Genomic DNA, 72,089 nt, shown 5'->3' on the forward strand with positions numbered 1-72,089 from the left:
AACAGCACTAAAGCTCATATACACAACGAAAGGGAAAACCATGGTGACAAAACTGATCATTATAAAGTCATTACTATAAAAAAATTAAAAATAAAAACAAACAAACAAAAATGCCTGGCTTATTACATCTCAGACTGAAAATGAGCTATGGCCCTATCACTCTTTTAGCATTGGGGAATCTGTCTGAATTTATTTTTGCTTTGGTAATTGTAAGCAATACAAGTGTTTATCTAATTGGCTAACTGCAGGTTCAGTGAGCCTTGCTTCCTCCAAAATGGTGGGCAGGGGCTAATTGTTTATGAAATTATTCTCATACAATAAAATGTATGTGTTTAAAATTAAGGTTAAAATGAATAAATGACTAAATAAATAAATAAAATTTAAGGTTCTTAAAGAAAAAAGTCATTCGTGTTAAATTGTGTCTTCCCACTTAGATTGACAAAGCTATATAAACAGTATCATAACCAATAAATACTGTAAAATTTTCTTTTTTGCAAGAGAATTCTCACAAAGTATTTTCACAAAAGTTTAGGGGAAAAAGAAGCAGGGGGAAATATTTTTATTAGATACAGAAGTATATCTAATATATTAACAAGTGCCTCATACAGATTTCCTATATGAGGCAATTATTAATCAATTTGTTATTTCAGACAAACGACTAAATAATCAGTAACTACAAATATGACTTATATTTGAAAAAAATGACTTGAAAAAAGAGAGAGGTAGGAGCACTTGAGATGCTTTATGACAAGAGATTGGCAGTTATAGCAAGATGTACCAGAGAGATAAAACAAAGAATGCCGGAGATTATAGAAGGTATAGCAATATGCCAAGCAGCCTACATTCTGAGCAAAGAAAATGAGATATATGCCTATTTAACAACAGCCCATTTTGAAAAGGGAACTAAGATTTATACTTCCTTGAGAGTATTTTACAAAACACCAGCGAAGCCATTAATGACCTGTGTCATTCTACTAAATAAAAGCTTTCAGAAGTCTAGTAAAGTATCATTTTAAAAAATATTGACATTACCTAAAGCATAATGCAATAGAATGTAGACAACCTTCATATTTTATCAATTGATTTATATTTAAAAATTAAGAATACAGCATTGCAATTAGTTGAAATCTTATTGATGACAACATATTTGAGTTTATGACATTTTTACAAACAAAACTTCAATTTCTCTTTCACATTCAAGAATAATGGGGAATATCAAATCATTATGTTGTGCACATGAAACTAATATTGTTAGATATATAAATATAGATATAAGAATAAAGACTAAAGCATATTATGAAAAAATCCCCAATCTAGATTTTTAATAGATTTTTATCACCATAGTAATTCATCTCATTAATATATATTAATCATTATTTTAAAGTATCTACTTCTCATTGTCAAAATTTTAAGGGAATTGTTTTGTTTTGTTTTTAAGATTTTATTTATTTATTTGACAGAGATCACAAGTAGGCAGAGAAGCAGGCAGAGCGAAAGGAGGAAGCAGGGTCCCCGCTGAGCAGAGAACCCCATGCGAGGCTTGACCCAGAACTCTGGGATCATGACCTGAGCCAAAGGCAGAGGCTTTAGCCCACTGAGCCACCCAGGCGCTGCAAAATTTTAAAGGAATTGTATCAAGGAAGAAAAATGTTTGGGAAAGTCACTTGGACATCTTATTTGACTTCTGATTTAAAGTCAGTTTAAAAAAATCAATAAATCAAGTCAGTTTTTAGCTTTGCAATATTAAATATTTTATTAACCAAATAAAGATCCCTTTGAAATGATCTCAAAACTATACAATTCAAAATGATTATATGAATTAAGATCCTAAAGTATTATTTCTTTTTTTTTAAAAGATTTTATCTGACAGATAGAGATCACAAGTAGGCAGAGAGGCAGGCAGAGGGAGAGGGGGAAGCAGGCTCCCCACAGAGCAGAGAGCCCAATGTGGGGCTTGATCTCAAGACTTTTGAGATTATGATCTGAGCCAAAGGCAGAGGCTTAACCCACTAAGCCACCCAGGTGCCCCCATATGCTAGAGTATTCTTATGTCACATTGTCAAATGTACTTCTAAAGTAAACTGAAATCTTTGTCAAGAATAATCTGCAAATATGAACATACACACACTGTCAGAAAACAATGCTATAATATAAAGGCTTAATGTTGGGAAGCCTGTGTGGCTCAGTGGGTTGGGCTGCTGCCTTTGGCTCAGGTCATGATCCTAGGGTCCTGGGATTGAGTTCCACATTGGACTCCTTGCTCAGCAGGGACCCTGCTTCTCTCTTTGCCTCTGCCTGCCACTCTGCCTGCTTGTGTGTGTGCTCTCTCTCTGTCTTCTGGCAAATAAATAAATAAAATCTTAAAAATAAAATAAAATAAAGGTTTAACATTTATGAAAACAGAGTAAACATAGTGGTGGTATCATTCAAATATAGTTTGGCATCAAATTGTTAAGCCTGTTACTCTTCTTTTCATAGTAAGAATATACTTTCTACTGATTAGGTAAATTCAGCCATGGAGTAAAGCACTAACTTTAATGTGAGTTCCATTTTTGTATTTAATACAAAAAGCCATGACAAAAACCATTTTTCTTCTTACATGGATGACAATGTATCTCCTTAAAATAAGTATATTGTAAATAATATTATCCAACATATATTAATATTTTATCATTTAACTCTTTCATTTAACATCTTACCTAAACTTCAGTTAATAACAATAAGAACCAAGGAGCTTCTTTAAAACAGAAGAAAAGAATACCAGGAGCTTAACACTTTCTTTAATACACTTATATAACTTCCTAAATTCTTCTATAACATCATATATATACATATATATACCTATATATATGTGTGTGTGTGTAGCCAAATGACATAGATATATATATAGCCATAGGAGATGGGATAAAGAACCAAAGAAAATAGATAGATACTTTTCCTAATGACAAAAAGTTACCTTTGCATTAATTGGAAAACAAATTATGTAAATTTTTAAAAGTAGATGGTGCACTTTTTATACTCTTTCCCTTTTTCCCTAATGCATGAAAGAATTTAAGATACAGTCTGGTCAGGTAGGCTGGTTTCTAAAGCAAAGATTCAGAGGTGAAGCCTGAGTAAGAAATAAGATTCTTGAGTCTCAGGTTAGAACATAACCTAACTGATTATTTCTAGGCGTCGTCAAGATGGTGGAGAAGTAGCAGCTGAGACGACATCATGTAGCAGCAGGAGATCAGCTAGATAGCTTATCTAACCATTGCGAACACCTGCAAATCAAGCAGGAGAATGAAGAGAAGAAGAGCAACAATTCTAGAAACAGAAAATCGACCACTTTCTGAAAGGTAGGACCAGCAGAGAAGTGAATTCAAAGCCACAGGAAGATAGACCCCAGGGTGAGGGGCCAGCTCCCGGGAAGCGGCGGAGCAACAGAGCACTAAAACAGGACTTTTAAAAGTCTACACCACTGAGGGACGTCACTCCAGAGGCTAAACCGGGGTGAAGCCCATGCCGGGTCAGCGTGACCCCAGCTCCCGCAGGATTAAAGAAGTATCAGGGGTGTCTTGAGTGTCACAGAGCTCACAGGTATTAGAGCGGGGAAGCTGGCTACAGAGACAGAGCCGAGGAGTGAACTCTCACCTCGGGGTTACCTTGAACCAGTCGCAGGCTGGATGAGCTCGGAGAGCAGCCAGAGGCCAGAGAGGCAGAAGTGATTGAGCACTTTTCTCTGATGGCTCACTGAGGAGTGGGGTCCCGAACTATCGGCTCCTCCGGGCCGGAGATTGGGAGGCCGCCATTTTCATTCCCATCCTCCAGAACTCTACAGAAAGTGCTCAGGGAACAAAAGCTCCTGAAAGCGAACCGGATTACTGAGCCCGGCCCCTGGTAAGGTCAGTGCAATTCCACCTGAGGCAAAGACACTTGAGAATCACTGCAACAGGCCCCTCCCCCAGAAGATCAACAAGAAATCCAGCCAAGACCAAGTTCACTTACCAAGGACAACAGCGGAATTCCAGAGGAGGAGAAAGCAAAGCAAGGAATTCATGGCTTTCTCCCCATGATTATTTAGTCTTGCAGTTAAGTTCATTTTTTTTTTATTTTTTTTCTTCTTCTAATTTTTTTTAACTTTTACCCTTTCCTCTTTTAACATTTTTTAAGTAGTTTGTCTTAACTACTTTCATTAAGTAGTTTGTCTTTTTTTTAAAGTAGTTTGTCTTAACTACCTTTCATTAAAAAATAATAATAATAATCTTTTTTGAACCCTCATTATTATAGTCATATTTTATCCTTCATTGTATCTAACTTATTTTTTGTATACACATAGGCTTTTTTCTTCTAAAAAATTTGGGGTACAACTTCTTCTAATAGATCAAAATATACCCTAAATCTAGCTCCAGGCTTGTTCTAGTCTCCAGCCCAAGAAAAATCTCTCCACGTTTTTTTTCTTTATTCTCCCAACCAACTTACTTTATCAACTACTTTTTTAGAAATTAAAAAAAAAATGTTTTTCCTCTTTATAGACATATTCCATCCCTTCATTGTGTTTACCCTTATATATGTTTTTCATTCTTTAAAATTTGGGGAGGTAGTTTCTTCTAAGAGACCAAAATACTCCCAAAATTAAGTGGGTGACCCTGTTCTAGTCACCAGTCTAATATATATATATATATATATTTATATTTTTATTATTATATATAATTATATATTTATATATAATTTATATTTATTTTAATTTATATATAATTAATTATATATAATTAATTTAATTTATATATAATTTACATATATAATTATATATCTTATATATATTATATAATATATATATTTCTTTTTTATATTTTTTCTTTATTTGTTTTTTTTTTATTTATGTTTTTTTCTGAACTTCTTTATATCTCTTTTCTCCCCCCCACCATGATTTGGGGTCTCTTATGATTTGGTTAAAGTACATTTTCCTGGGGTCTTTGCCACCCTTTTAGTATTTTATTTGCTCCTTCATATATTCTTATCTGGACAAAATGACAAGGTGGAAAAACTCACCACAAAAAAATAAAAAGAACAAGAGGCAATACCAAAGGCTAGGGACCTAATCAATACAGACATTGGTAATATGTCAGATCTAGAGTTCAGAATGATGATTCTCAAGGTTCTAACCGGGCTCGAAAAAGGCATGGAAGATATTAGAGAAACTCTCTCGGGAGATATAAAAGCCCTTTCTGGAGAAATAAAAGAACTAAAATCTAACCAAATTGAAATAAAAAAGCTATTAATGAGGCGCAATAAAAAATGGAGGCTCTCACTGCTAGGATAAATGAGGCAGAAGAAAGAGATAGTGATATAGAAGACCAAATGACAGAGAATAAAGAAACTGAGCAAAAGAGAGACAAACAAATACTGGACCATGAGGGGAGAATTTGAAAGATAAGTGACACCATAAGACAAAACAATATTAGAATAATTGGGATTCCAGAAGAAGAAAGAGAGAGGGGAGGGGAAGGTATATTGGAAAGAGTTATTGTAGAGAATTTCCCTAATATGACAAAGGCAACAAGCATCAAAATCCCGGAGGTGCAGAGAACCCTCCTCAAAATCAACAAGAATAGGTCCCTGTCACCTAATAGTAAAATTTACAAGTCTTAGTGACAAAGAGAAAATCCTGACAGCAGCCCAGGAATGAAGTCTGTAGCATACAATGGTAAAAATATTAGATTGGCAGCAGACTTATCCACAGAGACCTGTCAGGCCAGAAAGAGCTGACATGATATATTCAGAGCACTAAATGAGAAAAACATGCAGCCAAGAATACTATATCCAGCTAGGCTATCACTGAAAATAGAAGGAGAGATAAAAAGCTTCCAGGACAAACAAAAACTGAAAGAATTTGCAAACACCAAAACAGCTCTATAGGAAATATTGAAAGGGGTCCTCTAAGCAAAAAGAGAGCCTAAGAGAAGTAGATCAGAAAGGAACAGAGACAATATATAGTAACAGTCACCTTACAGGCAATACAATGACACGAAACTCATATCTCTCAATAGTTGCCCTGAATGTTAATGGGTTAAAAGCCCCAATCAAAAGACACAGGGTATCATATTGGATAAAAAACAAAACCCATCAATAAGCTGCCTACAAGAAACTCATTTTAGACCTGAAGACACCTCCAGATTTAAAGTGGGGGGGTGGAAAAAAATTTACCATGGTAATGGACATCAGAAAAAGGCTGGGGTGGCAATCCTTATATTAGATCAATTAGACTTTAAGTCAAAGACTATAACAAGAGATGAGGAAAGACACTATATCATACTGAAAGGGTCTGTACAACAAGAAGATCTAACAATTTTAAATATCTATGCCCCTAACATGGGAACAGCCAACTATATAAACCAATTAATAACAAAATCAAAGAAACACATAAACAATAATACAATAATATTAGGGGACTTTAACACTCTCCTCACTGAAATTGACAGATCATCCAAGCAAAAGATCAACAAAGAAATAAAGGCCTTAAATGACACACTGGACCAGATGGACATCACAGATATATTCAGAACATTTCATCCCAAAGCAACAGAATACACATACTTCTCTAGTGCACATGGAACATTCTCAGGAATAGATCACATCCTGGGTCATAAATCAGGTCTCAACCAGTATCAAAAGGTTGGGATCATTCCCTGCACATTTTCAGACCACAATGCTCTGAAGCTAGAACTCAATCACAAGAGGAAATTTGGAAATAATCCAAATACATGGAGACTAAACAGCATCCTTCTCAAGAATGAATGGTTCAACCAGGAAATTAAAGAAGAACTGAAAAAATTCATGGAAACAAATGATAAGGAAAACACAACAGTTCAAAATCACACAGCAAAGGCAGTCCTGAGAGGAAAATATATAGCGGTAGAAGCCTTTCTCAAGAAACAAGAAAGGTCTCAAACACACAACCTAACCTACACCTAAAGGAGCTAGATAAGGAACAACAAAGAAAGCCTAAACCCAGCAGGAGAAGAGAAATATTAAAGATCAGAGCAGAAACCAATGAAATAGAAAAAAAAAAAAAAACCCAATAGAACAAATCAACAAAACTAGGAGCTGTTTCTTTGAAATGATTAATAAGATTGATAAACCCCTGGCCAGCCTTATCAAAAAGAAAAGAGAAAGAACCCAAATAAATAAAATCATGAATGAAAGAGGAGAGATCACAACTGACACCAAAGAAATACAAACAATTATAAGAACATATTATGAACAACTTTATGCCAACAAATTTGACAATCTGGAAGAAATGGATGCATTCCTAGAGACACATAAACTACCACAATTGAACCAGGAAGAAATAGAAAACCTGAACAGACCTATAACCAGTAAGGAGATTGAAACAGTCATTAAAAATCTCCAAACAAACAAAAGTGCAGGGCCAGACGGCTTCCCAGGGGAATTCTACCAAACATTTAAAGAAGAATTAATACCTATTCTGAAACTGTTCCAAAAAATAGAAATGGAAGGAAAACTTCCAAACTCATTTTATGAGGCCAGAATCACCTTGATCCCAAAACCAGACATGGATCCCATCAAAAAAGAGAATTAAAGACCAATATCCTTGATGAACGCAGATGTGAAAATTCTCACCAGAATACTAGCCAATAGGATTGAACAATACATTAAAAGGATTATTCGCCACGACCAATTGGGATTTATTCCAGAGCTGGAAGGCTGGTTCAACATCTGCAAATCAATCAATGTGATACAATACATTAATAAAAGAAAGAGCAAGAACCATATGATACTCTCAATAGATGCTGAAAAAGCATTTGAAAAAGTACAGCATCCCTTCCTGATAAAAACTCTTTAAAGTGTAGGGATAGAGGGCACATACCTCAATATTATCAAAGCCATCTATGAAAAAACACCACAAATATCATTCTCAATAGAGAAAAACTGAAAGCTTTTCCGCTAAGGTCAGGAACACGGCAGGGATGTTCATTATCACCAGTGCTATTCAACATAGTATAAGAAGTCCTAGCCTCACCAATCAGACAACAAAAAGAAACCAGAGGCATCCAAATCGGCAAAGAAGAAGTCAAATTATCACTCTTCGCAGATGATATGATACTATATGTGGAAAACCCAAAAGGCTCCACTCCAAAACTGCTAGAACTTGTACAGGAATTCAGTAAAGTGTCAGGATATAAAATCAATGCACAGAAATCAATTGCATTTCTCTACACCAACAAGAAGAGAGAAGAAAGAGAAATTAAGGAGTCAATCCCATTTACAGTTGAACCCCAAACCATAAGATACCTAGGAATAAACCTAACCTAAGTATCTATACTCAGAACACCTAAGTTTCTATACTCAGAAAACTATCAAGTACTCATGAAAAAAATTGAGGAAGACACAAAGAAATGGAAAAACATTCCATGCTCCTGGATTGGAAGAACAAATTTTGTGAAAATGTCTATGCTACCTAAAGCAATCTACACATTTAATGCAATCCCAATCAAAATAGGATTTGATTTTTTTTTCAAATAAATGGAACAAATAATCCTAAAATTTGTATGGAACCAGAAAAGACTTCGAATAGCCAAAGGAATATTGAAAAAGAGAGTCAAAGTTGGAGGCATCACAATTCCAGACTTCAAGCTCTATTACAAAGCTGTCATCATCAAGACAGTATGGTACTGGCACAGAAATAGACATAGATCAATGGAACAGGATAGAAAGCCCAGAAATAGACCCTCAACTCTATGGTCAACTAATCTTTGACAAAGCAGAAAAGAATGTCCAATTGAAAAAAGACAGCCTTTTCAAAAAATTGTGTTGGGAAAATTGAACAGCCACATGCAGAAAAATGAAATTGGACCATTTCCTTACACCACATATGAAAATAGACTCAATGTGAGAAAGGAATCCATCAAAATCCTTGAGGAGAACACAGGCAGCAACTTCTTCGATCTCAGCCGCAGCAACCCGTTCCTGGGAACATCACCGAAGGCAAGGGAAGCAAGGGCAAAAATGAACTATAGGGATTTCATCAAGATCAAAAGCTTTTGCACAGCAAAGGAAACAGTTAACAAAACCAAAAGACAACTGACAGAATGGGAGAAGATATTTGCAAATGACATATCAGATAAGGGGCTAGTGTCCAAAATCTATAAACTCAACACCCAAAGAACAAATAATCCAATCAAGAAATGGGCAGAAGACATGAACAGACATTTCTGCAAAGAAGATATCCAGATGGCCAACAGACACATGAAAAAGTGCTCCACATCACTCGGCATCAGGGAAATAGAAATCAAAACCTCAATGAGATACCACCTCACGCCAGTCAGAATGGCTAATATTAACAAGTCAGGCTATGACAGATGTTGTTGAGGATGCAGAGAAAGGGGAACCCTCCTACACTGTTGGTGGGAATGCAAGCTGGTGCAACCACTCCCAAAAACAGCATGGAGGTTCCTCAAGAAGTTGAAAATAGAGCTACTCTACGACCCAGCAATGGCACTACTGGGCATCTACCCTAAAGATACAAACATACTGACCCGAAGGGGCATGTGCACCTGAATGTTTATAGCAGCAATGTCCACAATAGCCAAACTATGGAAAGAACCTAGATGTCCATCAACAGATGAATGGATAAAGAAGATGTGATATATATATACAATGGAATACTATGCAGCCATCAAAAGAAATGAAATCTTGCCATTTGCAATGACATGGATGGAATTAGAGGGTATTACGCTTAACGAAATAAGTCAATCAGAGAAAGACAACTATCATATGATCTCCCTGATATGAGGAAGTGGAGATGCAACATGGAGGATTAAGGGGGTAGGAAAAGAATAAATGAAACAACATGGGATTGGGAGGGAGACAAACCATAAGTGACTCTTAATCTCACAAAACAAACTGAGGGTTGCTGGGGGGAGGGGGGTTGGGAGAAGGAGTGTGGGGTTATGGACATCGGGGAGGGTATGTGATATGGTGAGTGCTGTGAAGTGTGTAAACCTGGCGATTCACAGACCTGTACCCCTGGGGATAAAAATACATTATATGTTTATAAAAATATTAAAAAAATAATAAAAAAGAACATAACCTAACGTAACTTAAATGATCCTGAAATTAGTATCTTGAAATAGAGTATATATGATGTGTGTGTATATACACACATATATGTATACATATACAGGATGTGTGCCTGTGTATACACACACACATACACACACACACACAATACACAGGCCTGAACATAAGGATCATCAAATGTTAATGGCTATTTCCAGATGGTAGAGATTTTTTAAACATTTCATCTTTTGAGCTTTAGTTGTTGCCTGTTTTTTTTTTTAATAAAAATGGTTTATTTACTTTTCCTTAAAAAAAGAAAGAATGTCATTATTTTTCAAAATTAAAAGAAATAATATATAACCCATGGCATGCCTGGTAGAAAGAGGCAGCAGTGCAGCACACATCACAACCTAGGGATGCGGAAGGAATGGAAAGAGACGGCAGGGAACTGAGAAGCCTAGAGGGACCCTGTTTCTCTGCAGCGAAGCTTACTCCTAGGGCCAGCGTACCCCATGGTTCTGTACTGCTCACCATTCTCCTCCAGAGCATCTTGAGAAATCCGAGTCCTCTCAAAACAGGACTCGCTACTAGCCAGTCTGCTTTCTTTGCCTTGGCCTTTAACTACCTCTCATTGCCTGCCATGCCGTAACTGCCCTCATGAACCGAGCCATGCAAAAGGGAGCATCTACAATGATGGAAGTGTGTGGGTGATGCAAGGTAACTCAGTAGCTCAATAGATACACACCAAACTGGGCAGGGAACTGAAATGGAAGAAAAATGTTTAGATGAAAGATAATTATAATTACTGAATCTAAAAGAGATAAAAGTTAGAAATGTAAAGTATAATTTCCATGATTTAAAATTCAACAGGAAACTGAATGAAGGGCGCTCCTCAGTATTAAAAACTACATTCATTAGTTGAAATATTTAATGGGAAAAATATGACAATAAAGAATAAAAACATAAAAATTACTTATAAAAAGAATGCCTGTTGGAGAGAAGAGCAAAGGACATCGTACAAAAATAATAGAAGACACCAAGAAAAGAATGCACAGATCGTAAAAATATTTAACCATATAAATGACAGAAGTAATAACCTTATCTAAAAAGTAAAATGTCTTTTTTTTTTTTCTGTGAAGCCAGCTAAATAATATCCCAATTTGAACTGTGGTTTTTCATGAAAGACATTATCTCACCACTCATCCCAAGCTCCTGCAGGATTAATTAACTGAAAAGGGAGAAAGAGCTACTGCTAGAACTAGAGAGAGAAAGGAAGAAAGAAGAAGATTTCTTCTTTCTTATAGTCAAAAAAGACTATGAATATTTAGTAAGAAGATGTTAAAGTTATAGATAAAAGAAAAATGTCCTTGCATTCCAACTGGAAAGACAGTTGCTTAAAAAAGGAATGAGAACCAGAGTGACATCATATTTCTTATTTGTAAAATCATTATTTCTTACATAGTGTAAAACAGAACACCAGAAAGCAATGAAAACACCTCAAAGTGCTCTGGAATAAGAAGCCAAAAATCAGGAATTCTATTTTTGTCAAGACATCACTTCAGATAAAGGCAAATAAAAGTTGTTGGGTTTTTTTTTTTTCATGCAAAATCTCAAAAATTACGTACAGCTTATGAGAAGACACCTGAAGGAAGTACATCAATCTAACAAAAATTAAATCAAAGCAATGACCTGCAGAGAGTAGAGGAAGAAATGTATGAGAAAGGTTTTTCTAATAATTTATACTTCAAACAGAATCGAGATTTGCTGTTTTAAAGAAGCAAAAATTAAATTAGCATAAAACAGGTTAAACTGTTTATCAGACAGAATACCGAAGTTGAGAAAACCTCATCAATATCAAAACTTATTTTGAGAATCAGACTGATGATGCCTTTATAAATTGTTCCAATATTCAGTTTATAAAACAAACAACTGAAGTCATACACCATTGATAGGAGTGTTAGGCTCTGTTCAAATTAGCATTTAGTATTTCAAATCTTGGACTAAGATATAAATTGGTATATTTAGTCACTCTGTTTTCCACGGAATTTTAGCTGAAACTTATTTGGTACCACAAGCACACCCTTGTTGTTTATGGCCAGCAACTTCACTGACTGGTTGATGCACATGTTGTAAAATTCTCTAATTACTAATATTTTTTCAAAAGATTGATTTATTTGAGGGGTGATGGGCAGAGAGAGAGGGAGAGAAGCAGACTCCCCACGGAGGGCGGAGTCAGGGGCGGGGCTTGTCTCAAGACCCTGAGACCACAACCCATCTCTCCCCTGCCCCCCCCCCCCTTTCAACAGTCGCTCTTCATCCGGGAAATTCATCAAGGGAAATTGAGAGCTTTCATACTTGATTTCTAGGATAGAGGCTGTTTTTTGTGTCTTTGTTTAGTTTCAGTTGGTTGACTCACTTGTTGACGTTCAGCCATGATGTTATTCTAACATATTTTCTTTTATAAACGGATCCTAAAAAGGTACATTTTTATTGGATCAATATTCCTAAGGCAATTTTGTGACTATGAGCTGAGGAAAATACGAAAGGTAGATTTCAGAATTCACTTGCAATTTAGCGGTACTAAGTACTTTTCAAAATTACAGGCTAACAAAATAAATCCTAAATAGGAACTGTGGTTTTACTATAGGAGATAACATCCCAACACTAATTTAAGCTTGATTTTAAAAAGCAGGGAATTTTCATAGAATAAATCAACATGATATGGGGGGGGGGGTAAAAAAAATGTAACTACAACAACAGTTCTACAGTTTCTCTTTAACATTTAAATAATCACTATTATCTGACTACCTTCAGCATCTTGTTATTTTAAAAACAATTAAATTTCATAATTTAAACCACATATCTTACCAAAAAAATCACTAATAGATTAATAAGGACACTTCTCCAAGCATTTTATTTACTTTCAAATACTATATTTCCTTAGATTATTATCAATCAGTACAGAAATCTTTTGTTCTATTCTGCAGATAGCACCAGGCTACACAAATTTGTGTGCATTACTATTTTTTAGCACTGACGTTACTAACCTGTCTCAACTGTTTGCCAATTTTCTATTTATAAATTTGGCTTCTTTTACTCTTAGCATGTTGAGACAGTGTAAGCAAAATTACTTTGCAACACCTGGCTTAGAATATTTAGCTCATGAGAAATTCAGTCCCCAAATTATAATAATTTAGAGTTTTTATCATTGCCATTGTGTAAAAACAAAGCCACCTGAGAGTGTTTTCATGACCGTAGGTTTACTAAGAAAAGTTTATTGATTACATAAATATATGTAATTCTCCAGTGAATGGTGCCATTTCTGTTTGCAAGTCCAAGTTGGCAAAAGATTATTTGAAAAGTAAATCGTTGTCGAGAGCCCTTGAGCTCCAGATCTGCTTTATACACACTGGTTTTTAAAATAATAGCTAAAATAGCATCATCACTCTATAGAAATCAGCTGGCTTAATTATCTACTAAAGGTTGAGAAATTAATCTGTTTAATGTTGGTGTTAGTTTCTACTTTCAAATATAAAGGTAGTTTCTCAGAAATCAGGTCACAAGTTGTTTTTAATTCCACTGTTTCCCTAATAGTGGTGCATATAATTGTTTGTCAAAAGAGAAAATATTTTGAAGTTTTGCACCAGATTTTTAACAACCCTGAAACTCATTCTAATATTTTGTACGAGAATCTGAAATGTACTAATTATAGCACAAGCTAAATAAAGAAGTGTGTTAATTAACAAAGATGAATGTGTAGACCTCTCAAAAGGAGGGAAGGAGAAAAAAATCTGCCATAGCAGCCAAGAAGTTCATGGGTCTTCTTATTCTCCAGCAAAATATTAATAAATCCTGGTCCCACACAGTTTCTAGAATTTAGCTTAAATTTTCATGTGAAACTATCTCATCTGTTCAATCCAAAATATGGATTGGTTCCTCTAAGATTAAGCATGTAATTGGCCCAGTTGGTTATGCCAAGGAGACAAGACACCATGGCTAAAGCAATTTCTCTAAGAACAATGAGGATGACCAGCAAACAGTAGGTATTTTAACCTTCCAGCATACATGTTTTCCCTTCTCAGATACATTTCTAAAAATTTGTTCACATAACATGTTTCAAATATCACAAGTACAAATAATAAACATACACTCTCTTCCCATCAAGAGACAAAAAGCCTCTCCACTCTATTAAAACAGGAGGGGATGGACAAAAGACACAAGTTCTCTTCAGTTGGAGGGCTTAATTACTAATATTTATATTCACTGGTTGGATTTTATCATTTTATCATTTTTTTCATTTTGTTTCTGTTTCTTTTAATTGTGTTCTTCAGTTCCTTCTTTCTTCTTTTGAAGTAATCAAACATTTTTATATGATTTTAATTTATTTTTATCTTTGGCATTATTTTATTTTATTTTTATTTCTTAGTAGTTACTGTAGAGAAAGGTTTCTCAACCCTGGCATTAGTGACATTTGGGCCATTGTGGGGTTTGTCTTGAGCATTGTAGGAAAATAAACAACATCCCTAGCCTCTATCCATTTTGATGTTAGTAACACACCCTCCTACAATTGGGACAGTAAAAAGGTCTCCAGGCCTTCCCAAATGTCCTGTTATTAAGACCACTACTCGAGAAAGTACAAAATATGCCTTTAACTATTCACAGACTACTTAGAGTTAAGAGAAAACACCACCATTTTCTTTTTTGTTAGAGTTGTCAAATACAACAATACCATGTTGTGATCCTGCAATAAGTTATAATTTTGCTTATATTCCACAGTAAAATTTTGTATCTTTTGGTTACATTCCATAATAAATTTTAAGTTTTGCTTTGGACAATTACCTATTTTTATAAAAGAATAAAAGGATTTAAAAACTAATTATAAGCCAAATATTTTCAATTTCTGATGTACTTTCTTTCTCTCCAACCTGAGTTTCTATGTGGTTTTATATTCTTTCAGCTTGAAGAACTTCTGTTAACATTTCTGGTAATGCAGAATGGCTGGAGATAAATTTTCTTAGATTTTATTGTTGGAAAATACCCTTATTTGATGGTATTCCTGAGGAATATTTTTTCCTGAATATAAATACTGGTGTGAGAGTTATTTTTATTTTCTTTCAATGTTTTCAATGTTTTTCATTGTTTTCTTTCAGTCATTGTTTCTGATGAGTATTCAGCAATCAATTCAATCCTTTTGTGAGATAACATCCTTTATCTTTTCCTGTTTTAAACGTTTTCTATTTATATTCGCATTTCAACCAAATGTGTTTAGATGTCATTGTCTATGTATTTGGTGTTTGCTAAATAAACACCTCAAATACCAATGGAGTTGTTTTTCTCTTAGCCACTTGAAGTCTATCCCATACAGGCCCCAGATGCATGATTTAGGGTTAGTGTGACCCACATGCATGGTTGAAGGGTTAGTTTATACACAGGACTGGGGCCTGCCTTACTTGGATCTCTCATTTCATAGATACTGTCCCTCATTTTCTATCATTTGTGATTGACCTAAGCCATGTCCTATAGCTCTTCAAAACACCAGGATTATAAGTTTCCTATCAGAGATTTAACTGCTCAGCTTGGGCAAACTAGGGTTTGTAAGGCTAGACACAAATCCCCCAGGAACTGCTCTTCTATATGCTACTCCCAATTCAGTTTCTCACTTTATTCACTCTACATTGCCGTCAAGTAGTCCCCTGCATCCTCCGGATTTTGTAGTTATTTTCTCTGGGAGGTTTGGTAAGACCAAAGTGGGGCTAATGTTGTTGTAGGATTTCTCAGCCTTTAGTGTCCGCTGTTCTCAGTCACGACACTTTGAAGAATGAAGAGGTAAACCAGATGAAAAGTGGTGGGCAGCAAAACAAATTTTACTGAACAATAGTATAACGCTCTGGGAGAGGGAGGGGGCCCAAAAGGGGTTTTATGAGCTCTTTTGCGGAACTATCTTAAGCTATCAAGGTATGCTGAGTCCTGCCAATCAGGGTTTTGGTCATGTCTGTCCATTAGGTTAATGTCCTCATGGTCATTTTTGCTGACATCTGAGGGCTCATGTCTTAACTGCCCATGCCCATGATAGGGAAAAATACTTTGTGGTTAATTGTCTTATTTTAGGATGTTTCGCAGAAGTCATTTCAGCAAAGGCTGTAAAGCAAAATGCTAGTGTGGTCCCGTCTAAGTTGCAAAGCAGGATATTAGAGCGGTTTTATCTTGGCTGTCCTGATTCCATATTTTTTTGTTGGGAACCCTGGCCCTGACTACCTAACTGTCCAAATAACTCCTAACAATGGTGACCCCTATTTAAATAGAAAAAATAAGTGTTTGCTAAGATATTTATTCATGCTTATTATGGTAGAATAGCAAACATTAAAAGATTTTCACTCCTTTTATTAATATTCAGGGAGTTTGTCTTGTTAATATGTATATGTTGGAAGGATTTGAGGAGAGAAAGAAAAAGAGAAGTGGGGAGTGGTACTGAAGTGGGAAACAAGGACAGAAGGAAATGTAGATACAATGATCCATCCTTATAACCTGCACCCTAGTGACACACTTGAGACAGGCAGAGAAGTGTTCCTTCAGGAACCTCCCCACTGTCTTGATGTTAATGCTTTGCTATAGGGAAAAAAACAGCCTTAGCTTGACAATAGCAAGGCCTCCAAGGATCCTGGGAGTCTTCTTCAGCATATGAAAATCCTTTTGGAACCTCCTTTTATCTTTACTTACCCCAACCCCAAAGGATATAATCAGTTGCTCCTCACAATTCAAGGCGGCAGCAGTTCTTTCTGCCCACAGGTTCTGCTCTCATGCTTTAATAAAATCACCTTTTTGCATCAAAGAAAGGCCATTCAAGAATTCTTTCTTAACCATTGGCTCTGGACCCCAACAACATTACAAAAAACACATCAATAGGAGAGTTGAAGGAAAAAAAAGTATTATAGCATTAAGATATGTGTATGTGTTAGATATTATAAATATGCGTATATAATACATAGAAATAGACATAAAATGTTACATCACTAAGAAAATCTAAGGTATCTAACTCTAAATAAAACAAATGAGAAAAATGATTTGGTTGAATAAAGGTATAAATATTACAGTTGTTCATATGACTTACTCATCATTTACGCACTGTTTCCAAGTAGCACTATCAAGATTACACATAAAATATTTCAGCATAATTTCTAGTAAACCTTTGTTTAAAACCACTAAGCCATACAGAATATATAACATATTAGAGTTATTCATACAAATGCTGACAACTCAGAATGTAAAAAAAGAAGAAAAAAAAAACTGAAGAATTTAATACTCTCTAACAGAAAAATATACTCTATCCAAAATCTAAATAGCCCATTAGAACAGACAAGTACTCAGACCTTAGTCTTGGGCAGCAAGTTATAATTTAGTTTATGGCTGACTTTCTTGTCTCACCATTTCTGTTCAGGGCACTTCTGATTCAGTGACACAAGTTACAAGCCAAAAAGCCAATACACCTATTCTGCTCTATCACCAGTCCATAAGGGGTAGGAGCAAGGCTTCTGATTACACAGATTCCAGAAAAAATATCAATGCAAGGGAAAACTTAGATGTAAACATGTTTAATAGAATTATACTGGCATCTGCTATAAACCAAATTTGCCCACCATTATATATATTAATCTCACATCTAGAGCAAGACTCCTTGCATGTTTAGATGACAGAAAAGTAAAACAAATTAAATTGTAATAGACAGAATTGTTAAGTTTAAGAATCACACTTAAAATACAAGTGTTTTTAGAAAATAGGCTTAACTTTTACATTGTTTTCCAGAAAGATTCCTTCATAAACTCATTTATTTGAGTTTAAACACCATAAATCTTACGTTATGATCCCAGGGCCCTGGGATGGAGCCCTACATCGGGCTCCCTGCTCAGCAGGAAGCTTGTTTCTCCCTCTCTCACTCTCCCTGCTTGGGTTCCCTCTCTCAGTGTCTCTCTCTCTGTCATATAAATAAATAAAATCTTTTAAAAAATAAAAATAAAATGCGCAGTAATTAAAGAAAGTTTTTACTTGCTGTGTATTTAGAAGACTTTGGGAAGTGCTCCTTTATTAAAGTTGAAATAAGAAGCCATGCTGCAACTGCTTAATTGTCTTTTTGACACTAGCTGTGGTGTTTCCTAATGGTTGTATGTGCCCCACTGTGTTTGTGTGCACTTGTATATCTGTGTCAGAGCAAGCAAAAGAACCAGAGCAAGAAAGTGAGTGAGAGGATGTATTTCTGTGCAAAGGATAGCTAGGAGTGTTTCTCACCCTTCTATGAACTGCGAACCTCTGCCAGTATCTGTATAAATTAGTTTTTTCAGTATTTAACCATACCCTTATATACAAAGGTTTCATGGCCCTGAGTTCCTGCAAGAGTTCAAATGCTGATTTTTGAGTGAAGGCTAAAGTAAAACAATGAAGATATTACTGCCAAAGTTGCCGATACTGCCAAAACTTTTATTTCTAGGAATTCAGTTCTTACACTAAATATTCAGATAATTAGATGGAATTTTTATGATAATCTACCTAGAATAAAAGACAGTATCAAGAAAGGAAGCAAGAGTAGGTCTTGTGAATGGAGATGAAACCCTTGATAAGAAAGTTGCCTAGTGATAGTTTTTCTAACTCCTAACCAGCATATTTATTTATTTATTTATTTTACTTAGAATTTGCAAGATGGCTGAAAATGTTAAGATGTACATAGCTACATACTAGTAAAATTACATTGGCAAATGGTATAGCACTGCAATAATATTTGTTTGACAAATATTGGACATTGTATTTTAACACAACTTGACTGTATGTGGGATATTTACATTTAAGATCACTTTAGCGCTTTCTGCATCTTTTAAATGATGTGTAATCAAGACAAGAAAAAAAATTAGTAAGACCACATTGTCTCATAAGAGTTCAATACTACATTGAAATATAATGTTTCATTTTGCTTCGAGTGCTTAGCCACAAAATTCGAACTTGACAGAATATAAATGAGGTGATGTTTTATGCTGATCAAACTGACTATTCCAAACCTACCTTGTGTAATTTAAACCTCATGGATGATAAGTCTGCAGCATTAGAGCATTTTAGTACTGATCAATTACATCCAAATTTATAATTCTAGCACTTTGGTCCCTCTCAAATCTAATTGTTTAGTCAACAGAGCTAACTGTATTTTAAGAACAATCCAGATGTAATGTGTCCAAAATCAAATTCTTACATCACCTACAAAACATCCTCCTGCCTCAGTCATCCCTATTTCTTTAAATATTATTAAATTTCATTAAATAGCACCATAATACCTTTACAGATCATTCAGGCTCTTCCGCTAAAATACATTTAATGAACGGTTTGTCACCATCTTCATTGCTACTATCCTGACCCAGACAAATACCCTATTTTCTGGATTCTTCTGTTCTGACTGATCTCCATACTTCCTAGCCTCTTCTCAACACAGGAGCCAGAATGATCCCCTCCAATGTAGACTGGCTAGATCCTGTCACCCCTCTCCTCAATACACAAAGAGGCCTTTCATTTCATTGGTTTACCTTCAAGCTGCTAACCACGTGCTGTAGGACTTCTGTGATCTTTGCCCTGTAACTTCCATGACCTCAGTTCCCAAGCACTCTCCCTCCTTGTTTTCATCTTGAGCCACTGATCTACCTCTTCGCTGTTCCTTGAATTCACCGGTGGTTCTTCCTCCGTCCTCAGCTCGGTGCAGCCGCCGTTTTCTCTGAGAAGGAAGTAGTTTGCCGTCGTTGGTCCTCATATATCATTTGTCTTTATGTCTCCTACCATTCCCTAGATTTCTAACCTTCCTTTATCTTAGTGTATAGCACTCACCGTCACCTGAAAAATCATATATCTGCACATATTGTATGCCTCTTCCCACTAGAAAATAAGGTCTCAGAGAGAAGAGACCTTTTTTTTCAGTGTTTTATTCTAAGTGCATGAAGAAGCGGGAGGCACTCCATACTATATGCTCAAAAAATGTTTGCCTAAAAACTAATCTTTTTTTTATCAGCATAAAAACATGTCATGTATTTCCCAAGTTAAATTAACCTTCTAGGTCTTCTAATTACTGCCTCATTCATTTTCTTCAGTTGGAAATAAAATTTCTAAAATATTGGTTACTATCTCTATTTCCTTATATTTTATACTCCTCTCAACCAGGTTTTGAGCATGGATTACCATATGATCAAATAAAATAACCAATCATCAAATTTCATCATACTGAGCCTATAAGCATTGTTTGATAATGTTGATTACATGTTCTTTCTCACTTTGTCTCTAGGACCACACTATTTCTTAATTTGCTGCCGATATACTGGCCAGTTCTCAATGTCTTTTACTGGTTGTTTGTTCTCTGTCTGATGTGTAGGTACTGAAGTAAACTAGTGCTTCATTTTCATTCATCTCCCTCTCTCTTTCTCTCTAAATATACACACACAGTTCTCTCTCTTTCTCTCTTCTTTCTTTACTTTAAAAGATTGTATTTATTTATTTGACAGAGAGAGAGAGAGAAAGAGTGCACAAGCAGGAAGCAATAGGCTGGGGGAGAAACAGGTTCCTTACTGAGCAGGGAGCCTGATGTGGGACTCCATCACAAGACCCTGGGATCATGACCTGAGCCAAAGGCAGAGGCTTAACTGACTGAGCCACCCAGGTGCCCTCTCTCTCTTTTCTTAAGTAATATCTTATGTCTTTAGAAATTACCTTACAAAGATTCCAAGATTTAAATCCTTAATTTCTCTTTTGAACTCCAGATTTGTATACCTGTCTATACCTTATCTCCACTCACATGCCTAAAGATTAAAATGCTATCACATTTAAAGTTTAGTTCTTTTTCCCCCAATCATGATATGCCACAAGTAATCCCATTCTCAATACAGAGTATCAATGTCCTCCTAGCTATCCAGGCTGTAACTTTAGGCTTATCTTTAACATCTTAGATACTTCCCTAGCCTAACACTTCTCACCTCCATCTATAACACCACCTTAGCCAAGACACCAACATATCTAATCTGCCCTAGGTTTTTTGTTTTGTTTTGTTGTTTTGTTGTTGTTGTTTTTTAAGATTTTATTTATTTGACAGATGGAGATCACAAGTAGGCAGAGAGGCAGGCAGAGAGAGTGAGGAGGAAGCAGGCTCCCCGCTGAGCAGAGAGCCCAATGTGGGGCTCGATCCCAGGACCCTGAGATCATGCCTTAGCCGAAGGCAGAGGTTTTAACCCGCTGAGCTACTCAGGCGCCCCTGCCCTAGGTTATTAACATGCTACCTGACCTTTCTTTTCTTCTCTTGCTCTCTCCTAGATAAATCTCCACATAGAAGAATTCTTTTAAAACAGAAATAAGATCATGTGACATTCAGACTCTCCAGCATTTCAGTGATTCTGGCTAACGTACAATCACAAGCCACACACACAGTGTGTTTTGCCCCACTGGCCTTCCTGCCTGCCTTGAGTGGAAAGCATGTGCTCTCATCAGTGCACGAGTCTTGATCCTCCTGCTCACGTATTCTTTGCTAACTGATCTTCCTCTAGACTTCAAGCGGCATGCTCCCTCGCTGCCTTCATGCACTGCCTATATCCTAAAGAAGTCCACCTTTAACGCAGTATGTAATAGGTGTTTCTTCCCTTCTCTGCCCGTACTCTTGCTGCACAGATAATTACATATCTAGTAATTTATTTTCCATTTCTGTAACTAGAATACCAGTGAAAGGACCACATAGGTCTGCATAGCACATAGTGAAACCTCAATAAATATTGTTTAAATGAGGAAAAGAATGAAAGGATGGATGACTCAAAAGATACACCTTAGACAAAAACGAAGAGCAAATGGTTAAATTACTTTCAAAATATCATGTATCTCCCAGAAAACAGCACATCTACTTTCAGTATGATGCATGTGTTGCTTCACAATAGTATGTGCTTCTCATGTCTGTGTATATAGATATATACACTCTCTCTCTCTCTCTCTGTGTATATAGATATAAAATCTCCTCATGACTTCCAGTGATAGAGGGAGGTGAGAGAAAGAAAGGAAGAAATTAAATATGTTTTACACTTATTCTAACAAGAACATTTAATTTTAATTTTTTATTTTTTAGATTTTATTTTAAGATTTTATTTATTTAAGATTTTAAGATTTTATTTATTTATTTGACAGATAGAGATCATAGAGAAGCAGGCAGAGAGAGAGAGGAAGGGAAGCAGGCTCCCTGCTGAACAGAGGGCCTAATGCGGGGCTTGATCCCAGGACCCTGAGACCATGACCTGAGCCAAAGGCAGAGGCTTAACCCACTGAGCCACCCAGGCACCCCAGAACATTTAATTTTTAGATTTTAGTCTCAAATTTCTAAGTAAAGATTATTTTTCTTACAGATCACTTCTGTTCTTATTTAAATATAAATTATACCAGCAAAATGAATAGGGCATATTTTAATCAAGAGGATGTGACATAGAGTAGTAGAGTAAAATACAGTAACCCAGAAAAAAATTAATCTGTTTATTAGAAAATTTCTTTTCTATACATTATGTAAGGGGAGTGTTTGAAAGATGACGCACTTCATTGCCGTTCATTGAGTACTTTGCAGAAAATGTAAGAAGCAAAGTAGAACATTAGGTTGTAAGTCAGAAAATAGTGACTAGCTCAAACTGAGTCACTAATTACTTTTGTGACCTATGGCGAGCCACTTAACCTCCTGGATCTCCGTTTTCTTATCTATAATATGAAAGTGTTGGATTCAATTATCTCTAAAATTCATTCCATGTCTGAGATTCTCTAATAATTTGAAAAAAAAAGTCTCTGGGGATTCAAAGTGATAAATGCTATCACTATCTATTAAAAAGAAAAATATGAATTTATCAAATTGGTTGAGTTAACTTTAGACCTTAGTGAAGCTAAAAGTCTGAATAAATTGAATAGATACCTTGACTAAGACCCAATTTAGTTAGATAAGCATCAGTCCAATTTTAAATTATATGATGCCGTGATAAATAATAATAATAATAATAATAAAAGAATATAAGACTTGATCCTCACTAAATGATTTCATTATGAAATGATTAAGAAATCATCTTCTGGGCTAAACTGGCCTTGAATGTAAAATTTATAGATGATATTCCTATAATATTCTTTCCTTCATCTTGTATTAATAATCTTGAAAATATAAATTGAGAATTGCTTTTCTGTAATGTCCTCCAGTTCTAGCATCAACCCCTTCTCTTTCAGAATCTCCAGGTTTTTCTCACCATATCACTACCTTAACAGAATAAACATCCTATTCATTTTACTTTTAATGTCATTTGATATTATACTTTTATAATATTTTATATTTTATTATACTTTTATAATATTTTATTTTAATGACATTACTTTTAATGTCAATTGATATTATACTTTTGTTACATCAAGCTACTAAAGTGAAATGTAATGATAAAGGAAAATAAATAATAAAGCCAAATTTTCAGAAAGAAAGAATACTAGTGTCAATAATATTATTACTCGAAAGACAAGTAAATTAGGGTTTTTGGTTTCGCATCCTATTTTCTAAAACTATGTTGTCTTTTATGGTAGCCACTAGCCGTATACTACTACTGTGCTCTTGAAATGTGGTTATTCTGAACTGACGTGTTATAAGCATAAAACATTCATTGGAATTCAAGACATGGTACTCCTTCAAATATGAACATCTCATTATTATTTTATATTGAATAAATATGAAATATTATTTGTGGATAACTGGGTAAAAATAAAATAACATTATTTCACTTACTTTTCGAATAGAGTTAGTAGAAATATATAAAGAACTTCTACAACACAACATCAAAAAAAAAAATACAATTAAAAGATGGGGAGAGGACCTAAATAAACATTTTTCCAAAGAATACACAGAGATGTGCAACAGACACAGGAAAAGATACTCAATATCAGTAATCATCAGGGAAAATTAAAATCAAACCATAATGAGATATTGCCTCACACGTGTTAGAATACTAAACTCAAGAAGACAAGGAAAAACAAATGCTGGCGAGGATGTAGAGAAAAAGGAACTATTGTGCACTGTTGGTGGGAATGTAAATTCATATAGCCACTATGGAAAACACTATGGAGGCTCCTCAAAGAGTTAAAAATAGAAATACCATATGACCTAATAATTCCACTATTCGGTATTTACATAGAGAAAATAATAACACTAACTCAAAAGGATATATTTACCCCTTATGCTTATCACAGCATTATTTACCATAGTTAAGACATGGAAGACACCAAGTGTTCATTAATAAATATGCAATGGAATATTGGACAATCATTAAAAGGAATAAGATCATGACATTTGAGACAATATGGATGGACCTAGAGGGTATAATGCTAAAGTGAAGTAAGTCAGACTGAGAAAGACAAATATTGTATGATTCCACTCAAAAAGGGAATCTAAAAATAATGAATCAACAAACAAAAGCAGAATCAGAACTATAAATACAAAGAATAAGCTGATGGTTGCCCTAAGGGAGGGATAGAAGGTATTGGGCAGTGAAATAAGTCAAGCAGAGAGAGTCAATTATCATATGGTTTCGCTTATTTGTGGAGCATAAGGAATAATGAGGAGGACATGGGGAGACGGAGAGGAGAAGGGAGTTGAGGGAAATTGGAAGGGGAGGTGAACCATGAGAGACTGTAGCCTCTGAGGAACTAACTGAGGGTTTTGGAGGGGAAGGGAGTAGGAGGTTGGGTGAGCCTGGTGGTGGGTATTAAGGAGGGCACATATTGCATGGAGCACTGGGTGTGGTGCATAAACAATGAATTCTGGAACACTGAAAATAAATTTAAAAAATAAAATTTTTTTTTTAAAAGAGTGGTACTGGGCAAAATGGATGAAGGGGAGAGGGGGATACAGGCCTCCATTTATGGAATGAGTAAGTCATGAGAATAAAAAGCAGAGCATAAGGAATACAGTCAATGATATTATAATAGTCGTACAATGGGACAGATGGTTGCTACACTGTGGTGAACATAGCATAATGTATAAACTTGTCAAATCACCTGTCATAGCATAATGTATAAACTTGCCAAAAACTAATGAAGCATTGTGTTTAACTATACTCAAATTAAAAAGTTAAAATAATATAAATAAATAGGTGATTCACATTACATTTCTAATGGAATATACTAATGTAGAATGTTAAATAGTATGTTCTTATTACAATCATTTCAATAATTAGAGATAGCATTAAATGTCATAGAAACACTGATTTTTGTTTCTAACTGAAGTATTAATAACCTCTTATGGTACTAAATGCATAGGTTGACTTACAAAGTTTTAAAAGAATACACTGTTCTGTGTCTTGCTATACCTGTATCCCAAGTCTGTTATTTTCACTATACAAAGGGATTAAGTCAACTAAGAATGATTTCCTATAAAATATTCCTATATATTGATTTTTTAAAATTTTCTTAATTTTCAGAGAATGCTTGTAATGCATTCTTCCATATAAGATTTTGACAATTAGAATTTTAATAAGTTATGGTGCTCTAAAATAGGATATTGTAATATTTAGGGAAAGTGAAAAACATGCATGAATTAACACAAAATTAAAAAAGAGGTAATCTCTAATAAAAAGAATATATATCCTATTTTATATAAACTATTCCAAATTATGAGCATTGAGGACATATAAAATGTTTAATTTTATAATTCCATTTAGTACTTTTTATTATTCTTGGGCTTAGTAGATAAGCTTTAGTAGTTTAAAATCATCATAAGTTATGAATTTTTACCAGTAAATTTTATACTTCATTATTTTATGAACAAACCCTTCATTATACATAGGTGCATATATGTATATATAATGTAATGTATACACATATATATCCATTTTATTTATTTGTGAAACCTAATAAGACGCTTGAAAAATAAATCTTCAAATATCCAAAGATGAAGAGCAACACTCATCCGAATGTTTTTGAAGAGACATGTAACAATAAAAGTGACTTTTGCTAACAATGAGTAGACACCAAATTTTTCTCTGAAGAAAACAGACATTGGATCACAATCAAATGCATACTTTAAAAGCTGAGCAGTTTGGGTATCAGATATTAATACAGATTATTTTCTACTTGACATGCATGATGACTGGTCAGGTTTACTTCAAGGAAGACATAGTTTGCAGAGCTGTACTAAGAAAAAGCACTGTTGAAAAAAAACTAGAATGAAAGCATTGGAAATCCCCTTAGTTTTGCTTTATAACTAATCAAATTCCTGACTGCTATCTTCTACCTATGAATTCATAAAAGTTACTCTGGAGTTTAATGCTTTTCTCCACTATACGAATGGTTCTGCCATCTATAAATTAGTATTAATAACCTTACCTAGTGTTTCACAGATCTGCTGTGCAAGTTAAATGAGATAATGCATGTAAAGTACTTAGCATAATCTCCAGCACATAAAAAGCACCTAATAAATGTTAGCTTTCACATACCCAGTTTGTAACCTATTCTCGTAATCATGGTACAAAATACAAGGTAGTATCTTTCATCTTATGAAGGCATTAGTAGGCTAATTTTATTTTTAGGAAACATCTCATATCTACTTTTATGCATGTTTGTTTCACTGGAATATCTATGGAGAAACCATTTTAAAAACATTTATATATTCATGATGTGAATGTTAGGGTAAAGCACATGAAAAAGCTGGGTTAATTTAGCATCTCATTCCAATATATCTATTGAAAAGAAACAATCTTTAGAGTATAAAATAGAGGCGTATGGATAGGTGAATAAATCTAGTATTTGACGAGGAGAATAAATTTGAATCACTTTCCTTGACATACTACTGTCTGCCCCTCCTTACTGAATGGAAGATAGGTTTCTCATTTATTGGGAATTCTAATTTAAAAATTTTCAGAGTTTCTGTATGTTCCTGGAGAAACTAACTCCTGAGCACCATAATGAGGAAGATAATCTCACTCCTCAGAACACTCCAGCCCTGGCTTTTTTCATTTCAAGCTGCTTACAGGTACAACAGAGTTTAAAAGCTGTTGACTCACATAAAACACTTCATCTTACCCTACTAATTATTTATTACCCACTGTGGGTTGTGCTGTTTACACTGGAATATATATTTTGGCTGCTTAGACGTATTTTTCTTTGTTATAATTTTATCTGTATTCTAGAAGGCTCAGCTTTCAAATAAGTAATGACCTGTTACTTCTTTGTGTGCAGTTGTTTTTATTGTGATTTTGTTGTTTTGTTTTTGGTTTTTTTGTTTCTGATTTTTTTTTTTGCTTTTATCTGTTTATTTTTTCATGCCCCGCCCCCCCGCCTTTAATAGACAGGGATAGTATTTGTCACTTTGAGTCTCCAGAGATTTTTTTTTTGTATGTATAGTATTTCATACATGGAATGGACTTTCTTATCTTTACAGAAGTAAGTGAATTGCCACAAATCACAAAGTAATTAGTGACTCATTTCGAACTAGTCACTGTTTTCTAACTTGTGTGACAAGCACACCGTTCTACTACTTTTGCTTAAATGTATTTTTCAAACTGCTCTCCCCTTCATCACCAACCCGACTGTCATGTATCAGACTCTAATCTTCTCCTGTGAAGTCTCAATCAGTTTCATCTCAAGAGGTCTTCCCTGCTCCATTTGTGCTATTTTATAGCTATTAAATATATTGATATATAATCCCTTTTCCTCTTTCTTATTCCCCAAATTATAATCTTAGATTAGTCAAAAGCTTTTATTAAATGAGACCAAAACCAGAAACAATATATGAAAGTTGAAATGCCTAGATACATTTTTTAAAACCCTCTAAACCTCTATCATAATAAAAGCAAAAGATGAATGACATAAGGGAAAAGAACTAGACTCAGTGCTTGCAGTATGTGGCTGATATTTTTAATTAACAATGAATTCAACAAAAGAAAGAAAGACGAGGTGGTAAGGAAACATGAGAAAGATCTGCCAACTAGATTGAAAAGTGGTAGGGATGTGAGTAACAATCCCTCTACTCTTTCCTTATCGTCTAATCTTACCGGTTTGGATTCAGTTAACCATTACAGAACTCGACCATGTGTGTGCTATTATTCCAGCTTACATTTGAGGAAAATGAGACTCAGAAAGGTTAAGTGATTTGTCCAAAGTCATCATGTTCCGGTGAGTACCTGGGACTGTACGATTGTTCAGGACAGGACAGGGTTCTGAGATATCTTAAGGTTATGAGTAGTCAGAAAACATGAGATACTGTAGAGATGTTGGTAATATATATATTTTTAATGACACAAATATTTGAAGTTCATTATCTCAGAACACTTCAGGATAGAGAGTGCAATTGGATGGAGGAGAAACATCAACTTCTACAACCTTCCAGGTCTGTCTTTCCCTGGCCTCTTGTTTGCAAAGAGAAAGACAAAAAACATTGCTCCTCTTTATAACCAGAAACAACAAAAAACTGGTGATGCTAGGTAGGTAGATAGGTATGCAGGTAGGTAAGTAGATAGATTAGAGAGATTCTTAAAATATAAAACACACTTTGATGGGATAACTCTGCTGGCTGAGGTACTGTTGAATTGTTTTACTGTATCTCTTTTAGTATCAAAATGTCTCTTCTAATTTTGAGAATTTAATCTTTATTTTGTGAGAATTTCTTGCAGTCAGAATTTAAATTTAAATTTAAATTTAATGATATATTAAGGTCTGCAATTATTGAATCATTAAATACTGTGTGTTTTCTCAAAATGATTCAGTATGGTGTGACCTGATGACATTAATAAATAAATAATTAAATGACCAAGTACATTAAAATTTGTCAAGATTATTCAGCAGCTAACATCTGCTCTGGTATTATACTCAGTCTTAATATTTTCTTGATGTTAGGTGATAAAAAAATTTAATATTTTTAAAATTATTTTGAAGTTGGGACGCCTGGGTGGCTCAGTTGGTTAAGCAGCTGCCTTCGGCTCAGGTCATGATCCCAGCATCCTGGGATAGAGTCCCACATCGGGCTCCTAGCTCGGCAGGGAGCCTGCTTCTCCCTCTGCCTCTGCCTGCCATTCGGTCTGCCTGTGCTCGCTATCTCTCTCTCTTTCTCTGATAAATAAAATCTTAAAAAAAAATTATTTTGAAGTTGACTGCCATATAGGTTACTAATCCATATAACAAATGATTTGGCCTTATTTACTAGGAAATTTCATTTCCTTTCATACAGACACGAAAAGCAAAACTGTAACACCTACTTTAGCTTAGAACCTGGCAACAAATATTAGTTCTACCATATCACTTCTGAGGTTTCAGTGTCTACCACCTATATTCTGAATGCTCTCATAAAATTGGTTGGTAGTAGAAGAAAAGAAAACAAGTGAGAGAAAAAGTAAGACTAGAGCTCTGAAGACAAATGGAAACGTTTTTATTTTAACAATAGATATTTTGATTAACCAAGATAAACAATAAAAATGTATTTGACTTTGATGGATGAAGAGATGTAATTCTCTCAGTGACATTCCTTATTTAATAATTCATTTTGCCATTTTGTTATTTGATTCTTCAAATAATCATTCCTCATCTTAAAAGAACTTCTAAAAAGTTGTAGAAGATCCTTTGTATGTATTTGACACTAGTGCAACAAAAAAGAATGCTAAAAATGTTTGAAGACGTATTTCTTCTTTCAGTGTTACCTTATATAATTATTTCTAATCAATACTAATGTTGCTTTATATAATAAAGCTTAAAAACTTTCGAAACTCTTCCTAAAGTTAAGTATCTTTAGGCCAGGTTTATAATTATATGAGTCTTCAAAATAAAATTCTCAAGTATTAACTTATCATATCTACTAAAGACCTGTAATTTATTCTGAAATTCTAATAATCCAAAAGGAATAGAAGAATCACAATGGACTCATTTTATCTACATCAGATATTTTACATTTTAAACACACAATGAAGTAGCAATCTCATTTTATCAAATAAGAAGTATATTCAATTTCATTACAGATGGACCAGCCACTGAGTATTACCACTGGCTCAGACTTGCAGAGGAAGTTTAATTTTCTCTTTGTGTTCTGGTGACTCCTTCCCCACCCTCCTTGCACACCTGGAGTATTATAATCTTGTAAATGCAAAATTACATTACATTCCCTCTCTGTAACTTTTTCTCAATCAAAACAAATACAGTAGAAAAGAGAGTTATAAATATTTCCCATGGCAACATCCCTCCGACAGCTTATCAGCTCACTATGGTGTCATACTGTCCAATAATCTCAATATAAAATATCTTTACTAATGGGTCCTGTAGATTCTTTACACCATGAAAATCATTAGCAAGGATAATTAACTGAGACTGTGGTGATGAATAGAGCTGCATTTCTGATCAGTGTAATGAAGAACAGAAGCCACTAATTACAGATATAGAGCCTTGAAGCTACTGAGAAATGTAATTTAACGTTGCTGCCCAGATTCCACACAGCTTATATAAGTGCACAATTAAAACAATAAGGTCTTCCCTCAGATAACGCTTTTGGGATCATTCCAGGTGCAAGAAAATGTGCCCATCGGCACCAAGTGGCTTGTGATCTAGTAAATGCGATGCTTAAAAAATTAAAAATTAAATCTGTCTAAACATTTTGTTAAGAACTCTCATCACAGCTCCGAACCTCTATCAGATATTGTACACTGCGAATTTCTTTGACTGTTCGAAAGTTTATGAAGACTTCAGTCTTTATATGCAATCCAGAAACAGTGTAAATATAGTAAAACTATGCATCCACAGAACCCTTAGAATGGTCTGTTCCTTAGATACAAGAAAGTCATTTATTTTACTTCAGATAAAGTAGCAAGTTGTAGAGGAGTGTTTCCCAAAATTACGTGAGACTCTTGTTAAAATTCAGATTACTGGAAAGTACCCTAGGCAACCAGAATATATTCTCAAAGGAGGGGAGGAGCTGGGAGAGTGATCCAGTGAGAGCTCCAGATGATTCTTATCAGCAGACAAGCTCGCTGCAGTAGAAAGAAACTGAGTCTGGACTTTAATACTGATTCACTAAAGAGGGTGTCTGGCTGGATGGCTCAGCTGGTTAAACCTCTGACTCTGGACTTCAGCTCAGATCCTTTAAATCCATTTTAAATCCCTTGTGAAGAAATGTATTAACTCAATTAACAAAGATTTTTGAACACCTGCTTTTTGCCAGGCTAGGCCTTTGTGATAAGTTAGTGAACGAAACGACTCATGGAGCTTACCTCTTAAAAGAGAGTGATATGTAATAAACAACCAAACCCATATAACCTTAGACGGCAGTAAGTGTGATGGAAATGATGGAACAGAGTGACGGACATCAAGAGTGTGGGGAAAGACCACGTTAACTACAGGTAGGAGGGTAGGCCTCCATGGAATAGTCCAATGTGAAGAAAAATATTGAAGAGGTGAGAGAAAGAACAATCTAAGTAGAGATAAGCACTGCTGCAAGGACCCTTAAGAGCATGTAAAACGTATCTATAAGGGTAATTTTTTTTAATGTCAAAAAATTAATAATAGAAATGAAACCTCTAAATTCAGGACCAACTCAAAATATGAATACAGAGATTTGGAATTAAATTCAATTTATTAATACAGGGTTTTAGGTCTCAAGTCAAAACAAATGCCCAGGTCTTTTTAAAAAATTAATCCTATTGGCCCTCTTCCCCTGGAAAGGAATCCACAATTTTAAGATATAGGAAAGCTTTTTCTTCACAAGTATCATGAATCTTTTTTTTAAGATGGAAGACAACAGAGAAAAACTATAACAAAATCAAGGCATATCCTAAATGTTTGAAGCAACACAGGAACAGGACTGGAAAACAGAAAGCCCATTTCAGTTGGTTAACAACAATGATATCCCTTACCCAGAGGCATTGATATTCTCCTATCATTCCCTGTCATATAAATCCTTAAAAAAAAATAAAATAAATGCAGATTTTATAATTATTCTGTCTTCCTCCTAGATCCAAGGATTGCTGCATGTCTATTTTTTTAATTAAATTTTATTTTTTCAGTGTTCCAACATTAATTGTTTATATAACACACCCAGTGCTCCATGCAATCACTACTCCCCTGCATAATACCCACCACTAGACTCATCCAACCTCCCAACCCCCTCCCCTCCAAAACTCTCAGTTTCTTTCTCAGAGTCCACAGTCTCTCATGGTTTGTCTTCCCCTCTGATTTCCCCCAACTCACTTCTTCTATCCATCTCTCAGTGTCTTCCATGTTATTCCTTACAAGTAAGTGAAATCATATGATAATTGACTCTTTCTCTGCCTGACTTATTTCACTCAGGATAATCTCTTCTAGTCCCATCCATGTTGATACAAAGGTTGGGTATTCATCCTTTCTGGTGGAGGCACAATATTCCACTGTATATATATGGACCATATATGTTTTGTCCATTCTTCCATTGAAGGGCACCTTGGTTCTTTCCACAGTTTGGTGACTGTGACAATTGCTGCTATGAACATTGGGGTACAGGTGGCCATTCTTTTCACTACATCTGTATCTTTGGGGTAAATACCCAGTACTGCAACTGCAGGGTCATAGGGTAATTCTATTTTTAATTTCTTAAGGAATATCCACACTGTTTTCCAAAGTGGCTACCCCAACTTGCATTCCCACCAACAGTGTAAGAGGGTTCCCCTTTCTCCATATCCTCCCCAACACTTGTTCACTGTCTTGTTGATTTTGGTCATTCTAACTGGTGTTGGGTGGTATCTCAATATGGTTTTGATTTGAATCTCCCTGATGGTTAATTATGATGAACATTTTTTGATGTGTTTCTTAGCCACTTGTATGTCTTCATTGGAGAAGTGTCTGTTCATGTCTTCTGCCCATTTTTTGACATGATTATCTATTTTGTGTGTGTTGAGTTTGAGGAGTTCTTTATATTTCTTGGATATCAGCTCTTTGTAGTGTCATTTGCGAATATCTTCTCACATTCCATGGGTTGCTTTTTTGTTTTGTTGACTGTTTCCTTTGCTGTGCAGAAGCTTTTGATCTTGATGAAGTCCCAAAAGTTCATTTTAGCTTTTGTTTCATTTGCCTTTGGAGACAAATCTTGAAAGAAGTTGCTGTGACCAATGTCAAAGAGGTTACTGCCTACATTCTTCTCTAGGATTTTGATAGATTCCTGCCTTACATTGAGGTCTTTTATCCATCTCAAGGACCTGACGGATTCCCTGGAGAATTCTACCAAACATTCAAAGAAGAAATAATACCTATTCTCTTGAAGCTGTTTCAAAAAATAGAAACAGAAGGAAAACTTCCAGACTCTTTTTATGAAGCCAGCATTACCCTGATCCCCAAACCAAGCAAAGCCCCCACCAAAAAAGAGAATTTCAGACCAATATCCCTGATGAGTATGGACGCTAAGATTCTCAACAAGATCCTATCTAATAGGACCCAACAGTACATTAAAAGGTTATCCACCATGACCAAGTGGGATTTATCCATGAGATGCAAGGGTGGTTCAACATTCGCAAGTCAACCAATGTGACAGAACAAATCAATAAGAAAAAAGAGAAGAACCACATGGTCCTCTCAATTGATGCAGAAAAAGCATTTAACAAGATACAGCATCTAGTGCTGATTAAAACGATTTAAAGGATAGGGATAGAGGGAACATTCCGCAACTTCATAAAATCTATCTACAAAAAACCCACAGTGAATATCATTCTCAATGGGGAAAAGCTGACAGCCTTCCCTTTGAGATCAGGAACACAAGATGTGCACTCTCGCCACTGTTGTTCAACATAGTACTAGAAGTCCTAGCAACAGCAATCAGACAACAAAAATAAATAAAATGTATTCAAACTAGCAATGAAGAAGTCAAACTCTCTTTGCAGGTGACATGATACTTTATATGGCAAACCAAAAAGACTCTACCCCCAAATTACTAGAACTCATACAGCAATTCAGTAATGTGGCTGGATACAAATCAATGTACAGAAATCAGTTGTTTTCTTATACACTAACAATGAAAATAAAGAAAGGGAAATTAGAGAATTGATTACATTTACTATAGCACGAAGAACCAGAAGATACCTGGGAATAAACCTAACCAAAGTGATAAAGGATCTGTACTCGAGGAACTACAGAACACTCATGAAAGAAATTGAAGAAGACATAAAAAGATGGAAGACCATTCCATGCTCATGCATCAGAAGAATAAACATTGTTAAAATGTCTATACTTCCTAGAGCAATCTATACTTTCAATGTCATCCTGGTCAAAATTCCAGCAGCGTTTTTCAAAGAGCTGGAACAAACAATTCTAAAATTTGTATGGAACCAGAAGAGACCCCAAATTGCTAAGGAAATGTTGAAAAAGAAAAAAAATGTAAACAACTGGGGTATCATGTTGCCTGGTTTCAAGCTTTACTACAAAGCTGTGATCACCAAGATAGCATGGTACTGGCACAAAAACAGACACACAGACCAGTGGAACAGAGGAGAGGGTCCAGATATGGACCTTCAACTCTATGGTCAAATAATCTTCAACAAAGCAGGAAAGAATATACAGTGGAAAAAAGACAGTCTCTTCAATAAACGGTGCTGGGAAAATTGGACAGCTACATGTAGAAGAATGAAACTCGACCATTCTCTTACACCACACACAAAGATACACTACATGTCTATTTTTTTAAATGAAAAAAAAATTCTCCTCCTCCAAAAAGTGAAAAAATAAAAATTTTAAAAAATGAGAAATAGTAATGCCGTCATTCCTCCTCACCCATGATTCCATTTTCTGCCGTTTCATATACTCACGGTCAGCTGCAGTCAGAATCCGATGATCTTCCTACTGACATTATAGTATCAAGAGGCAATGGTATGCTAACATCTACACCATTCACCTCGCTTTATCTCACCAGGTAGGCATTTCATCATTTCACATCATCACAAGAAGGTTAGAATAGTACAATAAGATATTTTGAGAGAAACAGAGATGACACTCACATAACTTTTTTTTAGAGTATATAGTTATGATTGCCTTATTTTATTACTATTGTTGGTAATCTTTTACTGTGCCTAATTTATAATTGAACTTTACTTTAGGTATATATGTATGGGGAAAAACACAGTATAAACAGGGTTTGGTACTATCTGCAGTTTCAGGCATTCCCTGGGTCATCTTGTAATTTATTTCCCATGAATAAGAGGGGACTACTGTAAAAGGTTAAGGGTTGTAAATATTAACAGCAAACCTAGGTACCCAAGGTAAAATAACTGAATTGGACATAAAGCAAAGCTTTGAGCTTTTAAGACAACGGTAAATACAAAGTTTCAGGTTCTATCATTCTCACAATAATAAAAATAAATAAGAGTATTTTCTTCTTTGAGCTTCAGTTCTTTTTTAAAAGTACCATTTTATATATGTCTATCTTACTATTCACCCACAGATGATTTCTCCGTGTGCTAAAACAAGAAACACTACAGAGGTTTGACAATATTTTACTCCTCTTCAAAGGCTAAAAAAGTATTTTAGAAGACTATATATTATAAAAAATTCAAATATGATAACTTAGCACCTGTCATACAGTAAATATTCAGTAAATCTCAGCATCTTTTTCAATGCCTTAACTTTCTTCACTCATTCTCATTCTTTATGTACAACTAATCACACTACTATTTGGAGATTTCTGTGAGGCTTTCCCTTGTGCATTAAAAAAATGTGTTGAAATAACATTTGATTGAAATGTTCTATGTTAACATCAATAGCGTCCTGTTTATGCCCCTAGACACAGAGAGGCAACACCTCTCAGAGATTCACTTATTACCATTTCCAACTAGTTTATTTACCATAATTAAATTTTTGGCACTTAGCATTTTGAAAGCTCAAGTATAAATAATACAACAAGAAATTTAGAGGTACCTGTAGGAACACTGAAAAGCTGAGCTTTTGAAGAATATGAAACTAGTAAGATAAAGATACCCCTTAAGGAGGAAGGAGATAAAAAGGCATAAAGCTAAAGAGATCAGAGTCAAAGCTTCAATACATATGTTGAATCAATATATGTGTATCTGAAACTAATACAATACTACATGTCAATTAAATCTCAATTGAAAATAATAGACAAAGAAATTAAAATACTAACTATGCCCTCTCTTTCACCATCTTTAATAGGAAAACATGTTTATGATTTCAGTCATTAATTGTGGAGAAACATTCAAATTTCAGTTATATACAAAAAGCCAAAACATCTTTTGAACACCCTATCTCATCCAATAATTGCCTTATGTGTTTTATATTTAAAGTGTCTATGATGTAAAAAGATAAAAACAGTTTAATAATAGAAGAAAAGAAGTAATAAATTCAAAATCAAGATTAGCAGATAGTAAGGCCTCCACAGAAGTCCTGAGTAGGTGCAGAGGTATACCGAAACACTGCCTCTGACCTTCCTGGTGGTGAAGGCAGGCAGGAAAAAATCTAGAAATGCAGCATCTTTAAGATTAGGGAAGTGGGGAAGGAGTGGGGGCTGTGTTCAAAAGAGATAAACCTTCTACTGATCCAGAGGCCTGAGAAAAATATCTCCTTTGGGATACCGAAAGAGGAAGCTGTTCCCTATATTGACTGATGTCCCCAATAACACTGACACAAAAGAAAAACTAACAAGTTCCTTATGATTGTTTCTTTTAATGTCTATAATATACGTTGGAAGTAAAATGTCCCAGTGCGATTCAGTAAAAGCAATTTTATCAGGGGCCAAGACACTGACATCCAAGTATATAGATCCCTGGTGGTCCCAAACCCAGATTTAGTCCATTGAGATCTAAGAAAAAAAAAACCTTTTTAGGTGAACAGAGTACATTCATCATGATAGGAAGAATGTCTTTATTTCACTCTTTCTAAAGTTACAGGATTAAAAAATTTTAAAAAGGTAATTCCCCCAATTAAGCTTCAATAGGAGTAATGCCATATTTCTGTAAAGTATGTCAAACAGCATGATGGTTAATGATCAGATCTCCAAAAAGGGAATCACCATGGGAAATTTCTGTTTCGGTTTTTTTCTTCCTGAGGCCAGAGCAGTAGCAGCATTTTTATCTGTCCATATTCTCTATCAAGGTTCACTTTGAAGATTTCAAAGGCAAGTTTGGGAAATGAAAATAGCTCTCATTTTTATTCCTTTTCACTCAGGTCAGCATGTAAAAGTGGCAACCCTTTTAATCCCAGGGAAAAATACTTTTACACAAACTATGTAGGTATTCTTTTTTTTTTTTTTCCTGGGAATAAATTAAAAGTAATGTGGAGGAACTATTATAGATAATGCATTGGCACAGTAGGGCACTAAAAACAGAACAGGTGGAAATCATCATAGCTTTATACCAATATAGACTGTACATTTAAGACATGGCACATTTAATGGAAGCCTTGAGGGCAAAGATAGAATTAAATAATACACTCAAAGATAAAGAATCCGATTTTTTCTTTTAATAACATCTAGTCTACATATTGCCAGACACTATAATATAGTAGAGGATTTATTTAGGATACTGATATTTTACATGAAATATATTCTCATTATGTGAACACACTTTAGTCCCAATCCTTTTCTTCCAGCATCGAGGGATTGCTGCTTTGAAGGAAAAGAAAAAAAAGGAGGGGAGGAGTGGGAGAACATGAAGATCATACAACACCTAGTAGAGGTTTCCCTGGCAACAAAAATTTTCCATTCATCTTGCGGTTTCTGTGGTTTCATTCAGCATCACCTCGCTGAAAGCAGGGTGATGGAGAGGAGGAAAATTATCAAGTGCTATCCTTGAACTATGGAGTAATGTACTTTAAAGGGCCCAACTAGTTTTAGTTTACCTAATGTATGTCCCTACATATCTTTTCTTTTATTATTGTATATTCTTCTTAAAAAATTTTGAAAGAATTTCTAACAGTAAGTTGTTTATCTAAAATTCTCACATTTGCTTTTTATTGCTAACAGAGCCACATTTCAGACAATTCTTAGCAGATTAATATGTAAAGTCTTACAAGTTTATGTATCTTATACACATAACAAATTCCCCAGGATCGTATTAGTGTTATATCATGTCACAAATGATTAGACAACATTTAATCTAAATAAATCCCTTACAGTTCATATATAAAAGCCATTGTTATAAAAATAATCTTACTGGGTTTCCATAGATATTATCTTAAATAATTCTTATACTTTATTAATGGATTTTCCTGAATGCTTTCTAACCCTATATGCATTTTAAGTTAATATATAAACCAAAATTAATCAAATTTGTCTAAATCCTGAGAATCCCTTAATTATATTCAAGTTCTAGATTTTATAACTAGCCTGAATTTCAGATTCTGAAAGTTCAAAATCTTTGAAAAACAAAATGTTCCTTAGCTTACTGTATGGCAAAATCTGACTTGAATTAACTATGATAGTGTATATGTACTCTCATTAATAACATTTAAGTTGAAAATCCATACAATTTACTGCCAAAATATGTGTTCATCCAGATTCTTTAATGTATATATTACATATATAATTTATGACCATTCTGAAATACGAAAAATCCTGACTGTTCCCAAGGTTTACTGGGCCAAGGTTTACTGGGTTCCCAAGGTTTACTGGGCCACATCACTATGAACAGATACTGGATAATTTGTATATAAGATAAATGGAGTAATTATTTTAATTTTCTGAATAAAACAACAACTTATTATGAGTCCATATGGATAGAAACAAATTAATAGGCAATGAGCTTGCCTTACAATAGAAGGCTAACATATATACATCTATATATAATATTTATTTATATAAGATATTTATACCTTATTATATGTAAATACTATAGCATATAATTATAATAATATAAATGTATATTCATATATAGTATTTAAGTAATATAAATAATAATATATAGCAAAGCATATATATTGTTAAATACATATGTGTAAATATATAAATATATATGTAGAATCAGAAAATCATCAATGATTGATAATACTTGTGGGTAAAAGTTTGATGAGCAATACGATATTTACATAGTTTCAAAATATCTTTGTACTATTTTTTAAGAGATGACATAATAAAATACAGTAACTTTAGACTGAAGAAACCTGGTAGATACCACCTTACCCACCAAATTTAGCATCACCAATACTGAAGTAAACTAGAATCATTTTTGTCTTGATCTCATTTACTAAAAACAACAAAAACAAATCACTCTGAGAACACTCCTGTTACAAATGTATAAAGTAAGATTAATTATGAAAAATTATAAGATATACACATTGACACATATTCTATGAAGGAACAGATTTTTGCTTCTCAAAAAAAAAAAAAAAAAAAAATCAAGACCAAGAAAGACAAAGAAGAGCTGAGAAATTAACTGTGCTGGGTTACAGAGAACACACGACAAGCAAATTTCCCACATAATTTAATTTTGATAAAGGTTACCTGAGATGAAATTTAGTCCGGTCAAAAATAATTAGTCCTGAATATTATCAAATGTGTGAAAATAGTGCTAATTTTAATGCAAATAAAATTAACATTCAACTCTGTAAATAAAAGCAACAAGGGGAATTATTTAATGAGAAAAATGAAAAAGTGCCTTTTCTTCAGCCATTAATAGTTGGGAATGGTGGAAGGAAAGGAAGCAAATATATGAACACAACGGAGGCAAAGAAGAAATAGTAAAAGAAGACAGACCATAAGAGATGCTTACATATAGGAAACATATTGAGGTTTGCTGGAGGGGGCGGTGGGTGGGGGGTGGGGTAACTGAGCTATGGGCATTAAGGAGGGCACTTGATGTAATAAGCTACTACAGTATAATAGTATTGTTATTATAGTTATCCATCTTGGTTTCACCAGAGGTGACATTTTTTTTAATTAACTGTATTCTAGATTTTGAAAAGTCACTAGGAAAAAAACAGTCACTAGATGGGGAGATGTGGTGCTAGTAATGTTCTATCTTTTGATCTGAGTGTTGGTTATAAAAGTAAGTTCATTTGGGAAAAGTCATCAAGTATAAAATCGTGGTTTTTGCAATTTGGGGTATGTACATTATAACAGTAAATATTTTTAAATTTGAGGATTTAGAAAGAAGATACAAAGTATACAAAAGAAAAAGGAAAGAAGAAAAGGATAAATATGTATTAATATGTGTTCATATTAATAATACCATAGAAGATCTAAATTTTCCTTGTATGATTAAGATTAGCTATCTGAACAATAATTTTCATGAGGTTCCTATATGAGACCTCAAATTACATATACTTCTAATCAAGAGCATAAACATTCCAAAAATTCCATTCTACATCTACAGAGCTGAATTTATTTTTCTTATATTTTTTTTAAGCCATGCCCTTCAATATAGAAACAGATACTGAATTGTCCATATTTATTTAGGTCTTTCCTCAGCCTTCCTCCTAACCCATGTGTCTTACTGTTAGCTCAGTGAGCTGGCACTAGTTTTACACCTCAGGAATGTTTACTCTGGCTAAATTAGCTACTGATCTCCTAATGTCTGGTGTTTGGCAATAAAGTCCCAGTTGGAGTTTCTAACCAACAGCAGTTTGCATTTAGTTTCTGAGTCTCTATTTTGCAATCTTAGTACTTTCCCTTCTGATTTCATAAAGACAATTGCTCCTAGGGATACCTGAACCTGAAATGAACTGAAAATATTTTACTGCTTTTCAACTTGCCAGCAGTAGAAGAAAAATTCACACCAATCTCAGCACTCTGAACAGCTGTTGCTATAAGGTGATGTTGCTAAAAAAAAATCCCAAAATAGAACAAGGCAAATACCATCCCTGCGAGGGTTCCACTATATTTTGGAGATCTCCAGCTGGAAACTTAATTGTAATTTAAACAGAGCACACAGAAACAGCTTTCCTGCATCTATTCACCATACTTTTATTGAATTAGATAATTTAATCAATAAGTCACAATACACTCTAATGTGGTACTAGGTAATATTCTAGGAGCAGAGAAATTTGATCTTTGCTGCCGATTATTTCCATCTTCCTGCACCGCGTTCTTCTAGGATTTACAGAATGTATTTCCCCATTCTAGCTGTTTTTAAACACTTGCAATCTGTATCTTTTTTGTGTTAGTGCTCATCAGCCAAAGACCATCAGGAAAACACCTGGGTTTATTCTTGTTCGCAGCGAGAAAGGCATGGAGAAATGTGCAGTGTCTTGGTAAGAAGGTGTATTTGAGCTCTCAAGAGAAAGAGAAAGAAAAGGACAGAGACAGATAGGTGGATTAGAGAGACAAGCCCAGAAATATCGTTCTGCCAACCATCTGCGTGTCCCTCAGCCCAAACCAGTTGACACATAATATTAACTATCACGGACAGTATTAAAAAGAGCCTATTACACAATTCAGGTTTGGGTTGAGTATTTGGTGACGAGTTTTGAAGGAAACAGGACTTTGGCCTGGTTTGCCTACTTTGAGGAGGTGTGGGCAATTCTGTGATTATCTCAAAAAATCTGATCTCTAGAATGGATACTAAAGCGAGGCTCAGACTCGTTATTAATTAAGAAACAGCAGTTGCGGGCGCCTGGGTGGCTCAGTCTGTTAAGCGTCTGCCTTCAGCTCCGGTCATGATCCCGATCCGAGGGTCCTGGGACTGAGTCCCCAGCTGGGCTCCCTGCTCCGCGGGGGTCGGCTTCTCTCTCTGTCTCTCACCCCACTCCCATGCTCGCTCTCACTCTCTCTGCCTCCCTCAAATAAGAAAAAAATCTTTTTTTTTTTATTTTAAATTTTAAACTTTTTTAAAGATTTTATTTATTTATTTGACAGAGAGAGATCACAAGTAGGCAGAGAGGCAGGCAGGGGCGGGGGAAGCAGGCTCCCCGCCGAGCAGAGAGCCCGACGTGGGGCTCGATCCCAGGACTCTGGGATCACGACCTGAGCCGAAGGCAGCGGCTAAACCCGCTGAGCCACCCAGGCGCCCCATAAAAACAAAATCTTAAAAAGAAAGCTCCCGGTGTTCCCAGCGCCCTCCCTGAAGGGCCGGCGCCTCCTTCCCCGACCGCCGGCGGGGGTCGCCCGGAGCCCACCCGGCTCACGACGCGCTGCCTGCGCGCTTCCTCGTGCCGGCCTCGGCGGGCCGCGTCTCCCCGTACGGTCGCCAGCAGCCGCCGCAGCTTTCTACCTCCGCTGCGATTATGGGGCCGATTTGTCACATCCTTTCCCGTTGTGCAGCAGAACCCTCCGCGGTCCTTCCCGGGGCCGTGCGACACGGTCATCTGCGAAGGTGGCTCGCGGGGACGCTTCCAGCGCGCAGCCTTTCCCGACTGGGTTCTAAAACGCACGTTCCCGACGCGGGGAGGGACCCATCGCGTGGTTTCAGCTCCTCCGTGCGACGCGGCTGCAGCGGCTTAAATACACACTCGCCGACGTCCGTTCACAACGGGCGGGACAGCAGGCCTGGGGCCTAGGGATGCCGAGAGCCGCGGTTCCCGGGGAGGTTCCCCGGGGTACCCGCGCTCAAACCCACGGGCCTCGCCGGGTGCGCAGTATCCGAAGAACCGTTCGCTGCGTGACCAGCGAGCGTACAACTCCCGCGCACACACATGGAAGACACACGCGTAGCAGGGCATGAAGACGTGGGAGCGGGGCCTACGCCCTTCCCGGCGCACCAGGGGCTCTCACCTGCTCACCAACTTTGACACTGCGATCTATTTATTTCTCCTTCGTAACAGAAAGACTTGAAAATGAATAGAATTTATCGTTAATAGCAGAATTTTCCAAATTCTGGGGAGGATAGTATCCTTTGAGTCGATGGGCTTCAATAAGATTTATCAGTGTGTGTGTGTGTGTGTGTGTGTGTGTGTGTGTGTGTTTTCCCCACAACAAGTTGTAGGTAGTTTTAACATGCCTGGAAACTCTTGGCAAATAAAGGTTAGTCCCTCCTGCCCTGTTATTATTTACACTTGGAATTTTCTTTATATTTAGTTTCTGAACAAGAAAAATTCTGATTTAGAGGAGTTAAGACACGTTTAAACAGTGAGATCAAAATATAATTTGCGGTGCCAATACCCTGTTATACTTCAAAAGAGCTGTTTTATGCCAAGTTCACAATACTTCTATTCTAGAAACCATCTTATCTTACTTGATTGAGATAATTATTTTGTCAGTTAATTGATGGAGTTTAAAGCAGAAAGCATAGACACATGTACGCATACCTTAGAAGTTTTATTTCAAGTTAAAACATATGCAACCACCGTACGATGGAAGGAAACCCTTTTCTGTAGGTGCAGATTGAGTTCTGTCTCTACAGAAAAAGACATCCTGAGACCCGAGATCCGCCACATCTCGCAATGGTTTCACCAGGAGAAGGAGGAGATCCAACAGGAGTGCGGGAGAAGAGAGGTGCTTATTAGTCACGGTCCTTCAGTCAGTACATTTTCAAAAGGGAATTGAAACCTTCAGTGAATCGCAAAGATTATTTACGTGAAGACATATTAAGAGAGCTTCTGTGTGCTCTGTAAATGAAGATACAGTCTGCTTAATTCATAAGGATTTTATTTATTATCTGCAGGGGTTGTAATTATTTGTAAGTATCTCTAAGGCTTTATGCCATAAATCTCAATGCCTATTAATTAGTTTGCAGGTTTTACAGTAGTTTGTGCTGTTTTCCCCCAATACTTTCTTTCCTTACAACACTACTGCACAGTAGTTTGGAAGATGAAGACTAGAAAACGGAATTCTCAATAGCAGTTGGCTGTTTAGTTGGCTAAATATTTAGTTGGCTAAAATGTATTGATATATACTGGTACGTAAAACTTATAGACAATAAGGTTTATTGTGTGTGTGTGTGTGTGTGTGTGTGTATTTCCCCACAAACACCAATGATATCCTGACATTCATCCTACTTGTTAGCCGTGCTGTCAGTCACAACGGCTATATCTGCTCTCTAATGACATCTGGCAGAAGTAAACCAAGATTAGAGGACGGAGTGATCAGTCAGGCCTCCAAGCCAATCTGGGCCGCTTTCAAGTCCAACCAATCAGTGGCACCTGCATGTGGAAATCATTCTCCTCGGTTACAAGTGCTGGCAGAAGGAGAGAACTGCTTTTCAAGCTACAGCAGAATGAGCTAAATATAAATGTGAAAATCCTCTTCAGAGTAACATTTTAATCCTATTTTTAAAGGGAGAAACAGCAGAGCAGTTTTATTCATATTTTCAATTACTTCGTCGTGAGGTAGATGACGCTTTGGCACACCCATCAAGGATAACCGTGGTGGGGGGGTCATCTGCCAGGGTCCACGATCAGAAGGCGAGCTCCTGCCCAGCATCCACCAGGGGCTTCACACTGCTGTGCCGGTGCCCACGACACCAGTATCCTTTTTAGTTCCTTGTTAGAGATGTGTGAACCCTTCGTCTTGTGAAACTTGCCAACCTCAGGAATATTTTATGAGTTACCAGCTTTGCAACTTTTGCAGAATACATTCAAACATCACTTTTAGAAGCAGCAGGACTACAAATGTTTCTCCAAAGATTAAAAAAAAAAAAAAAATGTAGAGAAAAAGGAAGCCACGGAAAGAGAACCAGTAGCATGTTCGTATTGTTCCCCAGTGAACTCTCCTGTATTCTCTAACTTGAAACCAGGCCCTGGCGTAGGGATCAGCAGACCTCTGGCCTCATGTTATCACTCTCCACTAAATCTCGCTCCAGAAAAGCAGAACCATTATAGATAATAAGTTCCTTCCATTTTTTAATCAGTCATTTATCTGCCATTCTTGGGTAAAATAAGATACTATTTTATAATTTAGTGTTTTTATTTCCCCTCTTTTCCAACCAATTACCCTTATTTAACCTTTAACAGATCTTTGTCTCCGTATTTATGTAACAGATGATGAAATATGACAGTTACTTTAAATAAACTTTCAAAGATCCTGTAAAACACACACACACACACACACACACACACTTACTTCTTTCAAATGTCCACAGTATTACATTGTTATTTTTAGCCAAAAATAATGCCTGTGGAACCCTAGAAGGCATACAGACAGTTGAATGTTAGATCTAATGAATAGGACAAGCCTGGCTTTAGATCCTGAATTAAAGAGCTCTGAAAATTTGACCTGTGTAACTAGTTCAGTGAGAAAGATTAAAACGGATTTTCAGAACAGATTTTTCAGAGCAGACCTATACAATTGGCCTTGCTTATGAAGGAAAAAAAAAAAAAAGAAAACTAATAATGATAGAACATCTAGTACACTTCAGGGTCTCAGCATCATGGATATTTTTACTGGCTACCTTGTATCCAGTCTCTAGGGAATCTTCCCCGCATTGATCCAGAGGAGGGGTATTCATGGCCCAAGCTAAATAGCATATTCAATGGTCAATGTCCCAAACCTATCAAACTCTACTCAAAATACCTAGGTTTAAATCCATCTGTCCTTAGCTATGAAATCATGCAATTTCTTCATGTTCTATGCTTTCATTATTGTTCCAATTTATTGGAAATGAAGTTGAGATCAGGTCAGAGAGAAACCAAGATCTGGAATATTTTTTAAGCCACTGCAAGTCACTCTCTGTATTCACAGACTTTTTAACTAGTCAAGCACCGGCCTTAAAAGGCCACAGAACAGCTGACTGCACTGTCTGGTAAACCAAGAGGTCAGCAGAGGCAACAGCATCTAACACTTCCCACTCCCCACACAACAGAGAAGGTAGCTTTCCCAACTCGTCTCTGTTAGAGCGCACAACATTTTATGGGCATGTTGTTCTTAGAAGGGGAATGTCCGTTGTTTTGTCTAAAAGGTGGAAAGAGAAATGAGCTATGGCTCCTTGTCGTTCAGATATCATAACAGTTAAAGGGAGAGCAACATTACTGCATTACGTCTTAAGCACTTCTAGATAAGACGACTTACACTGGACAAAACCACAGTTTATACTGAAAATACAAATCAGAGCTTCACCCAACCTATACAACTTGTTTAAAAGTAACTATTAACAAGTAAGTTCCTTAAAAATGATAAATCTGGGAAAAGCCTAACCAGATAGGATGCCAGGCTAATAAGCATAAACTATGACTGTCCCGGAAAACCCTTAAGAGTGGAATTTTTCTAGCTACGAGGAATTATAACACTGAAGAACAGGTGAGGTATGTACAATGACTTTTAGCTAATATGTAACAAAAATATGACTTTGTGAATTCACTAAACAAACATTCTTCTGTGGAATAGCATGCAACACTAAGCTACATCTTACTATTAAAGAGATCACCAGAATAAAATTTCTTACCCTAAAATAATACACATTCATCAACGGGGAAGGACATGTCCAGAGATGGTTATAACAGAAACGTTACAAAGGAAGGTCGAGGCACAACTTACTAAGCCCACGGGATGCGGACCACCTTGTTCTCTTTGCTGAGGCGAGAGAAGAAGGAGCTAACCAAAAAGCTTCAAAAGAGAGAGTACGTTTTGAGCCGCGCAACAACGGAATAGTAGACATTGAGCAGGCGACGAAGAGAAAGCAGTCTAGGCTTGAGTAAGGGAAGAGAAGATGGGAAGCAGGAGGTCTAAAAGGAAATCGTGGATTTAATACTGTACAGTCCCTTAGGATAGAGAAGGTACCCACCCGCACTTGTCATAGGTGAGACTGTGGCGTTTCCCTGAGCATGACTCGTTTAGTTAAAATAATCACAGAGCTAATATTTATAGGCCACCTCACAGTTCATCAAAGAATTCCACACATACCATTTTATATATTTAACAATGTTACTCTTGGAAAGATATCATATAGCCGACTTAGTAACTTCAGGTTGATTTTCTTATGAAAACATTAAAACATTAGATTCTTGGGGTGCCTGAGTGGCTCAGTGGTTTAGAGCCTCTGCCTTCGGCTCAGGTCATGATCCCAGCCAGGGTCCTAGGATCGAGCCCCGCATCGGGCTCTCGGCTCAGCAGGGAGCCTGCTTCCTCCTCTCTCTCTGCCTGCCTCTCAGCCTACTTGTGATCTCTGTCTGTCGAATAAATAAATAAAATCTTTAAAAAAAAAGACATTAAATTCTTTAATAATTTTATTCTTTTCACCAAGATAAAAGGTGTAAGAATTATGTTGAAAGAAATTTTCATGAATTACTTGTCACATCTTTTTGGAATCCATTTCTTAGTAGCTTTTTTAGCAAATTCATTCCTACTTTAGGACTTCTAAGATCTCAATAAACTTAAAAAGTTTCATTTTTATAAGTGAATTTAATAAAAGATTTTTAATTTTCAACATAAGAATGATTTAAATTCTGGAAGCCAAGGGTGGTATATTTTCTTAAAACTGGGGGGGGGGGATGATAGGAAAGAATTTCCCTAAGGAATTAAGAAACATTGGATTCCCCTTTATAAAGTACAGCAGTTTCCATTTTTAGTGCTCATCTTAAAGTATAGAAGCAACTTCACAGTGCAAATTTTATGCATAGAACCAAAAGATGCACAACTTTCATTGATTCCCACCTGATGCTCAGAGAGCCAAGACAGTCCTTTCACTTAATTAAACCAAATAAAATTCTAAAATAAATTCAGAAATGCTTATCTTCAAAAGAATCGAGGTATGCACTTTTCTCTAAAACCTCTGCTTGCCAACTTTTTCCCTTTAGTGAGGCAAGCACTTACATTATGTCATTAAAATCCTTCTTTTTTACTTAATAGAAATTGTTCAATCCAGAGACAGATATTTTTACCCAAGTACAATACATTCTGTTTTCTTATAATGACCTACTGTTCTAATTACTTATTTAATTTACAATGTAGTTTGTTTTTATTCTAACGCATGGTATTAATGGTTGATACTTTAAATGTCTGCACCATTTAGTACTTAATGAATTACATCATTTTCCCCTACTCGCTCAAATGAGTTAAGTAGAAAGGAAATGTTTAACTATTTATGACCTATGTAAATAGGTAGCATAATGTGGAAATTTGATAACACCTTACTTCTTAGTTCTATTAGTTTGCTGGATGGCCACAACAAAGAATTTAGAACTGTGTGGCTTAACCAAAAGAAAGTTTTTCTCTCCTAGTCTAAAGGCAAGAACTCCAAGATCAGGGAGTTAGCAAGACTGTAAGGAGGAATTTCTTCCATGCCACTCTCCTGGTTTCTGGTGGTCTACATGTACTCTTTGGTGTTCCTTGGCTTGGACATGTATCACCCTGACCTCTGCCTCCATCTTCCCATGGAGTTCTGTGTATGCATGTCCCTCTGTCTCTACGTTCAAATCCCCCCCCAAACCATTTTTTTGTTGTTGTTTTTGTTTGTTTGTTTGTGTAGGGATATAGTCATATTGGATTAGGGCTCACTCTAAGGAATTCATGTCCACTTGATCATTTGCAAAGACCCTATTTCTAAATAAGGCCAATTCATAGACACTGTGGTTTTGAATTCCAAATCTTTTTTTGCTATTCGACCCATAACACTGCCTGAGTTTAGAAATGCTTTGCTTTAAGCATACTGAGAAAATGCTTAACTCTACTCAAAATACCTGGGTTTAAATCCATCTGTCCTTAGCTATGGAATCATGCAATTTCTTCATGTTCTATGCTTTCACAAATATATCTCAGTATTCAGGGTCTGCTTTATCTTATCTATATGAAAATAAAGACAGATATCAAGGAAGAAAAGACTAGAATGAAAACTTATAAAGGGCCCTTAAAAAAAAAGAAGCAGTAAGAAAATAAATGAATTAAAATAATGAAATGAAATAAAGAAATAAAAGGTGTCCTAAAAAAAAGTGGTTGAAATGGAATAGTGGCAAGGAATATTCAATTTATGATTAGATTCAATTCAATATCCACACAATATTGAAGGTAAAGAAACAGTTTTTGAGGTCTCAGTCTTGGCTCTGCCCTCTGAGGGACACCAGAAGCAGTAACAATCAACTCATGATCAGAAACAGATCACATAGCCAGGTCATGCTTTCTAAATACTCTCTCTTCATTAGTAGAAACTGGGACTCTTCGGAGAAATGCCTGATTCCAAGCTGGAGAAGGAAAACTAAAAGATGAACTGGAATAATCTTGTATTTCTGAATGTAAAAAAGTACTCAAAACAGACACACAAAAGGACGTAGATGCCAGCCTGCAGGAGCTCCCATGGCCAAATTAAGTGACAGTAAATATTATAGCCTCCTGACCATATCAGCCTACTATAATACCATTTTTAATAATATTTTTATATCTATATTTATATGAAAAGCCCTTTCTTACAGTTGAGGGTCAAGTTATGAAATATGGAAGGAATGAAAAGATCCAAAATTCACCGTTTGGCAACTATCAACGCTCATTTAGGCAAGACTCAAAAATGGATACTAAAAGTATTAAGGGACATCTTGAGGTGCCACAAAATATTTATATCATCTCAACATAACTCCTTACAAGATAATGAAAAAACATGACAGGAGCAACTTGATAAAGTGATCAGGTTAACATAACCAGTAATGAAACATTATCAATACCATATGTTCCCAGGCACAGGCACTGAGAACAGCATAGTGTCATTTCTGTGATATTCCTGACAACATATCTGTACTAAATCTGGACATATCAAACAACCCAAAGACAGGCAAAATTATGACCCATTTAAAAAAATTAATGTCCCCAAATTAAAGACTCAAGACATGATAACTTAATGCGGTACATGATCCAGGATTTTCTTTTGATGTGAATGGTGTTATTGGGATAGTTGCCAAAACCTGAGTAATGTCTTCAAATTAGATAAAAGTGCTGGATCAGAGTTAATTTCCTAATGTTGTTAAGTGTGTTGTATTCAGTGAGATACTTACAGAAGAAGAGACAATATCAGTAACTTACTCACAAATACAACAAAGGGAAGGGTGGGGGGGATTTGAGTGAAGAGTATATGAGAATTTTTGTACTTTTCTTAAAACTTTCCATATGTCTGAAAAGATTTTAAAATTAAAAAACTAAAAGTTAAAAAGCTATTTAACCTCTTACATGCTGGATAGTAAAATACGAAAAGAGAACAAAGGTGTTATTCTTGAATTAGGAGAAGTAGGAAATAGGTGGTAGCTTGTAACCAAAAAACGATGTGGGGGACGGGTAAGGGAGAATTTCAGCATCACTTGGACATGGAGGATATGGAGAGATGGGGAAACCAGGACAGAATGGCCGCAGCAGATGCAGAATTCCAAGGGTTCTACTGCCCCAACTACGTGTTCAACTCAAGTGCATTTACTAGCTGTGTGTACTAGGGCAATTTGCTTAAGTTTGCTGTCTGGTTTTCCTTATCCGTACAATAGAGATGCTTAATCTTAGTACACCCATTGATACAGATACAGTGAGAATTAAATCAGTTAATCCAGATAAGAGCACCTATAGGTGATATTGTATTAGTTGACTAGGGCTACCACAACAAAATGCCACTGACCGGGAGGTTTAAGGAAACAAACTTATTTTCTCATCGTTCTGAAAGATGGAAGTTCAGAATCCAGGTATCAACAGATCTGGTTTCTGCTGAGGCCTTCCTTTGGTTTGAAGATGACCATCTTTTCACCGTTCACATGGCCTTTTCCCTAAGTTTGTGCGTCCCTGGTGTTTCTCATAAGGACCAGTCATATTGGCTTAGGGCCCCATCCTTATGACTTCATTTAACCTTTATTACTTCTTTAAAGGCTCTATCTCCAAATACACTTACATTGAGAGTGAGGGCTTCAGCATACAAATTTCAAAGGGACGTTATTTGGTCCACCAAAGATATTAAATATTATTAATAATCAATATATGATTATTTGGGCTATGATTAAGCACAATATCATGGTCCAAATGGCAAAACTGAATTTGTGTCCAAATGAATAGAAGTTATATTTATTGTGCAGCTTTAATGGTCTGAGAAGAAATACACTGTAAAGCAACTTGCAGTTCCTCTGCCAAGAACCTAACTTTATTATAAAGATGGCTATTTCAATCTATAATCAAAGCTTTGACACGTGGTCAACAGTGTCATCCAGTCTAATGTTGGGTTCCAAGAACTCATATTGTTTCAATTGTCAGTAACAAAATCAAATGAGTGTTACCTCAGCCACTTTTGTCTGGCTTGAAAATACAAGATGCTTAAAGTCTCCTGTGAAGGCAAAAGAAATGACTTAACACTTTTTGCTCAATCTGTACTGTGCACTCAAGGCGAACAATGGGTATTACCACATTATCTAATTGCAATTGTTATCATAAGGGAAATAAGTTAAACACACCAAAATATTTTTCAGAGAAGGCATTTTTCACATTTACATAATATTAATAGAAAGATCATTTTGAAAGGAATTATATTACCATAATATTTTGATATTGCTATAGACTTAAAATTCAGTATTTTATTAAATTTCCAGGAAATACTAAAAATTTCTGTTCTTCCAAGGAATAACAATAGTTAATAAACTGTAATTATCCAACAAGGCTATAGAAAGCAATTTTAACTGCAAAGGTAAACGTGTGTGTGTGTGTGTGTGTGTGTGTGTGTGTGTACACATATATCTATATATCAAAAAAACAAAGTTAATTGCAGGATTCTTTATTTTTCTCAATTGAATAATAAAGTCAGTGATTGATTTAAGTTCCCTGTATATCAGGATTAGCATGCTTTAACCTCCTCAACTTAACCCTTAACTAATTCACAGTCTTTTTATTCCTCATATATTAAAAGGACTCATTGACTTTCTTTGTTCTCTATGATTTTTATTATGTTTCCCATTTAGCCTTATCAATTTTGAACACTTGGTACATTTCCATCTTTATCTTTTTTCTAGTCCAATATTTTCAACAAAACAGACATGCTTTTTTTTTTTTGTCTGCTTAGTTTGACCCTTGACAGAGTTAAATATCATTTCTGAAACTTCATGATAAAATAGGGAAAACATAAAGCATTTAACATTTTGTGGGTTAAGTGTTTCAAAGAACAGGCGCTGTTCCACTGTGGAAGACACAGAAGACAGTAATGAGAGAGCAAATGCCAATTAACTGATAGTTTGCAAAAGGCAATCCTTGCGGGTCTCATAGTAATCTTTGGAACCTAGGTTTTGTCTTCAGTTCAATTTTTTCAAAGTGTGTTCATGCTAAGAAGCTTTTATTTTGACAAAGATTCTCCTGATGTTTCCCGCTCATTTTTTTTCAATATTCACCTCAAGTTTCAAGATAGGCTGGTGCCCCACTATCTGTCAACTCTTTTAGTTAAAAGAGAAATTCTATGCGCTATATTTTTCTGTGTATCTGGAGAATCCATCTGATATTATGCATATTACACTCCAGATTAAATTTCATCAAAATGTTAGACACTTTACTGATTAATATACTAAAATTACTACTTTTCAGAGCATGCTATATTTACAAAAAGACTGTTTTAAAACACATTTCAGTGACTCAATATGTGTATTTTCTTTGGAATATTTTGTGAAAAAATAAAACATCTGTAATTGACAGCTGTATTTTTAGATGATGTTTCCAGCACTTTGTTTGAATTATGAATTAGAACATATTTGGAAAAATGTTGAGAGTATTTTCTTGCATACACACAAGTTGAGTATGGTAATCCGATCTGGGTTATGCAGCCAACCCCCATACTAATTACTGTATTTCAAAATATCTTGATAATGAAAAAGCACTCCACTTTTGAGTATTGTTTAATGGTAGACATTTTGGAAAATCCATTCAAACAAGTACATCTCATTTACTATTGATGTTTTCCTCCATATTCATGAAGCTCATCAGTACAACACTTCTATCCTCTTTCTGACCATTTTCTTAATTCTACTTTAGGAAAGTTGTGGTGGCTTGTCCTGTTAGTAAATCTGAAAAAGAATAGGCACACTCAGCTTAGCTCCTGCCTATGCCTCTTGGATTCTGCCTATTCATGGAGAACACACATTCTGCTTTCTTTGACAAGAACAGGTTTGTGCTTTGGTCAAGGAACATCCTCCTAGCCTAGCACTGATATTCTATGCAGCTCTATTAACACCCTAATTAGACTTTCTCACCAAAATCTATCTACTCTTCTCTAAGCCTTTCCTCAGTGTTAAATGTGCTGTATTAGGTTCATGTGGCTTGTCACTTATTTCTCAACAGGTTCATAATAATACAAACATGAAGATTCTAATAATTTAGAATGTACCTGATGGAGTTTGTTTAAAAAATAACTAGAATTATATCTGTAGATTTTAATGTACTTATTCTAAATTTGGCAGAGAGAAACAATAAATTATAAATGATTTATATAATATAATCACCAAATGTTATAAATGTTGTATTGACACATATACTCTAGTAACAGATAATTTTTTTTTTTGCCTGTGAAATAGTTTTTATTTATTTCTGTATTTAAAGATTTATTTATTTATTTATTTGAGAGAGAGACACACACACCCACAAAGAGAGCACGAGCAGGGCAGAGGGAAAAGGACAAGCAGACTCCTGACTGAGCAGGGAGCCCTACGTAGGGCTCAATCCCAGGACCCTGGGATCATGACTTGAGCCTAAGGCAGACACTTAAGACCCAGACACCCTGAAATAGTTTTTAAAAATCATGTACTTGGCAGTAGAAACATAGAGGAATACTAAAACCTCTGGCCAACATTGTGAATGAATCTGTTTCTTCTTGTAGAACAAGAAGAAAATTTGTAGAAAAAATTGATAGAAAAAATTTTTGTTTCATGCATTGTGTATCTCTTTAATTTGGTGTATAAGTATTTAGGATTATTATGTCATTATTAAGAATTGATCCTTTATCAGTATAAAAATTCCCTTTTTATACTAGCTAATATGTTTTGGCTTTTTGTCTGTTATTAGTATATTCATTCCAGCTTTCTTTTGTTTAACATTAGGATGCTATATCACATTCATTCTTATGTAAATAATTAATTTCTATATTTACATTGAAATGGATTATGTTTAGGCAGTATATTATTGTGTCTTTTCTTATATAATCTGAAAGTCTCTGTCATTTAAATGGGTGTTCAGACAATTTACATTTAATATAATTATTGATACATTTGAGTTTAAATTTACCATTTTATTTGTTTTTCATTATTTCCACCTATTATTTTTCTCTTTTTCATATTGCATATTTTTGCCATCTCCCTTTGTTGGTTTTTTTTACTATAGGTAATAATGATTGTTTTATAGTTTACACATATATGACTTTATTTTTTTTAAGATTTTATTTATTTAACAGACAGAGATCACAAGTAGGCAGAGAGGCAGACAGAGAGAGAGAGAGAGGAGGAAACAGGCTCCCTGCTGAGCAGAGAGCCTGATGTGGGGCTCCATCCCAGGACCCTGGGATCATGACATGAGCCGAAGGCAGAGGCTTTAACCCACTGAGCCACCCAGGTGCCCCATGTATATGACTTTAACTTACCACATTCTGTTTCCAACTAATACTATAACATATCACATAGGTTCTAAGAACTCTATGTTATGTCCTGACAGTACAGTTCCCCCTACTGGTTTTTGTGTTATTGGGACATATTTTACTTCCACATGTGTTATAAATCTTACAATATATTGTTAATATTTTTGTTTTTAACAGTTACCTCCTTTTTGAAGATAATTTTTAAAATGACAAAGATCATTTATATTTACTCACAGTTACTTTTTCCTCAGTGAGCTTTATTCCTTTCTGTACATTCAAACTTCAGTCTGAATGGGTTTTTTCTTTTGCTGAAGATTCTCTTCAACATTTCTTAGAGTTCAGGTCTGCTAGTGATTGTTTCACCTTATGTATGTCTGAAAAAGTCTTTATTTCACCATCATGTTTGAAAGATATTTTTGCTTGCTATAGAATTCCGTATTGACAGGGCTCTGTTTGTTTTTCTTTTAAATAGTTTTAAATTGTAGCTCCACTGTCTTTCAACCCTTAGTTTTGATGTTGTAATTCTTTTTGTTTTACCCAGTGGAATGTTTAATTTATTCTGGATGCATTGATTGAGATTTTTAATATAAGGGTTTATAGTTTTCATCAAATTATGAAATTTTGGGGTAATGATATATTCAAATACTCTTTCAGCACCGTACATCCTTGAATACTGGAGGACATGGATATCACATATATTAGGCTGTTTTAAGTTTTCTTATGGATCACTAAACTGTTTTGTTTTCCTGCCCTTTTCTCTCTTTTATTTTGGATAGTTTCATTTGCAGTGTCTTCAATTCACTAAACTTTTCTTATGCTGTTTAACCTCAAATTAATCCCACCCATTATATTATTTAACTTATAAGTAAAAGCTTTTATCTCTAGAAGTACAATATTTATATCTTCATCCCCATGTTTAATGTACGCAATATTTTCCCTACCTTCTTAAATATATATAATTATAATAGGCTTTTATGTCCTTGGTGGCTAATCTTAGCAGTGTGTGTGTGTGTCTTGTTTTGGATCATTTTAGATTAATTTCCTTCTCCTTATGGGTCATGTGTTCCCACTTCATTGCATAGGATACTATTTTATATTGGAATCCAGATAGTTTGAATATAACTTGTTTGTTGCTAGATATTTGTATATTCCTATAAATACCCTTAAATGCATTGATTGCATCTGAGTTTTGTTCCCCCTGCTCTTTTGGGTTATTTTTTTTTTTCTTTGGCCTCAGGTAATTTCCTGATAAATTAGCACTGATAAATATTCAGATAATAACTCAATGGAGGCCCTCTGGAGATTTCTGAAATTCTCTATGAAAGTCTCTCCTCTTCATTACCTGGAGCTTCCCTGGTGAAGAAGTGAAATGACAAATAGATGGTGGGCGCTGCCCTGCGGCTCCTAACAACAAGGGTAGAAAAGAGACAGACAGCACATCTGTTCACATTCTATTGTCAAAAACATAGTCATATATAAACACCCCTAACAAAGATATTGGGATATATGGAACTGATTCCAGGTTTGGGGTATTATAAGTTTCTATGAATATTTCAGTAAGAGCCTTTTGTACTTAAACAAGTTTCAGTTCTCTTGTATAAATACCTAAATCATCTGGAAATTTTATGTTTAAATTAATAAGAAATTGCCAAAAGTTTTCCAAAGTGGTTCTATTGTTTTCAACTCCTAGCATAAATTTTTGTGTTTGATTTTTTCCAAAACTTGGTATTACCAGTCTTTTCTACTTTAGTCATTCTAGAGAGTTCATAATAACATCTAATAATGGTTTAATTTGCATTTCCTTGATGACTAAAATTACTGAGCTATTTAATTTTGTTTTTGTTTATTGGCTCTTCATACTTACCTTTTTTTTTGAAATGTTTGCTGCATTCTTTCTCTATTTTAAACATAAGATCTTTATTATTGTAGTGCAATTTCTTTTCGATAGATAAGTGTTTTATCCCATTCAAGAAAGAGATGACTATAGATATGAATATATATGTATATAATATATGTATATAGTACATGTGTATTTCTTTTCTTTCAGCTAAAGAGCTGTGTTTTCATTTTCTTAAATATTTTGAAGAGCAGGAATCTATTTTTTATAAAATTCAATTTAAAAATTAGTTTTTATTTTTACCCAGAGTGTATTTGTATCTGCTTGTGACACAAAATTATTACAAAACCAGGATGATTTATTCAAATGTATTATTCTAGATATAGATTGGACTCTTTACATTTAGGTCTGTGATGAATGAGTTTATATAATTTCATCAAAATATAGTTTGTATGCAATAAAATGATCCAATTTTACATGTACAGTTTATCATTGTGACTAATATACATCGTTGTGTAACAACCAACAAAGGGATATAGAACTTGTTCATCTTCCTACAAAATTTTCCTATATTCCTGTGAAGTCAATTCTCTTCCCCTTCTCTAGCTATTGGCAAATAGTGGTCTGCTTTCTATATTATACATTAACATTACAATCATGTGATCTTTATCAGAAAATGTATAAAACTAGTAAACTTTGTATATTTTATTCAGTTTTCCATTGTTTATGGTGGAAGGGTAATCCAGCATTATTTTCTTTATCAGGATGAAAACAGAAAATTTTATACAATCTTTTGCAAGATCAAACATTTAAGTATATAATGACTTCTTTACTTGAAAACTAACTTTACTGGATTAAGAACCTCAAAGCGAAAGATAAGGTTTCAAAGACTGAATCTGGCTTGACATTTATTCCAGTAATATTCATTAAGATAGAGGTATTTGCCTATTCTAAAACTTTCTGATCAGGAGGTCAAAGAGGTCAAATGTGACTACCAAAATTTAGTAAACCACTTTCCAAAATACTTTAATTACTTTTTTGGGTGAAAGTGTACCCTTATATTGCAACCACCTATTTGCAGCAAGAGCAATTTAATGCAGATCCAAGGTCTCACAAATCTAGACAAATAAACTAGCACTGCCCTTGTAAACTTTTCACTTAAAGCTAACAAATGATTCCTGTATTGTGTATATGAAAAAACAACAAATGTAGCCATGGAAAGAGAATGTGTAAGAGAGGAATTTAGTGACAAGCACACATGGATATCAGCAACTTACTTTTTAACAACAGAGAAAAACACAGGAGAAGGTATGTATTTTCTTTTCATAAGGAAAGAACTTTACGTTGCACAGTCCTATTTATTTTACTTATTTTTTTCTTTTGTGTACTTTCACTGCACTTCTGATTCTACCTCCAAGAACAATTCACACAATTCATTGAAATAATAATAATAATCTATAATATTTTATCCTTCTTTGAAAGCTAGTACATGGAGTTACCCACTCATAACTAAATGCATATGTTGCAGGAAAAAAAATCCATTAAGCACATTTGGAACCAGAATTTCTATTGAAATTCACAGCATGATACAAAGCAAAGGTAAAAAAAAAAAATGTTATCATCATTATAGGATTGGACTTAATGGGAATCTAGAGTATTGCCCTGTCAATTGCAACTACAGAAATTGATTCACTTTGTATTTTTACCCTGAAAAGAACACTCTAATGTGACATTAAAATATGTTTTATTTTGTGTTTTAAGAATTTAGAGAATTTTATTTTGGAGATAGCATAAAATCAGAGACTCCAAAGGAAGATACACAGCTAACAAAATATACATAAAAAGGTGAAATCATGAACAGCTGAATTCCAAAAGAAAGTATAAGTAAATCAAATCCTTTAGAATGAGATATCAATGCAATAAATCATATTAATCACAAAGCCCTAGGAAAAATGTCTAATTTATATGAATGTATCTGTATTTTGAGAGAACCACTGAAGGTAATTTAATTTAAATATTCAGGATTTCCAAATTTTTGTTATTTTTAATTACTACATATTACTGGTCGTCAAGCCTTAGAGTTTACCTTTACTCAAAATCTCTATGATTTTTTTTTATAGATTCATTATTTATAAAGGAGTCTGGATATAGCTACTAGGTAAGTGTTTTAATAACAGTTACAAAACTACTACTATTCATTGTGTACATATAATGAACCATTCAGTTGTGTGCTATTAAAACTGTGTGGGCAGGGGGAAGTGAATATTCCCACCAAAGCGGCTTTCAAGCTGCCAATGTGATGTCACTGTACAGGAGGTGAAAAAAGATGCAGACATTCTGCTTTTGCATGCGGATATGAGCTGGTTCCTGTATAAAAATGTATCTGTTGAGAAGATGTTCTGCAACACTTTGTGGTAACATTTATATTGGAAACTGTGGTGATAAGTACTGGTGAATTTATCAACCGCTTGCAGCTAGAATGGGAGAGTCCAGATTCATAATGCAGGTCTTTTTCCTTGTAGTTCCTGAGATCTGTATGTATACAGGTTCAAACACACACACACACACACACACACACACACACACACACACACAAACAAAAGTTGGATTTTTATATAGACAGAGGAAGACTCTAACTCTAATAACAATATTGCTATAGTTAATATATATTTATGTTAGTTGTTTGCCTTCTCATTTATTTAATCATATGGAATCAGTGAAGGCAAAGAGGAAATAAATAATGAAACTTCATTGATTCTTACCAATGTTATATCAGGTTTTGAAATTCCACTGTGTAAGTTTTAAACAGGAGTTTTTAAATGATTCAAGATGTGTGATGCGATGGTACATGGCTAGAAGTCAGTCGGTTGCTTTGGTGTTGCTCAAGAAGCATCACAGCGCTGTGTGAGCACCTTGGCAGATGTAACAATCTTTCTTCTTCCCTCTCAATCTCTCCCTCAATCTCTCCTTCTTTTTCTTTTTAAAGACCTTATTTATTTATTTGACAGACAGAGATCACAAGCAGGCAGAGAGAGAGCGGAGGAAGCAGGTCCCCACTGAGCAGAGAGCCCGATGCGGGGCTCGATCCCAGGACCATCATGACCTGAGCCCAAGGCAGAGGCTTAACCCACTGAGCCACCCAGGTGCCCCCTTTTTCTTTGTTTGTCCCTCACAAATTTTCAAGTTATGTGGACATTATTAAGCTACTGTTTTGGATAGACAGACATAACTATTCTTCTCTATGAAACCAATTAAATCATATATATATATATATATATACACACACACATATATGATTTATAATTTAAATTATAATTTACTTTTAAATATAAATTTAAATGTAACTTATCATATACAATTTATTTTCATACCTCATTTAAATTTATGTAGGTCTGAATTTACAAGCATATATTTTACTGCCATTCATTTGGTAAATAAATTAACAAGTCACAGAAAGTCATTTAAAATCTGCATATGAAATAAGGCAACTCCGAAGAGTGCTTCTTTTATATGACAATTCACAGTATGAACACATAATTCTGCAAATGAAAATTTACTAACGCATTTTAGAGTCAAAATTAAGACTGAAATCTTTAGAGCAGCAGGCAAAACGGTAGACTAAATTACAATGCCCATCTTCTTTTAATAATCTATTTAATATCCTTTTTAGATTTATGACTCTTACTTTATCTCAAAAGAAGGTTTACAGATTTCATAATGTCACCCTTTGTTTTGGCCTTAAAATTGTGGTGGAAGAAAAGCAGTCAAATAATATGTTTCAAATCTCTACCCTCTATAATCAAGTTACTTAATGCAGTTGCTTTGGTAACTTTGATTCTGCAGAGGGACTCAGAGTTTATCCTATTCCTGAGAAATTCCATCTTTGGAAACATTATGCCCAGTTTATGAAAATGAATACCCTTCTAAACACTGGCTTTTAGATTTGAGAGAGATTAATTTCACCAAATTCTAAGTCTATGTGTCTTCATTAAAGAGGGCAAATTTTAATGGGGAATGCATTCTATCTATGCTAAGCCCACCCAAGAAGGTGTTTCCCTATTCAAGCCTGGTGCTCATAGTACTGTTCTCAAAAGTTTTTTTATATTTCTTATCCTTTGAAAAAGAGTTACAGTAAATCTGCAATTTCTTATTGGCTTATAATGTGCACAATTTCTTCCCTAAGTGTGCTCCAAAGAATTTACATAAAGCATCTTGAGGAGATTTACATTAAAAAAAAAAAAGGTCAAATAATTTCCAGAAATGTATACCAGAATCCAGAAGTTAAATATTTTCTTAATCACATTTAGTTATTTGCATAGAGCATCTTCAAAAATAAAACAAAACAAATTAAAAACAAACAAACAAGACACTGTTCTCTGGAAATTACCTTGGGAAATTCTGCCACAGAAATGTGTGAAGTAAGTGAATACAAATTCAGAGTCCTAGAAATGGAGCCAAAACAAACCCATTTTCCTAAGAGGAAATGAATCGCAATCAAGCTGGATAATATTTGAAAACAAATACAGTACACCAGGGGTGCCTGGGTGTCTCAGTCCTTGGGCGTCTGCCTTTGGCCCAGGTCATGATCCCAGTGTCTTGGAATAGAGCCCCGCTTCCGGCACCCTGCTCAGAGGGGCGCCTGCTTCTCCCTCTCCAACTACTCCCTGCTTATGTTCCCTCTCTTGCTGTCTCTCTCTCTGTCAAATAAATAATTAAAATCTTTTTATTTTCTTATTTATTTATTCATTTATTTTTAGATTTTATTTATTTATTTGACAAACAGAGATCCCAAGCAGGCAGAGAGGCAGGCAGAGAGAGAGGGGAAGCAGGCTCCCCGCAGAGCAGAGAGCCCGATGTGGGGCTCGATCCCAGGACCCTGGAATCATGACCTGAGCCAAAGGCAGAGGCTTTAACCCACTGAGCCACCCAGGCGCCCCAAATAAAATCTTATTTTTTTTAATTAAAAAAAAATACAGTTTTCATATTCTAATTACTAACATTTTTATTCATGATAGCTCCAATCTTGAGTACGAACCATAGAGCCTTTCTGTATCAGTTTATTGTTCACAGTTGAATATAGGCCCTAGACTAATTTTCTGAGATCAACATTTACCTCTTTCTGCTATGTTCATCATGCTTATACTAGGATTATACTAGGGTTGAACAAATTAGTAAATATATTTTATGTAATGAAAACCAGGTTGTCCATAATTTGGGGGAAAAAGTTAGAAATAAGGAAAGGGAGAAACCTAGAATGAACCGTGGAATGTTGGACTGGAATTGTAAAACTCACGGTTGAACAAAGAAAAAATAAAAAACACAAAACAAAAGCAAAATCCAAGACTATGAATTAGACATCTTATGTAATAATTTTTGAATATAGCAAAACTGACTTCAAATATCTTTTTTTAGCTAACGTTTTCTCTGTTTTCACTTCTCTAATTTTTTGTCCTCTTGGTCCTCTGTTTACACACACACGCACACCACACAGATGCAAACCACATGCAAATACACACACACACATACACACATATATAGACTGTGAAAAACAAAACAAAAGCTAAGCAGTGGAAAAGAATAGTATATACACTATAGTCTAAGAAAAAGCATACCAGAAATAAATGTATATCTGCCTCTGCACATTGAAAGATGTGCTTATGTATCAGTGAACATTAACCTAAAAACTTCAACTCTAAGACGATTCCTATCAAAATTGTTAGACAATAAAGGACAAAGGAAAAAGTGTTTGGAGCCTTCAAACAAAATTACCATATTTATTATCAGAGGGGAACAAAATCTGATTGGTGTCTGATTTCTTTATTCTTGGCAGAACAGACAATGCAAATGAACAAGGAATCAAATACACAGAGAAAGATCGGAGATTCTATACATAGCCAGTTGCCCTTCAAGGATCTAGTCTTTAGGAAACTATGGAACAGGCAAGAACACAAGCAGTACTATATTTGGAATCCTCCTGGGAAACCTACTAGAAAATGAGCTTCAGCAAACCAAGAGATGATATTGGATATTTTAGCAAAATATATGCATTGAATATACTTATAGATCAAAGACTAAATGTTTGGAACTAACCTGACATATGGACAAGGTATGAAGAATACAACTGAAAACGTGGAAGAGAGAAGGAAGGGGAAAATGGAATAAGGTCCGGGATTTTTACATGGGCATATGAGAGTCTCTTAGTTTAACAAAATACCATAAACTGGATGGCTTAAGCAACAGAAATTTATTTTCTTAAAGTTCTGGAGGCCGGAAATCTGAGATTAAGGTGCCAGCAGGGTTGGTATCTGGTGAGAGTTCTTTTCCTGGATGCAGTCATCTTCCTGCTATGTCCTTACATTGCAGAGGGAAAGACGGCCCTGTGGTGTCTCTTTTTATAAGGGCATTAACCCCATCATTTAAGAACCTATTCTCATGACCTTCTCTAAGACTATCTTTCAAAGACCCCATCTGCAAACACCATCACACTGGGATTTGGGGTAAATTGGGGAAGTGTGAATTTGGGAATGAATATTTCAATCCGTAGCAGAGACCAGAGATATTTTGATAGTTATAAAATCCAAAGTTAAAAGTTTAAGCAAGGGAAAAGGACAAGAATACTATATAATGTCATTAGGATAAACACCACCAGAATAAAAATATATACTTCCTAAATACCAGAGCAATACACTCAGACAAAGAAAACAAACCACATAAAAAGAGTATATATAGCATAAAGGCTAAAATTATCAGAACAAAAACTATGATATAATTAAAACCACACCTATATTATATAAATAAATGTGAATAGAAACTGACACAAAGCAAACAAAAAACTACAAATTAACTCACAAAGTAAAACCCATGTCAATACTGTCTTCAAGAGGCATGTCTAAAGAAAAGTGACTCTGAAAGCCTAAAATTTAAAAATAATGATATTATACCATCTCAGAGAAAGAAAACAAAGGAGGTATTGCTATTCTGATACTAGAGAAGGCAGAATTCAGACCTCAAATATTAAATATATTAATAAAGAACAACCTGAAATTCTAAAAGCCACATTCACAGTAAATATATAACAGTTTTGACCATGTACACAAAAGTGCAATAAATAAACAAAATTAACTTAATAAAGAAGTACATGAAAGAGAAGAAACAGAAAGAAATGTATATATATGAAGAACTAAACATACTATCAGTCCAAAAAAATCAAGAGGACCAAGAATAAACAGAATCTAAAAGACTTCAACAATGTTATAAAAAGATCACAGATCTTATAAAAATACACCAGCACTCAACACCTAATATTAGAGAATATAATTAAATTTCAAGCAAACATTGGCTCATAAAAATTGATCATGCATTAGAACATAAAGAAAACATCATTAAATTCCACAAAGTAGGAATGATGCAACCAATATCTTAAACACAACACAGTAAAAATTAAAAAATAATAAAGATTGTAACAAAAGCAACCAATCCAACTACTTAAATAAAATGGGCAAATTCATTTAAAAATTTAGCAAAACTGGCACAAGAAAAAATGAATATAGCATATAACTAATAAAGAAATTCAATTTGTTGTCAAACTCCCCAAAAGAAAACCCAGGTCCAAATGATTTGACTGCTAAATTCTATCAGAAGTGAAAGAAGAAACACCCCTCCCCGACTTACATAAAATATTTCAGTGGATAGAAGAGAAATCAAATTGTCTAACTTGTAATATGAGGTTAGCATAATCATTAAGAAAATCTAGTAAACAAATCATACAAACCCCAAAAAATTCTAGACCTTGTCCTTTATGAATATGGAGAACATAATTCTTACTATTTTAGCAAATAAATTCTGATAATACATGTCATGACCAAGAAGGATTTAGCCAACATTTTAAGTTGGAATAACATTTAAAATCAACCAATGTAATTCCCTATATTGACAACAGAAGAGGGACCAAATCATCATTTCAGTAGATGTAGAGAAAGCATTTGAAAATGTTTAAAAACATTTAACACCTATTAGTGGTCAAAACTGTTAGTACACTAAGAATAGTGGGAAACCTCCACAAATTGGTAAAGAGCATAGATGAAAATCCTAGAGTTAATGACACAATGGTGAGGGACTGCATTATTTCCCTCTGAGTTTAGGGACAAGACAATGAACCCTGTTTCAATCACTACTGTTCAGTTACTACACTGAATAAATGATACATCTAGCTTTCATGATCGCTGCAACTTTTTCAATGAAGTAGAAAGCCAGGCTATCATTTGAAACAGGGAAGATTGAAGGTGGTTTACTAGGTGTTTGAATAAATGGAAAAAGAGTGCAAAAAAAAGCCAACTGTGCACGTGAATAAACTTGAATGGGCAATGAAAGCACAAAACTACATCTGGTTGTATCAGGGCCTGTTGTTACTGTTCTTATGGGTGATGCTGCCTATCGATATGGAGGAGGGTTTTTCTCCAGATGCACAGTGGTGACAAATGGTGTATACTTCCAAGGCATGCTCATTCTAATACATGTTCTAAATATGCTAGTCATGCTATTTTAGAAACTGTAATTTTTTTTTAAAGATTTTATTTATTCATTTGACAGAGAGAAAGAGCAAGCACAAGCAGGGGGAGCAGCAGAGGGAGAGGGGGAAGCAGGCTCTCTGCCAAGCAGGGAGCCTGAGGCCGGGCTCGATCCCGGCACTCGAGATCATGACCTGAGCCAAAGACAGATGCTCAACCGACTGAGCCGCGCAGGTGTCCCTGAAACTGCAATTTTCTTTGAAATAATTATTAAATTTTATAGCAAACTGCTTTAGAATCTCAAGGTAAAATTAATGAGAACACATTTTACAACTGATTGTCTTTTTAAAAGGTAGACACTCAAATTTAGTAACACACGGGATTGAGTATCAAGTCTAACTTTAACCAAAAGGAGAACATCGAATAAAATTGATTTTTAAATAAATTACATGGATAAAAATTGTTCACATATTTCTATTTAAATCATTTATTTTCAACATATTGAAACAAAAAAATTGTCATCAGGGAAATCACATCTTTTTTTATACAAAGAGTAGATTAGAATTGAGTACTTAATACTTAGTCTTTTAGACAATGGGAATGAGTCCTCATTTTGGCGATTCTGAAGATATGCTTAGGAATCCTATCATTTGAACACAAATGGAAATGCTTTCATTATTATGGCAACATTATCAGTGTATTGCTTTAAAATAGATTAATGTTATGGAGAAGAAATGCATTAAAAAACCTTTTTAATTCAGGACTCTTTCTAAGAAGTAGCAGTAATGTTATTTATGGCTTAATAATAATAAATAAATTTATATTAAATTTAATTTTTGCATGTGAAATCGTGGTTTACCGAAAGTTAGGCAATTACAGCATGAACTACCCTCAATAAGATATACAGATTAGGAGTCTACGACACAGAATACCAAGCAAGTATAACAGTATTAGAAGACAATATGCTCTAATGAAAAAGCATCTGATATAATATGTTTTGCTTCCTCTAAACCGCTGTTTTCAATTTCTTGGCAATGTACATTAATGCAGAAAATGTGTTCCATACTGTGTGGTGTGACCTAGATCATAAAATACAGAACAAAGAGTGACACTGTACTTAAGTGAACTCATTAAAACAGTTCAATAAAATGTGCATGCTTTTCAAATAAGTGCTGTTCAGAAAATTAATTATAATTTGTTAATAATTTAAGCCTTTTTTACATGAATAGTCTAGACTGGCGCATTTTCCCTTTTACTCTTTTTTTTTTCTTTTTAAGTTTTTTTTCCTGAGGAAAAAAATAATCTCGTGGCAACAGAACCCAAAATGAAACCCAGTATGGTATGACATAGAGTACTAGAGTACAAATCACGGTTGTTTATATTGCATTTAATAGAGCTTTGCATCAAATGGGTTTTAATCTTTCTGGTACATTTTAGTACAACGTAATCCAGGGTTTCAATGAGACCACTTTGGAACAGAGCTGGACGACAAAGCATAGTAGACACGTGGCAAAGATCTCTCAAAAGATGGAGTCTCAGGCTCCATCAAATGTCCTGTCTCAGTCTCATCAAATGTCCTGTAGCTTGCCAAACAAAAGAAGAAATAAACAGCTGTAAATAAACTAAAACAAGGTGAAGTAGAAATAAGGAAAGAGAAATGAGGAAATCAAGGCACAAGAAAGTAGAATAAGAATACATTTCTGGATCCTTCGTAAGCAGATTTTAAAAAAGTTTTTAAACTTTCTCATTACATGTTATTCTTAGGATCTAGGTAAATTTTTTGTTTGTTTGTTTTTGTTTATGTTTTTTTCTCAGTGCTCCTTAAACAAAAGAAATATACAGTAGTCATGTTGTATTAAGTAGTTAAGCACAAACAACATCATTAGGATGTGTGTTCTAACAACTGACAGCTACTTCAGAAAAGTTGTACACAGAATATAAAAAACAAAATTATGTCATTATGAAATAATCACAATGATTTACTTATAAAACATAAATAAAATGTTTAGCAGTTGGCAAGGCTTTTTCCACTTATGTTCACAGACCTTTAAAATGTCATGCTACTTTTAATTCTTTTTCTTTTCTTCTGCTCTATTCATTCATTTTTCCTTTCCAAAAACCCCATTGTGAGACAAGAAGCTATCCAGTCATATAACCTTCAGGGAAGTACTTTATTATCAGTTCTGACTACACTTTTGCCTTGTCTGAGGAACATCCCTTCTAGAATTCTCATGCATAAAATTCCACAAATCCACACACACACACAATAAACTACAATTAAAAAAGTAATAAGTTTTAAAGGGGAAAGCAGAAAAACATACATGAACATATGAAAGAAGCACAAAACCCAGATTTTTTGTCATGAATTGAACAGAACTTTCCAGAGTTTGTATCACATAATTTGACATCTGACAAATGAAGGAAAATACAGCAGATGAAAAAGGGGGATGGGGAAATATAGTGTGCCTACAGTATAGAGTAAAACTTTATGAAGAGAGGCTTGATATGCAATCCATGTCATATCACAAAATGCTAGATGTCATCTTATGGTAACATGCGTGATGAGACTGGTGTTATTAAAAGATGGTGGCCCTCACTGCAGTTTGGATTATGGTGTTATAGCTAGGTTTCTTTGCTTGTAAGGAATCGAAAGTACTTTAGACTAGTTCAAAAAAGGGAGCTATCTTTGTAACTGCAAGCATAGAACATTCAGCAGTAAAGGGACAAATTATACAGCTAACCATGAACATGAACAGTAATGGAGGAAGGTCTTATGGAGGCAGGAGAAAAATGGGCAGTTCTAAAAAGCACAGTAGAAAGAGGATACAGACCTCTAACACACTGATTTTCATCAGCCTCTTCTTTTCTTTTAATTTGCCAGATGATTGTTTTTGTAACTTTTCCATACCATTATTCCTTTTGGCACATCCCTTCTGAATTTATGCCATTGCTTTGATCAGGATCCATTTGTGTCTTTAAGTGTACCTCACAGCTTCTTCCTAGTTATGCGTTATTCAGCTTCAGTTCCCAGGATTAACTGAACAATTTACAAAGTATTTCCAAGTTTGGGTTCCAAAGAAAGAGGAAGGGAGAGTGAGACACCAAGAGACAAACAGACATTGAGAGAGACTGATAACCTAACTTCCCTTTTAACAACAACAACAACAACAAAAGTTATAGCTTAATTACTTTCAAATCAATGGCCATTCTTATGACACAAACCATAACTATTTTAAGAGTAGCTATGGTAGATTAACTATAACTATCATCAGGGTAAACTCTTACGGACACAAGTTTGCAAAATGAGCAAAGCCAGAAACTAGGACAATTTCCCTTAGAATAAGTTGTGAATAAGGCAGATAGAAGCTAGAGAAAATTTTTAATGCTAATACAGAAAAGGGATGGCAATAATCTAGAGTTATGGCCAAGGGGAAGAAGATCATTAGATGATCATGGATACATTTGTTGGTCAATTAAACAATCCTGTTAACTGGCTAGATGTGAGGCTGAGGAGATATAAAGGAGTTAAGCATCAGTGATCACGCAAACGAAAGAAATTGTGGTAATTTTTGGTGACATACTGCATACAATAGTAGCAGCATATAAAAGGACTGGAGTTAACCTTCTATGCACACTTAGCAAAAATATCTTTCGGTGCTATACGATGATAATTGATGATAATCTTATGTTAATTTTATCATTAGCCATTGACATTGACATAGATCTATTATTGATTTAGAACATGCACTCATAACATAAAAATAAAGCTATGATCATAATTATTTAATGATACAAACTTTTATCATAGGTTTTTCTGAAAGGCCTTTGCAGAGTATAGAGAATATAATTACACTGGGCAATTAATAGAACCCTCTCAACAGAGGGGCAAACTAGACAGGACATCGGGATATACATATTTATAATCAAACAAAGAAGGTGTAAGGAAGAGATGTCAGCATCATGGTGGCATGAATTGTTCCTCTTTTATTCTCCTTTGATTTACAACCAGTTGGACATCCACACATAAAAAAAGAAAAAGTGCCTCTTTAGAGCATATGAGGATACCTGAGAGATCCATCCATCCACGCACCTGAAAGTGGTAGACTACACCATGGAGGAGATGGCAGAGTGAGAGGAAAATGCTGGCCAACCAGCCATACTAGAGGCAGTGACAGCAGAGAGGGAAACAGCTGGTCAGACAGAGGGCCAGCATGATTCTTCCGGCAGAGGAGGTAGAGGGTAGTGTGGTGAGTTGTTGGGGGGGGGAGAGTGTCTCCCAACACACACACACACACACACACACACACACACACACGGCAGCTAGAGGGACCAGGTCTCTCTCTGAGGAAAGACTCCAGTGACTGGGGAAGGGAAAAGAAAGGGAAGTAGACAGAACAAGAGAACTGACAGAAACCCTGAGGACCCACTACAGATCTATGGAACACTCCACTCCCGATTTGAGGCTCCCCTACCAGACATGGGCACATCAAAGCCCCAAGTACTAAGTGCTCATCCCTTTCCCCCATCACTGCCACTAAAACTCTGCTTTTAAAAAAATAAATTAATAAAAAGGATGTACTTCCACCTTAGCACCCAATCAGTTCCGGAGTAGAAACCCAAAACTTGTGCTGTATTGTCACCTTCTGGAAAACAAAAGGAAAGCTCCTAACTACCAAGTTGAACTGTCGGAATTAAAGTAAACAAAACCTTACTTAAATAAGAAAGGTGTTGGTTACTTCAAATGTAATGGCAGAGAACTTTTCATTAAATACCATGAAAAAAATCACAATAGTATAACATCATGAAAATAAAACATCAATATTCTAGCAGCCAAACCCCAAAACATGGAATATTGCAATCTAACTGATAAAGAATTTTAAATTGTTGTTATGAAGAAATTCAACAAGTTAAAAGAAAACTCAGAGAGGTAATACAATGATCTCAGGAATAAAATTAATGAACAGATGAGTATTTAGCCAAGATACTGAAATTCTAAAAAAAGAACCAAAAAGAAATTGTGTAGCCAGAAACCTTAATAAATGAGAAAAAAATAGACTGGAAAGCACTGGAAATAGAGCAGATCATATAAAAGAGAATTAGCAAACTCAAAGATATAAATACAAAAATTATTTAGAAGAATGAAGACAGAGAACTAAGATTTTTAGTTAAAAATGAAAAAATTCGATGAGAACTTTTTGACTCCACTAGAAAACCAACATAATAATGGTATCCCAGAAGAAGAAGAAGAAGAAGAAGAAGAAGAAGAAGAAGAAGAAGAAGAAAAGGAGGAGTAGGAGGAGGAAGAGATGGAAGAAAAAGAGTGGGAGAGGGAGCAGAGAGCAAATTTAAAGAAATAAAAGCTGAGAACTTCTTAAACTGGATATATAAGCCCACAAAGCTAAGATAACATATTATCTCAGCAAAAAAAGACCTTCCCCAAGACACTTCATACTAAATCTGTCCAAAGTCAATGTTAAAGAATGAATTTTAAAGGCAGTCCGGAGGAAACAAACAAACAAACAAACAAACAAAGAAAACAAAACAGTAACCTACAAAGGCATCCCCATTAGACTATTAGAACTCTACAGGCCAGGAAAGAGTGGGAAGACATATTCAAAATATTGAAATATAAAAACTGCCAACCAAGAAGACTCTATCTGGCAAAGTTATCCTTTAGATATGAAGGCAAAATACTTTCCTAAACAAACCAAAGTTGAAAGAGTTCATCACCACTTAAAATTTGCCCTATAAGAAACATTGAAAGGAGCTCTTCAAGCTGAAATGAAAAGACAAAGTACATAAAGCTCTTTTTTCTTAGAATAGTGTATTAACTCTTAGCTAGAGCATGAAAGTTAAAGGAAAAGTGCATTACAAATAACTATTGCTACTAAAACTTGGTAACAAAATCACAGCATAATACGATAATTGGTGACATCAAAAATATGAAAGGGGGAAGATAAAAGGTGTAACTTTCGTGGTCAAATAGAGATAAACAGCCATCAGCAGAAAAAGGACTATTTTATCTGCATGATGCTTTATAAAAACTTCATGAAAACCCAAAGCAAATATCTAGAGCAGATGTATGACACATTAAAAAAAGGAGAGAGACTGAGAAAATCACTATAGAAAACCACCAAAAGTAGACAGAAACAGAAGGAAAAAGAAACAATAGAGAAACAAAATAACTGGAAGACAATGACAAAATAGCAGGAATCCATTACATACCAATAATCACCCTCAATGTAAAGTGACTAAACTCATCAATCAGAAGTCACGGAGTGGCCAGACAGATAAAAAACAAGATTCAGTTGCATGCTGCCGGTAACAAGAGAAAAAGAATGTCATTGTGTAATGATAAAGGGGTCAACACATTAATAAGGTGCAAAAATTGTGAATATGCATATGCTCCCAGCACCTGAACACCAAAATATATTAAGCAATTAATAGCAGATCTTAAGGGAGAAATAGATAAAAATACAGTAATTGTACGAGACTTTAATATCCTGTTACTAGCAATGAATGGATCATCCAGAGAGAAAATCAACAAGGAAATGTTGGGATTGAACAGCATTTTAGGAAAAATTGACTTATTAGACATATACAGAACATTCCATCCAACAATAGCAGAATACACATTTTTTTTCTCAAGAATACCTGGAACATTCTGCAGCATAGGTCATGTAATAGGCAACAATTCTTAACAGATTTAACAAGATTGAAATCATACCTAATTACTTTCTCTAACCACACTGGTATGAAACTAGAAATCAATAAGAGAAAAGTGAGAAGAAAATAAATGTGTAGAAACTAAACCACATACTTTTAAACAGTCACTGGGACAGAAAATAAATCAAAAGGGAAGTAAGATATCATGCTGAAACCAAGGAAAATACAACATATCAAATATAGTGGGATGAAGCAAAAGCAGTTCTGAGAGGAAAATTTATAGCAATAAATGCATATATTAATAAATTAAGATCTCAAATAAACAATGTGAACTTACACCTCAAGAAACTAGAAAAAGAACAAAGTAAACCCAATGTCAGCAGAAGAAAGATCAGCATAGAAATAAAGATCAGAGTAGAAATAAAGCAGAGAAGAGGAAAAGAAAAGAAAAGATCATTGAAACTAAGAGTTAGTTCTTGGAAAAGATAAACAAAAGTAACAAATCCTTAACTAAACTAAGAAAAAAAAAGAGAGAGAGAGAGAGAGAGAGTTCTGTCGCTTAAATGTCTGTCTTCAGCTAAGGTCAAGATCCCAGGATCCTGGGGTGGAGTCCCATATTGGGCTCCCTGCTCAGTGGTGAGCCTGCATCTCCCTCTGCCTGCC

The sequence above is a fragment of the Mustela erminea genome, chromosome 8 (genome assembly GCF_009829155.1).
Source record: "Mustela erminea isolate mMusErm1 chromosome 8, mMusErm1.Pri, whole genome shotgun sequence".
Lineage (NCBI taxonomy): Eukaryota > Metazoa > Chordata > Mammalia > Carnivora > Mustelidae > Mustela > Mustela erminea.